The sequence below is a fragment of the Dendrobates tinctorius genome, unplaced genomic scaffold (assembly GCF_039654945.1).
Source record: "Dendrobates tinctorius isolate UK_male_01 unplaced genomic scaffold, ASM3965494v1 ptg000231l, whole genome shotgun sequence".
Lineage (NCBI taxonomy): Eukaryota > Metazoa > Chordata > Amphibia > Anura > Dendrobatidae > Dendrobates > Dendrobates tinctorius.
This window is the reverse complement of record NW_027361898.1, coordinates 8,071,693-8,143,781: the sequence shown is the minus strand read 5'-3', so window position 1 is coordinate 8,143,781 and position 72,089 is coordinate 8,071,693. Positions and strand designations below refer to the sequence as shown.

Below are 72,089 nucleotides of genomic sequence, written 5' to 3'. Positions count from 1 at the left end.
CTCTGTTTGCTCCAAGGCTGCACTATGGTGCTGAGAATAGTCCAGGACAACTCAGTCAGAGTCCTGGAGTGGCAGCTATTGTGGCAGCGAGGAGTTCGTGGAAAGCATGGTGGAGTGACAGCTATGGTGTCGGTGAAGAATTCTTGCAAAGCTTGGTGGAGTGGCAGCTATGGTGTAGAGCTGCACTCAGTTGCTGGACTCTGTTGCTGGACAGTGCACCCTGATGTTGGACTCGGTGGAGGAAAAGATGCACGCAGGTAGTGGGCTCTGTTGCTGGGAGCGTAAGCAACAGAGCAAAGCTAAGTGGTGTTCCCCTGTTTTGTCACTTTTTCTTATGTGTGTTTAGTGCAGTGGTGGGATTGGTTTCCGCACCGACCAATTCCCTAGTGAGGGTTTAGGTGGAGGGCGAGCTAGGGTTTAAAGGTATCCTGAGCAGCGCCCGGAGCGGAACCGGCCTAGGGAACGTTAGGAGTGTAGAGACACTGACTCAGGGGAGTGCAGGAGGTATCCACGTCCCCATTCCCTATCGCAGGACCACCATTGTTATTGTTACCCAGGTTTTCCCTATTCCCTTGTCTTATTGTATTAGTTACCGGCCTGCGGGCCGTGTCGCATAGGACAATTACATGTGCCGCGTCCTGTTGTATCAGTTACCGGCCTGCTGGCCGTGTCACTCAGGACAGGGCACGTGACAGTACCCCTTCCAGTGACTAGTCCTACCCTGCTCCACCGCCTCCCGGACACCGATCACAGCACTAAATGTGCTGTGACCTGGAAAAGAGCAATGCTGGGCCTCTGAAAGGAGTTGGGTGCAAACTTCACCAACCGATTAAACAGCACCTTTGCCAGAACCTTCCTGTCTGCATTGAGAAGCGCTATAGGACGCCAATTCTCAATGCACGATGGGTCCTTACCCTTTGACAAGATGATCAGGGCAGACCTCCTCATTGATTTTGGCAGAGTGCCCGAGGAAAGACACTCATTGAATACCTCAGTCAAGAGGGGAACTAAAGCGTCCTTAAAGGTCTTATAAAACTCAGATGTTAAGCCATCTGGACCGGGTGATTTTTTTGGGGGCAAGCCCTTCAATCGCCAACTTAACTTCCTCTTCCCTGATCATCTCTGTCAAAATGTCAAGAGAGGGGTCTACCCCTGGTTCGGGAACGGCTTCAGCCAGAAAAGCCAACATCTCATCCCAATCAAGATCCCTCTTCCCCAAGAGGTGCGAGTAGAAGGATCTGACAACCTCCAGGATCCCTGATCTGGATTGCCTCAGGGACCCCGTAGTGTCGACCAGTCCTGTAACCACTTTACTATTCACTGACATCTTGCAGTTTCTGTAAGGGTCGGGCAAGCGGTACTTCCCGTAATCCCTCTCAAAAACCAAAGATGCGTGTCTATCTTACTGACACCTCATGAGCAAAGATTTCACTCTGGAGATCTCCTCGCGGCTACCTCCAGTTTAGACAAGATGCTCGAGTTTTCTCCTCAGACCCTGATACAGGCGGTACCTGTTCAGGCTCCTGTGGCTCGAGAGCTGGCGGAAGAATCTCGCCACCCTTTTCTTGAACATCTCCCAACACTCTGACTTACTACTACAAAGATCCAGTAAGGGTACCTGGCTCTGAAGAAAATCCTCAAAGGACTGTCTTATATCCACTTCTTCCAAGAGAGATGAATTGAGCCTCCAAAGGCCTCTTCCCATCCGGAGGGGCTCTGTAACATTCAGAGAAAACAAAATTAAACAGTGGTCGGAGAACTCCACCTCAACAACAGACACTGCTGAAGAGACAGCTTCCTCCTTAAAATAAAACCTATCTATTCTGGACCTACAGTTACCTCTATGATAGGTGAACCCCTCGTGGCCTGGGGTGTGCCGAATGTGGACATCCACCAGGCGAGCCTCACTAGCTATACAATTGAGGGCGACACTATCATAAGTCAGCTTGTCTCTGGAACCTCCTCTGTCTCGGGGCCTCGTGAGAGTATTGAAGTCCCCTCCAAAGACAACCTGTAGGGCTTGATCCTCATAAAGAGACACTTCCAGTCCCACTTAGATTGGGGACCATAGATGTTAATAAGCCAGAGCTCTTGTCCCTTCATGAGGACATCTAAGATCAGGCACCTCCCCATTTCTAACTCAATAACCCGTCGGCATTCCACCGGTGTGGTAAAAAGGACCGCCACTCCGCTGTACGGCTCGGCCGCAAGAGATCAATAGGAGGGCCCGAGTCTCCACTCCCTTTTGGCTTTGAACATATCTGCCATGTTTGGCAGTCTGGTCTCTTGCAAAAAGAAAATGTCAGCTTCAACACGGCTGAGAAAAAGGCTGCAAATCTGGCTGTATTTGACTTTATTCTGGCGACATTAATGGACGCCAGTGTCAACGGAGTGGGCACCGCCATCATTGGTGATTGAGTTAGATGGCTTTCTTCTTCCCACTCCCCTTATCCTCTGCCTCAGAGGAGGAATCCTTCCCCCACTTTAATGACACAGACGTGTCCATTCCCACGTGATTTTTCTTTTTGTTGTCCTCGTCTCCGGACTCTGGGCCTGTCCCTCCCTCCAAGGACCTTACATTCCCAAAAGAGGGAGACTCGGCACCCCCTGTAAGCTCTGCTGAAGCCGGAACCTCACCCTCAGCTTGCTCCTCAGAGGAAGAGAGGTTCTCAAGGGAGTGGAACCGGTTAGAAAGACCAACCAGAGGGGAGTCAGTTTTTCCTTCCTTAGGTACCTTGGTCAGAGCGGGAGAAGATGTTTTATCTCCCTTCTTTCTCTTCTTTTTGGTGCCGTGCTTACGCTTGTCCTCTGGCCACTGCCTATTTTCCTCATCCATACTTTCATAATGGGAGGATTCGGAGGCAGTGGCAGTTTCCTCCCTGTGGATCATCCTGACCTCATCCAACTCATCATCCCTCGGGGCCTCAGCAGCAAGACTGGCATCCAGGACAGTGGTCACTGCAGTAGCCCGGGGCTCACCCAGCTCCCTCTCCTGTCTGCACTTCTCTAGACGCCTCAGCAGGGCAGGCGTATTTTTATTGCTTTTCCTCCTTGACCCTTCAGCTCCCTCACCCCTGCTAGTCCCTTACTCAGCAGAATCAGCCTCACGGCTTTCTCCCACCTGGATCATGACTGCATTAGCGAAGGAGCGAGGACAACGGCTGAATGGGTGACCTAAGTCACCACACAGGTGGCACCTAATCTCCACACAAGATGCAGCAAGATGGCCGATATCCCCAGACACTGCACATTTCTGCACAGTGCAGTTTGCACTGAAGTGTGTGGAGTTGCCGCACTTGTGACAGAGCTTCGGTTGCCCCTAGTAGAAGACCTGGATACGATCCCTACCTAGGAAGGCAGATGATGGAATGTGGGCAACCGTATCACCTGAACGCTTAAGTTTAACCATAAACGTCCAGGCCCCTGACCAGATACCATACTCATTGCGGTTTTTCTTTGGCATTTCCACCACTTCTCCATATCTGCCAAGCCACTTCATGATGTCATAACAAGAAAGCAACTCGTTACAAGTCATCACGGTCAGTTTCTTGACTTGATTTTGGTGAGACACCGCCTAGATGGCAAAGTCTCGCTAGCCGGGCGCATTTTTTGCCAACTCATAATTCGACCAGAAGAGCTCAAGCCCCTCTGGCCGAACAAAGCTGACATCAAACTCATGCGTGGAATAGGGATGTATCAAGGCGTAGATGTCAATAGCCTTGAAGCCCATCTTCAGCAGGAGCTCCACAACCTTAGACCTTGGAGGACACGCATCACTGCCCCTCCACCGAAGACGGACCACATTCCTACACACACTACCTGACCCGGCTATCGGAAGGGACAACACTGTTTCCCCCATTTTGCTCTCGGGAGGCCCCGAGGCCATGCCTCTCTATCCAGAAGGATAGATCAACCTCTCGACCCTCTACCATTAGTGATCTCTCCCCCTTCTTTAGAGCCTCCAGGAGACGCCACTGCAACATGCCATCCCCAGAGCCCGGGAGTGAGGAGGGCGCCCTATTTCCCCCGGAGGTGACAGCGGCATAACTACTAATGCGTACTGCCACCACCGGGGGGGCAACCGGACCAGTGACTACATCAACACCAACAGAATCACTATTACCCACCTCCATAACACCCTCACTCTCCACCAAACCAGCAACCACACCACTAGACCAGTGACAACAGGGGGTGACATTTTGACCTCCGCATCATTAGGCACAAGGGGCTCAGTCTCCTCCAGAGAACTGGAGACCTCACCCCTGGACTTACAGGTGCTCTCCGCATCATCAGTTGGTAATTTCCGTTGCTTCACTAGGCACCGCTGATCTTTTGCCGCTGTGAGGTGCCGCTGATCCTTCATATCAAGATCTTGCTGACCAGCGATGCCAACGCAGAACAGGATTTTGGGAGGATCGGAACGCCCAGCCCCGACAGCCACCTCACACTGCAGCCGCTTCTCAACTAAGTGATCAGCGGCAACAGCATTCAGGGGTGCCAAGGCTACCGGAGCTGCCCCCGACACTGGGCCGCTCCCTTCTCCCACTGAGGAGCGCACCACAGTATCGTGACCTGACTGTATACCCGCCGCCGGAGCTCTGCACCTCACTACCGTACTCTGTACTTTCACCGCGCCTTTGCACCGGATCCACAGCAGAACCCGGGCTGGGCTGGACAACGAGGCTTATACAGCGAGCTGACCCTGCAGCTGACTCAGTGGGTACAGGGAGGGGGCATATACATAGTTTACCGCTTCCTGAAGCTTTGGCTTGTTTTTCTTTACCTTTTTCTTCTGGCCCCTGTGTTCCTCCTCTGGTAAATCATCACCAAGATGGAAGTTCTGAAGGCACACTGGGGACTCCAGGAGCTTGATCTCCACCATTAGTGTCCCTCCTGGCCGCTGTTGTCACTGTCCTCCCCAGAGCCAGCAGAACTGCGACCAGATGCCAATGTCGCCTGTCCAGCAGGGACCTCGCTGCACGTGGCCTGCGGGTGACTTTGCAGGCTGCCAGGTGGGGCTTTCTGCTGGTCATCATCATCATCATCCACCTGGCTCTCAGGCTGCAGCCCCATCTGCCTTTGCTCTCTGTTATCAGCCATATTCCTGAATCTGTCTTCATTGAGCAGTTTTTCTTTAACCCCTTTCTGTCATGTGACGTACCCTCCCGTCCATTTGCCTTGGGACTTAATTCCCAGGGACGGGATAGTACGTCACAGCGATCAGCGGCGCCCACGTGATGAGCGCCGCTGATCCGGCCGGGTGTCAGCTGATTATCACAGCTGACACCCGGCACAGTGTGTCAGGGGCGGTCATGGACCGCCCCGACACGTTAACCCCTTGCACACCGCAATCAAACACGATTGCGGTGTACCGGGGGTTAAAGGGAAGCATTGGCAGGGAGGGGGCTCCCTCCATGCTTCCCTGAGCCCCCCACAGCAGCGCAATGTGCAGCGCTGCTGCGGGGGCTCCATCCCTGCAGGTCCCCGAATCCAAGATGGCGACGGGGGCCTGCAGGGAGCTGGCTTCCTCATGCCTGCAAAGCGCAGGCAAGGAGGAAGCCTTGTGCAGTGCCTGTGACAGATCGCTGATCTGTCACAGTGATCTGTGATGTGACAGATCAGCGATCTGTCACAGGACAGTGATGTTCCACCTGGGACAATGTAAAAAAGTTAAAAAAAAAAAAGTGTAAAAATAATTTTAAAAAAATCATTAAATAAATTAAAAAAAAAAAAATATTCCCTAATAAATTCATTTTTTGGATATTAAAGAAAAATAACATTGGGGGCAAAAATATCATTTTTGTGGAAAAAAATGATTTTTTTTATTTTCACGCCCGGGCGTTATAAACTTCTGTGAAGCACTTGGGAGTTCAAAATGCTCTTCACACATCTAGATAAGATCCGTGGTGGTCTAGTTTCCAAAATGGGGTCACTTGTGGGGAGTTTCAATAGTTTAGGTACATCAGAGGCTCTCCAAACGCACATGACACCCGCAGAACATTCCATCAAAGTCTGCATTCCAAAACGTCACTACTTCCCTTCCGAGCCCCGACGTATGCCCATACAGTAGTTTTCTCCCACATATGAGGTATCAGCGTACTCAGGACAAATTGGACAACAACTTTTGGGCTCCTGTTACCCTTGGGAAAATAAAACAATTGGGGACTAAATGATCATGTTTGTGGAAAAAATGCGATTTTTTTATTTTCATGCCCGGGCATTATAAACTTCTGTGAAGCCCCTGGGGGTTCAAAGTGCTCACCACACATCTAGATAAGTTCCTTAGGGGGTCTAGTTTCCAAAATGGTGTCACTTATGGGGGGTTTCCACTGTTTAGGTACATTCGGGGCTCTCCAAAGGCAACATGACACCCGCAGAGCATTCCATCAAAGTCTGCATTCCAAAACGTCACTACTTCCCTTCCGAGCCCCGACGTGTACCCATACAGTAGTTTTCTCCCACATATGGGGTATCAGCGTACTCAGGCCAAATTGGACAACAACTTTTGGGGTCCGAATTCTCGTACCCTTGGAAAAATAAAAATATTGGTGACTAAAAGATCATGTTTGTGGAAAAAATACGATTTTTTTTATTTTCACGCGTTATAAACTTCTGTAAATCCCTTGGGGGTTCAAAGTGCTCACCACACATCTAGATAAGTTCCTTGGGGGGTCTAGTTTCCAAAATGGTGTCATTTGTGGGGGCTTTCCACTGTTTTGGTACATCAGGGGTTTTCCAATCGCGACATGGTGTCCGATCTCAATTCCAGCCAAAAAAGTCAAATGGCGCTGCTTCCCTTCTGAGCTCTGCCATGCGCCCAAATAGTCGTTTACACCCACATATGGGGTATCAGCGTACTCAGGACAAATTGCACAATAACTGTTAGGGTCCTGTTACCCTTGGGGGTGAAAAGATCATTTTTGTGGAAAAATATGATTTTTAATTGTACCGCTGTATGTTATAAACTTCTGTGAAGCCCTTGTTGGTTCAAAGTTCTCACCACATATCTAGATAAGTTCCTTTGGGGGTCTAGTTTCCAAAATGGGGTCACTTGTGGGGGGTTTCCACTGTTTAGGTACATCAGGGGCTCTCCAAACGTGACATTGTGTCCGATCTGAATTCTAGCCAATTTTACTTTGAAAAAGTCAAATGGTGCTCCTTCCCTTCTGAGCTCTGCCATGCGCCGAAACAGTGGTTCCCCCCACATATCAGGTATCAGCGTACTCAGGACAAACTGCACAATAACTTATGCAGTCCATCTTCTCCTGTTACCTTTGGTAAAATAAAAAAAATTGAACCTGAAGTATTTTTTTTGTGAAAAAAAGTTAAATGTTCATATTTTTTTTTTAAATATGCAAAAAATTCCTGTGAAGAACCTGAAGGGTTAATGAACTTCTTTAATGTGGTTTTGAGCACCTTAAGGGGTGCAGTTTTTAGAACGGTGTCACTTTTGGGTATTTTCTATCATATAGACCCCTCAAAGTGGCTTCAAATGTGATGTGGTCCGTAAAAATGGTGTTGCAAAAATGAGAAATCGCTGGTCAACTTTTAACCCTTATAACGTCCTAAGAAAAAAAAATTTGGGTTCAAAAATTGTGCTGATGTAAAGTAAACATGGGGATAGTGTTACTTATTAAGTTTTTTGTGTGCCTTATCTCTGATTTAAGGGCATAAAAATTCAAAGTTGGAAAATTGCAACATTTTCAAAATTTTCGCCAAATTTCCGTTTTTTCACAAATAAACGCAAGTTATATGAATGAAATTTTACCACTGGCATGAAGTACAATATGTCATGAGAAAACAATGTCAGAATCACCAGGATCCATGGAAGTGTTCCAGAGTTATTACCTCATAAAGGGACAGTGTAAAAATTGGCCCGTTCATGAACGTGCAAACCACCCTTGGGGGTTAAGGGGTTAAATGGTCCACTATTCTCTTTTATGAAGGCTTTCCTCACTTCCAGCTCATTAATATCAATCTTCAGTTGCTTTACCTCTGCCTGGAGATGGGTCTTCCTGGGTCTCGAGGAACCTGCAGCTCTGGTGCTTGTGCAGCGCAGTTCCTCCCGGAGCCTCCTGATGGTCTTACTGGCCTCTTTATACTCACGGTGGTGGCTCATGACCCGGGAGGCATAGCTGGACACAGACTCCTTTGGTTTCTGCAGCCCCCAACCTTCCTCATTGAGGTCGGCCTCACCTCCGTGAGCACTCAGCTTTCCTCCGGAAGGAGGCTTCTCCTCCATGTTGGAAGTCTTATGGCTTCTCTGGGTCTCTGCAGGCCTGAGGGGAGTAGGAGCCACATTACTGTGACTCCTGGTGGAGCGTCTCACCCCCCCGAGTCCTCTGACGTGCAGGCCGGTTGCTGGTTTCTTCTGTTCCCTGTCGGCCTGGTCCGGGAAACAGAAGCCTGGGACTTGGCTCCATTGCTCATCCCAGGAAACCCACTCCCTCCCTGGGTAGGAGAGAGAGCAGGTCCCTGGGTGGAGAGGTGTTGGATCTCAGAGCTCAGGAACACACAGCAGGATCAGTGTCGACTGCACCCACAATCACCACAATCAGCAGCAGCAGAGCAGAGCTGCACTCATTATTCTGCTGGTGCAGTCACTGTGTACATACATTACATTACTGATCCTGAGTTTGAGTTACATCCTGTATTATACCCCAGAGCTGCAGCGCCACTGCAAATTTTAGGCCCTGCCCCTGACCACACTCATTTCGCAACTAGTCACACCCATGTCCATGCCCCAACCACACCCATTTAGCACTGCTGATCACACTGGTACTGAGGGTGCAGTGGCTGGCATTATGGGCACAGTGGCTAGTACTGTGGGTACACTGACTGGTACTGAGTGTTAGGCATCGGGTTCCTGCCTCTGCACAGGAGGAATCCTGAGCCTTGCCTTCTGCGATCTCCCATTCAGTCCTGACCGCAGAGGAGGCTGCTCAGCAAAGGCATTGATTCCGGCATCTTGCTCAAGCTAGTGCTGTCAGGTTGGTTGCTGCTCCCACCTCTGGTTCAGCTTTAGCAATCCGCACTAGCCAGCAGCGAGCAGCTCCAGAGGCTAAGTCCTTTTTGCAGCCTACTGAGCATGCCCGTGGGACGACCTCTCATTGGAGGTCGGAGGTCACATGCTCAGGTCCTCAAGCAGCTCGGATTGGACCATCAGGAAGGTCCTGGAAGGACGCTGCTATAAAGGTTCGCATGGCGGCTTGGCCATGCACTAGTATATAGACTCTAATTGTATTTCGTGTGAGTGATGATGGATGCATGAAACTGGTGACTGACTCATTATGACTCCGCTCCCTTGGATACGCATGCTATAGGGCCATCAGAGTTAGAGTCAGCAACTACTAGTGGCTTTGTCTGCGCCACTGTGCTTCCACGTCTCAGCACCTCACCTTCAGTACCGCAATAAGCAGCTGCATCTGCCAGTGCAACACCGTGCGCAAGTCTAGCGCTTTGCTCCCTTGTCCGGGTGGTTAGTGGTGTCCGCTAGAGCGGTGCAGTTCGCACATAGTGCGCTTTATCTTCATTTGTTCCTTCCTGGCACCACAGTTGCGGTGCCGAGCTCTGGTGTGTCTATAGGGACTCTAACCCAGTGTTTCATGGGTAGAGTCCTGTGACTATACACTTGTTCTCCTGTTGCCGGGCTCTGTGAGCATAAACAGGCTACGTCATTTGTGTTTGGCGGTCGGGCGGTTCTGTGAGGTAACAGAGTCTGCCTCTGTAAACACTAGGTGGAGTTAACCCCGTGTTTTCCTCTATTGTACCGCCATATAACGTCCGCCATTACCGAGCAGCGATTACCATCTCTGCACGGTAGACCCCGGGCTGAAAATGCACCAAAATACCTTCTTTATTATTTGGTGTGTTCTGCCAGCCCGTAACACTGAGGAATAGAAAGAACAGTGAGAGAGAAAAAAGAAAACCGAAAGAGAAAGAAAGAACAGAAAGAAAGAGAGGAAAGAAAGAACAGAGAGAAAAGAAAGAAAGAGAGAAAGAAAGAACAGAGAAAGAAAGGAAAGAAAGAACAGAGAGGGAGAAAGAAAGAGAGGAAAGAAAGAACCGGGAGAAAGAAAGAGAAAAAAAGAGGGGATAGAAAAAAAGAACAGAGAAAAAAAGAAAGAGGGAGAGAGAAAGAAAGAACAGAGAGAGAAAAAAGGGGACAGAAAAAAGAACAGAGAGGGAAAGAGAAAGAAAGGTGAAAGAAAGAACAGAGAGAAAGAAATAAAGAAGGGAAAGAAAGAACAGAGAGAAGAAAAGAAAGAAGGGAAAGAAAGAACAGATAGGGAGAGAGAAAGAAAGAGGGGAAAGAGAACAGAGAAAGAGAAATAAAGAACAAAGTGAAAGAAAGGGGACAGAAAAAAAGAACAGAGAGAAAAAAAGAAAGAGGGGAAAGAAAGAACAGAGAGGGAGAGAGAAAGAAAGAGGGGAAAGGGAGAGAGAAAGAAAGAGGGGAAAGGGAGAGAGAAAGAAAGAGGGGAAAGGGAGAGAGAAAGAAAGAGGGGAAAGAAAGAACAGAGAGAAAGAAAGAGGGGAAGAAAGAACAGAGAGAAAGAAAGAGGGGAAAGAAAGAACAGATAGAGAAAACAGAGAGAGAGAAAAAGAGGAGAAAGAAAGAACAGAGAGAGGGAAATAAAGAGAAAAAAAGAATGAACACAGCGAAAGAGAATGAAAGAGCGGAAAGAAAGAACAGAGAGAAAGAAAAAGAACAGAGAGAGAAAGACAGAGTGGACAGAAAAAAAGAACAGTGTGTGTGAAAAAAAGAAAGAGGGGAAAGAAAGAACAGATAGGGAGAAAGAAAGAGAACAGAGAGAAAGAGGGGGCAGAAAAAAGAACAAAGAGCATGAAAAAAAGAAAGAGGGGAAAGAAAGAACAGATAGGGAGAGAGAAAGAGGGGAAAGAAAGAACAGAGAAAGAAAGAGTGGAAGAAAGAACAGAGAGAAAGAAAGGGGAAAGAAAGAACAGAGGGAGAGAGAAAGAAAGAGGAGGAAAAAAAAGAACAGAGAGAAAGACAGAACAGAGAGAAAAAAGGAAAGAGGGGGAAAGAAATATCAGAGGGAGAGAGAAAGAAAGGGGAAAGAAAGAAAGAACAGAGAGAGAAAGAAAGATGAGAAAGAAAGAACAGAGAGAAAGGAAGAACAGAGAGAGAAAGAAAGATTATAGAAAGAAGGGAGAAAAAGAAAGAACAGAGAGAAAGAAAGGAAGAGGGGAAAGAAAGAACAGAAAGAAAGAAAGAGGAAAGAATGAACAGAGAGAAAGAAAAACAAAGATTAGAGAGATAAAGAAAAAGAATAGAGAGAGAAAGAAACAGAGAAAGAAAGATTCTATAGAGATACTATAGCAGCCCGGCTCCCATTGTAGTGCCCACCTGAGCCTCCCTGTGCAGGACATATCATGATCCGCTCACATGGCCGACATCCCCGATTCCAAGGCGATCCCACTGTCTGCACTGTCATTGGAGGACACAGTGATGGATCTGAAGCATTCCCTGAAGTGCCTCCATGGTTCTGTCACAATCTCCTCCCGAAATTACCTCATTTCCGGTCAGCTTCTAGCACGTCACTTCCGGTAGAACGTGGTGTGCAAATTTTAAAGTGCTCCTCTCGGCTCCGCCGTGTACTCCTGAGTCCGCAGGAAAAGTAAGCTCCTGGCTGGGACAGTGGGGCAGACTCTCTCTCAAAATCGGGACTGTCCCACTGGATCCTGGATGGTTGGGAGGTATGAATGCTCCCCACCATACACCTTGTACACGCATTGGCTCCGCACACCTCATACACACACGGTTCCGCTTTGTATGCCTTGTACACACACGGCTCCACTCCGTACACCTCGCACACACATGGCTCCACTCCGTAAACCTCGGACACATGCGGCTCTGCTCGGTACACCTTGTACAGACATGGCTCCGCTCCATAAATCTTGTACATATGCGACTTTGCTCCATACACCTCGTACACACACGGCTCCGCTCCGTAAACACACGGCTCAACTCCGTACACCTCGTACACACGCGGCTCCGCTCTGTACACCTTGTACACACGTGGCTCTGCTTCGTACACCTCGTACACATGCGGCTCCGCTCTGTACACCTCATACACACGCGGCTCCGCTCTGTAAATCTCGTACACACGTGGCTCTGCTTCGTACACCTCGTACACACGTGGCTCCGCTCTGTACACCTCGTACACACGCGTGTTGTGAATTCACTTTCTGGCCTACCTCTGGTTGCTGGTGAAGGTAGTGGAGATGGTTGTATTGACAGAGGGGTCACGAGTTCTCTTTCCGGGTTCCCTCTGGTGGTTAAAGGAGGTAATGGAGCTGATCTAATTAACAGAGGCCTGCCACCTGATAATGAGGAGGACGATTGGACATTGGGAGTTTCTGACTGGATTTAGGACAGCCGCCTCCCTCTATCCCTGCTTGTGATTTTTTCCTGCCTCCTGAGGTCTTAGCTTGAGCATGCAGGGACTGAGCTGGAAACTAAGTGTTCTTTTGCTATTGTTCACATTTGATTTGGTTTTGTCTATTTCAGTTTTGTGTGGTCAGCCAGCCCCGGCTGGGGCTGTGCTGAATTTCCATCCTTATGTTACTGTTTGTGTCAGTTTGTTTTTGTCCCTTATTAGATTGGCCTCTCTTTGCTCTGTTTTCAGAATATACCAGAGTGCTGATATAGTGGGCGAAGTCTAGTGACTTCAGTATTTTTTCTATCAGGTGTGTTGGGCATTTTTTGCAGGGTTTTTTGCGTGATTGCAGACAGTGTCTTTCCTTTCCTGTCCTGTCTAGTTAGTTTGGGCCCCATCGTTTGCTCAGCCTATTTTCCTACCTGCGTTTGTGTTTTCATCTTGTCTCACCGACAATATATGTTTGGGGGCTATCTATTCCTTTGGGGTCTGCTCTGGGGCAGTTTAGATTTCTCCTTTCTTGCTTTAGGCTTATTTAGTTCTCCGGCTGTGTTGAGGCGTCTAGAATCATCGTAGGTACGCTCCACGGCTACTGCTAGTTGTGTGGATAGGATCAGGGGTCTGCAATCCGCTTAGTTACCAACCTCTCTGGTTTTCTGTGGCTTAGCTTGGTCTTTCTTTCCTTCTCAGTGACCCAATCATAACACACGCAGCTCCGCTCCGTACACCTCGTACACACACGGCTCCACTCCGTACACCTCATGCACACACGGCCCCGCTCTGTACACCTCGTATACACGCGCGGCTCCGCTCCATACACATCTCTGCTCCGTACACCTCATAAACACGTGGCTCCGCTCCGTACATCTTGTACACACACATCACTGCTCTGTACACCTCGTACACACAATGCTCCGCACACTCCATACACACACACGGCTTCGCTCTGCACACCCCGTACACACACGACTCCCCCTCCGTACACTTTGTACACACACAGCTCCACTCCATACACCTCATACACACATATCTCAGCTCCATACACCTTGTATACACACACATCTCCGCTCCATACACCTTGTGCAAACATGGCTCCGCTCACCTCGTACACACATGGCTCCACTCTGCAAACCTCGTACACACATGGCTCCGCTCTGCACACCTCGTACACATACAGCTCCGCTCTGTACACCTTGTGCACACGTTGCTCCACTTCGTACACTTTGTACACACACGGCTCTGCTCCATACACCTCATACACACACTGCTCTGCTCCATACACCTCATACACACATGGCTCTGCTCTGTACACCTCATACACATGGCTCCGCTCCATACACCTCGTACACACACGGCTCTGCTCCATACACCTCGTACATACGCGGCTCCGCTCTGTACACCTCGTACACACACAGCTCTGCTACATCCACATTGCAAACCCCTCCTGACCCCACACATAAACCTTCCCTCATCCAGCACCATGACAGCCAGCACAGCAGAGTCCTGCATACACCGAGGCTTCTGATCATGTGACTCCTGACTCCTCCCCTCCTGTGACCTCATCACAGGTCCTGTGCGCGCAGAAGAGAACAGCCTAGCGACATCTTCGCAGGCTGTGAGGGGATGTGGTGGGTCGGGTCTCTGGGAGGGCGAGGATGGGGTCGGTGCTTGGGGGGGCGTGCGGCTTATCAGTCCAGTGCAGAAAAAATAAGCTCCCGCCCGGGACAGCGGGACAGGCAGTCAAAAACGGGACTGTCCCGCCAGATTCAGGACGGTTGGGAGCTATGCATTACATTACTGATTTACTGATGCTGTACTGATCCTGAGTTACATCCTGTATTATACTCCTGAGTTGCACTCACTATTCTGCTGGTGCAGTCACTGTGTTCATACATTACATTATTTATCCTGTACTGATCCTGAGTTACATCCTGTAGATCTTTTATTATAAGAATGAAATACATAACAATAATAATAACAGAAACAAAACAAGAATATCAGCCAGAAAATAATCATTATACTAAACACTGGTGCAGCCACTCATTCTCTCCTCATTCACATATAAACAAAATAATAACTACTTTCACCTTCTGGTCCAATCACCAAACAAAATAATAACAACCAAGTAAAAATAAACAATAGCAAACTAAAATTATATACATAAACTTTTTTTGTTCTATATATATATACAGTATATATATATATATACACACACACACACACACATGCAAACACAAACTATACAAATATATACAAGACTAAACACCCCACACTCAAGCCCACCATTCCCGACCCACGCACTGACCTGAGAGCTGGTCCTGCATCTCATGCCTCAGTCCATCTCCAACGTCCATACGCCAGATCAGGCAGTGCCAGTCCCCCCCAAACACCCCGGTGTCCCATAGTCCCACAAGATAAACCCACTTCCCCCCTTTTACCACCACCCAACCTAACACCACACCCAAATCTATATCCCTATATACAATATGTACAGCAGCACACACTACAATAACCATAAATCACAAAGCTCAAGTTCTGCGCCTGCAGCCCTACATCACTGTATACCGATCAAACAAAACAAAAATCTACACTGTCAGCAGCAGCCCACCACCAGGAAAGGAGATGACTAGACTAGAGCACACTAAAAGAAAAGCCCCTCCAGAGGCGAGCGGCCTTATGTGTGCCCGGTCTCTCATACTCCAGAGAGTGCACCTTCACCAGGTCACCGATTATGGCCTTAAACACATCGTCGACTGGGAGGATTTTCCATTGCATCGATACTAAGCACCATAAGTTCCATGTGTGATACCTAGCCACTGCGCTAACTAGAAATATGGTGCAGCGGTCCCGACCACCAAGGTCTCCAAATGCTCCATAGGCCCATTTTGCATAGGAGAGACCGGCCAGCCGAGACCAGCCAATGGAGGTGCCCACCCTGTTGAACACTACTGTGTTGAAGGGACAAGGAACAGGAAGTGGTCCATGCTTTCCAGCACAGTACCACAATGCTCCTGAGGACAGTTCCTGTCCTCAGAGCACCTACACTTCAGATTGTCCCTCACACACATTTTCCCATGGAAGCAGCGCCAAGCCAAGTCCCAAAACTTCAAAGGGATCCTGATAGAATTCAGAAGATGCAAACCCACCCCAAGATCCTGACTTGGGCAATCCCTGTGCACCAGAGGCCTCTGAAAGTGGGTCAAAAGAACCCTATTGTCAAGGAGTTTCCTTGACAAAGTCCTGTTCTCCCACACTCCCAGACCCCACCTGCGAATCACCTTCAGAACCAAGGTAGCGTAAGCCAGAAGATGTCCATGCAGTGTGCGAAGATCTTTCACTTGCCCTCCTGTTTCCCATTCCTGGAAGAAAGGCTGAAACCATCCCCTACAGGAGAATACCCACGGAGGAGCCCTCTCTTTCCAGAGGTTTGCAATATTGATTTTAATGAAGGTATGCACAAGGAATACCACATGATTGACCATACCCAACCCTCCTAGTCTCCTCGTACGGTAAGTAACCTCCCTCTTGCGAGGTTCAGTCTATTCCAACATAACAGTTGGAAGATGAAACTGTAGACCCGAGTCCAGAGAGACTCCGGCAAGATGCACACACTGTCCAGCAGGGGCGTGACTACCGCGGTCGCAGCAGTCGCAGCTGTGACGGGACCCGGAGTCCTCAGGGGCCCGATCGCGGAGCTGCAGCCGCTCATTGGCTTGCAGCTCCATTCTTTGATTGGCTGCTCTGTGTGCGCAGGACCTGTGATGAAGTCACAGGAGGGGAGGAGTCAGTGGTCACATGATCAGGGGCCTCGGTCCATCCCGATCCTGGCCAACGGTCCACGCTCCACCCTCCTAAGCAGTGTGTCAATCGCAAACATGTACAGCAGCGGGCTCAAGGGAGAACCCTGGCGAACACCAGATCCAACCTCAAAAGAGCTGCCAATCCAACCATTCACAAGCGGGAAACTTTCTGCCCCACCGTACAAGGTCTTAAGCAGGGCCGTATTTGCCAGTAGGCACTTGAGGGCCTGTGCCTAGGGCGGGACTCTGCGGAGGGGCGGCACCTGTGCATGGTTTATATAAATATTTTTTTAGATCGGGGTCCCCCTCTCCCTCCCTCCTTCCTCCATGACATCATACTCACCTTCTCCAGCGGTGCCTGCAGCTCCGATGATCTCCGGCGCCCCAGGTATTCCTGTGTGAGCGAACATGTGGTACCGCTCGTTACAGTAATAAATATGGACGCCACTCCTTTCCCGTAGGCGTGGCGTCCATATTCATGACCTTAATAAGTAGTACCACGTGACCGCTCACATGAAGATGCCGGCGCCGGCTGGGGTAAATATACACATGCAGGGACCGCAAGGTGAGCCCAGCCAATGCCATGCATACAGGGAGCGGGAGGGAGGAGGATGAGTGAGCCCGCGGAGGAGGAAGAGTGAGCCCACGGCAGTGGGGGGTAGGAGGATGAGTGAGCCCATGGCAGCAGGGGGGAGGAAGATGAGGGAGCCCACGCTGCCCAGCGGGGGAGTGTAGTGAAACCTCCACCAGGGGGAGCTGGTGAGGGAAGAGAGGTTATACACTAAGAGCAGCAACCCTGAGCAACAGCACAGGTGCCACAGGTAACGAGAGAGAATAGTCAGACGAACCGAGTCAGAAACTAACAGGAGCAGACGTACCAGAAGGAGCAGCAATACACGTAGTCAAAATACCAAAGCCGAGAGTCAGAAAGCCAGAACATGAGCACAGGGTCCAAAACGTGAGACGAAATACGTGGTCGGGGTACAAGCCAGGGAGTCAGATGCCAGAGAGGGAACGTAACAGCAGAAAGGAATACCAAGAGACGGGGTCAGAAATCAGTCCGGGTCATACACGTGAATATCAGTCCAAGGCAGGAGGATCACCAGGGTACAAGGGTCAGCGGCTCTAAACTGCAAGCTTGAGCTATCACTAACACTGGTCAGCAGGCTGTGAGGGATTGAAATAGCCCAGCTAGCTCCAGAACGAGGCTGAGGAGATTAACCCCCGCATGACCAGTCCGGAGTGAAGACAGCAGAAGATAAACTCCGGACTGGACCATGACAGGGAGGAGGGGAATGAGCCAGGTGGAGAATCAGCGGCGGGGGGGTGAATGAGCCACGTGGAGAATGAGCGGCGGGGGGGAATGAGCTGGGTGGAGAATAGGGGCCGAGGGAGGAGAATGAGCGCCAGGGGGGCAATGAGCGCTAATGGGAGGTGGAGAATGAGCGCCTGGGGGGCAATGAGCAACGGGGTGGTGGAGAATGAGAGCCGGGGGGGGAATGAGCGTCGGGGTGGAGAATGAGCGCCGGAGTGGGATGGGCCGGGTGGAGAATGAGCGGTGCCTTCACTGGTGAGATGGCTGCACTAGGGAGATGGCTGCACTGAGGAGATGTCTGCACTGAGGAGATGGCTGCACTAGGGAGATGGGTGCACTGAGGCGATGGCTGCTCTTGGGAGATGGGTGCACTGAGGAGATAGTTGCACTAGGGAGATGGGTGCACTGAGGAGATTGCTGCACTAAGGAGATGGGTGCACTGAGGAGATGGCTGCACTAGGGAGATGGCTGCACTGGGGAGATGGCTGCACTGGCGAGACGGCTGCACTGGGGAGACGGCTGCACTAGGTAGAAAGGCTACGTTCACATCAGCGATTTTTGCCAAAGTGTCTGCATTAATTGCACTCACCAATGGGGGAGGCAGCACTAAAAGTGCCAAGGGCAGCATAAACTCTAAATACGGCCCTGGTCTTAAGTCAATCAACAACCACCCCCCCCAGCAGGCCATATCTCAGAAGGACAAACCAGAGGTACTCGTGATTAACCAGATCAAACACTTTTGCCTGGTCCAGTGACAGCATGTACCCCTTCCAGTGACCAGCCCTACCCTGCTCCACTGCCTCCCTGACACCAAGCACAGCACTAAATGTGCTGCAGCCTGGAACAGAGCAATGCTGTGCCTCCGAAAGGAGTTGGGGTGCAAATTTCACCAGCCGATCAAACAGCATCTTTGCCAGAACCTTCCTGTCTGCATTGAGAAGCGCTATGGGATGCCAATTCTCAACGCAAGATGGGTCCTTACCTTTTGACAAGATGATCAGGGCAGACCTCCTCATTGACTTTGGCAGAGTGCCCGAAGAAAGACACTCATTGAATACCTCAGTCAAGAGGGGAACCAAAGCGTCCTTAAAGGTCTTATAAAACTCAGATGTTAAGCCATCTGGACCGGGCAATTTTTTTTTTTGGCAAGCCCTTCAATCTCCAACTTAACTTCCTTTTTGCCTGATCATCTCTGTCAAAACGTCAAGAGAGGGGTCTACCCCTGGTTTGGGAACGGCTTCAGCCAGGAAAGCCGACATCTCATCCCAGTCAAGATCCCTCTTCCCCAAGAGGTGCAAGTAGAAGGATCTGACAACCTCCAGAATTCCTGATCTGGATCACCTCAGGGACCCCGTAGTGTCAACCAGTCCTGTAACCACTTTACGATTCAGTGACATCTTGCAGTTTCTGTAAGGCTAAGTTCACACGTAGCGGAACTCTCGCGGAAATTACCGCAAGAGTTCCGGAATTCCATTCTGCGGGAAAATCGCATTTTAAATTCCCACGATTTTCCCGCTGAAAAACTAACTAGCGTTTTCCAAGCAATCTGTAGCATCGCTTGGAGAACAGATTGGCAGGTTGGTCACACTCGTCAAACATAGTGTTTGACAAGTGTGACCAACTTTTTACTACTGAGGCCGCCTATGCAGCATCAGTAGTAAAAGATAAAATGTAAAAAATAATAAAAAAAATAAAAAATGGTGTTATTCTTACCTTCCGGCGTCCCGCGCAGCCTTCCCGCCTCTCTCCACGCTCCCGTTCCCAGTAATCCTTTGCGAAAATGCCCGCGATGACGTCCGTTCTCGCGGGATCGCGGCGTCTCGCGGTTATTCGCAATGACGTCGCGCGAATGACCGCGAGATTTCGCGATCCCGCGAGAACGGATTCCGCCGCGGTAAAAACCGCAGCATTAGCACAGCATTGCAGAATCCCATAGGAATGCATGGGATGCTTATTTTTCGCGCTTTCGCGGCAAAATCACGTGGTTAAAACCGCCGCGGAAACGCAAAAAAAAGCCACGTGTGAACTCAGCCTAAGGGTCGGTACTTCCTGTAATCCCTTTCAAAAACCAAAGATGTGTGTCTATCGTACTGACACCTCATAAGCTAAGATTTTCACTCTGGAGATCTCCTTGCGGTTACCTCCAGTTGAGACAAGATGCTCGAGTTTCCTCCTCAGACCCTGATATAGGCGGTACCTGCTCAGACTCCTGAGGCTCGAAAGCTGGCGGAAGAATCTCACCACCCTTTTCTTGAACATCTCCCACCACTCTTACTACTAAAACGATCCAGTAAGGGTACCTGGCTCTGAAGAAAATCCTCAAAGGACTGTGTTATCTCTGCTTCTTCCAAGAAAGATGAATTGAGCCTCTAAAAGCCTCTTCCCATCCAGAGGATCTCTGTAACATTCAGAGAAAACAAAATTAAACAGTGGTCGGAGAACTCCACCTCAACAACAGACACTGCTGAAGAAACAGCTTCCTCCTTTAAATAAAACCTATCTATTCTGGACCTACAGTTGCCTCTATGATAAGTGAACCCCTCGTGGCCTGGGGTGTGCTGAATGTGGACATCCACCAGGCGAGCCTCACTAGCTATACTATTAAGGGCGACGCTATCATAAGTCAGCTTGTCTCTGGAGCCGCCTCTATCTCGGTGCCTCGTGACAGTATTGAAGTCTCCTCCAAAGACAACCTGTCGACTTGTAAAAAGGTAGAGCTTGATCCTCCTAAAGAGACACTTCCGGTCCCACTTAGATTGGGGACCATAGATGTTAATGAGCCTGAACTCTTGTCCCTTCATGAGGACATCTAAGATCAGGCACCTCCCCGTTTCTAATTCAATAACCTGTCGGCATTCCGCCGGTGAGGTAAAAAGGACCACCACTCTGCTATACGGCTCAGCTGCAAGAGACCAATAAGAGGGCCCAAGTCTCCACTCACTCTTAGCTTTAAACACCATGTTTGGCAGCCTGGTCTCTTGCAAAAAAAAAATGTCAGCTTCAGCAAGGCTGAGAAAATCAAAGGCCGCAAATCTCGCTGTATTTGAATTTATGCTGGAAACATTAATGGACGCCAGGGTCAACGGAGTGGGTACCGCCATTATTGGTGATTGAGTTAGATGGCTTTCTTCTTCCCACTTCCCTTATCCTCTGCCTCAGAGAAGGAATCCTTCCCCCTCTTTAATGACACGGAGGTGTCCATTCCCACGTGTTTTTTTCTTTTTATCGTCCTCGTCTCTGGACTCTGGGCCAGTCCCTCCCTCCAAGGACCTTACCTTCCCAGAAGAAGAAGACTCGGTACCCCTGTAAGCCCACCCGAAGCCGGAACCTCACCCTCAGCTTCCTCCTCAGAGGAAGAGATGTTCTCAAGGGCTTGGAACCGGTTAAAAAGAACAACCAGAGGGGAGTTCCTTCATTAGGTACCTTGGTCAGAGCGGGAGAAGATGTTTTATCTCCCTTCTTTCTCTTCTTTTTGGTGCAGACCTTACGCTAGCCACTGAATATTATCCTCCTCCATACTTTCATAATGGGAAGATTCGGAGGCAGTGGCGCTTTCCTCCCTGTGAATCCTCCTGAACTCCTCATCCAACTCATCATCCCTCGGGGCCTCAGCAGCAAGACTGGCATCCAGGACAAGGGGCCACCTCAGTAGCCCGAGACTCGCCCAGCTTCCTCTCCTGTCTGCGCCTGTCTAGACGCCTTAGCTGGTCAGGTGTCTTTTTATTGCTTTTCCTCCTTGGCCCCTCAGTTCCTTTACTCCTGCTAGTCCCTTCTCCAGCAGAATCAGCCTCACGGCTTTCTCCCACCGGGGTCACAACCGCATTAGCGAAGGAGCGAGGACAATGGCTGAATGGGTGACCTAAGTCATCACACAGGGGGCACCTAATCTCCATGCAAGATGCAGCAAGATGGCCGATATCCCCTCACAATGCACATTTCTGCACAGTGCACTTTGCACTGAAGTGTGTGGGGTCGCCGCACCTGTGACAGAGCTTAGGTTGCCCCTGGTAGAAGACCTGGATACGATCCCTACCCAGGAAGGCAGATGATGGAATGTGGGCAACCATACCACCTGAACGCTTAAGTTTTACCATAAACGTCCAGGTCCCTGACCAGATACCAAACTCATCACGGTTTTTCTTCAGCATCTCTACCACCTCTCCATATCAGCCAAGACACGTCATGATGTCATAACAAGAAAGCGACTCGTTACAAGTCATCACGGTCACTTTCTTGACTTGATTTTAGCGAGACACCGCCTGGATGGCAAAGTCTTGCCAACTCATAATTCGACCCGAAGAGCTCAAGCCCCTCTGTCCGAACAAAGCTGACATCAAACTCAGGTGTGGAATAGGGATATATCAAGGCATAGATGTCAATTGCCTTGAAGCCCATCCTCAGCAGGAGCTCCACAACCTTAGACCTTGGAGGACACGCATCACTGTCCCTCCACCGAAGACGGACCACATTCCTACGCACACTACCCGGCCCGGCTGTCAGGAGGGACCACAATGCATCCCCCCCCTTTTTTGCTCTCGGAAGGCCTCACGGCCATTCCTCTATCCAGAAGGATAGACCAACCTCTCGACCCTCTACCATTAATGATCTCTCCCGCTCCTTTAGAGCCTCCAGGAGTCGCCGCTGCAGCCTGCCGTCCACAGAGCACGGAGACCAGGAGAACGCCCTACTTCCCCCGGAGGTGACAGTGGCATAACTCTAGATAGGTTCTGCCACCATCAGGGGGGCAACCGGACCAGTGACCACATCAGTACCAACAGTATCACTATTACCCACCTCCATAACCCCCTCACCCTCCACCAAACCAGCAACCACACAACTAGACAAATAATTTTCCTCATCCACACCTCCCACCACATTCACTCCTGCTGGACCAGTGACAACAGGGGGGACATTTTGACCTCAACATCATCAGACACGAGGGGCTCAGTCTCCTCCACAGAACTGGAGGTGACCTCTCCCCTGGACTTACGTGTGCCCTCCACATCATCAGTTGATGTTTTCCGTTGCTTTACTGTTGATACCAGGCGCTGCTGATCCTTTATATCAGGATTTTGCTGACCAGCGGCGCCAACACAGAATAGGACTTTTGGAGGATCGGAACACCCAGCCCCAACAACTCCTTCACACTGCCGCCGCTTCTCAACTAAGAAGCGGCAAACTAAGTGATCAGTGGCAATAGTATTCAGAGGCGCCGAAGCTACAGGAGCTGCCTCCGACACTGGGCCGCTCCCCCCTCCCACTGAGGAGCGCACCACAGCATCGTGGCCTTTTCGTTCGCCCGACGCCGGGCCGCCCTCACTGTCCAGCCTCTCGGCTGATGCACCTCCTGCTACATCCCTGCTTCTACCGAGAAGGAGCTCTGCGCCTCACTACCATGCTCTGTAGTCTCCCCACATCTTTGCACCAGATCCACAGCAGAACCCGGGCTGGGCTGGGCAACGGGGCTTATACAGCGAGCTGACCCTGCAGCTGACTCATGGGGTACAGGGTGGGGGGGCATATACGTAGCTTACGATTCCTGTAGCTTTGGATTGGTGGTTTTCTTTGTCTTTTTCTTCTGGCACCCAGTTGCCTTCTCTGGTAAATCGTCACCAAGATAAAGGTTTTGAAGGCACACCGGGGACTCCAGGAGCTTGATCTCCGCCATTAGAGCCCTTCCCTGGCCACTATTGTCACTGTCCTCCCCAGAGCCAGCAGAACTGTGACCAGATGTCAATGCTGCCTGTCTTGCAGGGAGCTCGCTGCAATGTGGCCCGCGGGTGACTTTGCAGGCTGCCAGGTGGGGTTTTCTGCTGGTCTTCATCCTCATCATCATCCACCTGCCTTTCAGGCTGCAGCCCCATCTGCCTTTGCTCTCTGTTATCAGCCATTTCTCTAAATCTGTCTTCATTTATTAGTTTTTCCTTGAAGGGACCACTCTTCTCTATTATGAAGGCTTTCCTCACCTCCAGCTCATTAATTTCAAGCTTTAGTTTCTTTATCTCCACCTGGAGCTGATTCATCCTCGACTTTGAGGCACCTACAGCTTTAGCGCTTGTGTAGCGCAGCTCCTCCCGGAGCCTCTTGATGGTCTTACTCGCCTCTTCATACTCACGGAGGTGGCTCATGACCTGGGAGGCATAGGTGGACACAGACTCCTTTGGTTCCTGCAGCCCCCAACCTTCCTCAGTGAGGTCGGCCTCACCTCGGTGAGCACTCAGCTTTCCTCCAGAAGGACCGCCATCTTGCATGCTGCTAGCAGGGGTCTCCTCCATGCTGGAAGCCTTGCGGCTTCTCTGGGTCTCTGCAGACTTGTTGGGAGTAGGAGCCACATTGCTGCGACTCCTGGTGGAGCATCTCACTCCCCGAGTCCTCTGATGTGCAGGCCGGCTGCTGGTTTCTTCTGCCCCCCGCCGGCCTGGACCGGGAAACAGAAGCCTGGGACTTGGTTCCTTCACTCATAAGAGGAAGCCCACTCCCACCCTGGGTAAGAGAGAGAGCAGGTCCCTGAGTGGAGAGGTGTTGGTTCTCTGGAGCTCAGGAGCACACAGCAGGATTAGCAGTGAACACACCCTCAATTAAAACAGTGAGCAACAGCAGAACAGAACTGCACTCACTATTCTGCTGGTGCAGTCACTGTGTACATACATTACTGATCCTGAGTTACATCCTGTATTATACCCCAGAGCTGCACTCACTATTCTGCTGGTGCAATCACTGTGTACATACAGTTAGGTCCATATATATTTGGACAGAGACAACATCTTTCTAATTTTGGTTCTAGACATTACCACAATGAATTTTAAACAAAATAATTCAGATGCAGTTGAAGTTCAGACTTTCAGCTTTCATTTGAGGGTATCCACATTAAAATTGGATGAAGGGTTTAGGAGTTTCAGCTCCTTAACATGTGCCACCCTGTTTTTAAAGGGACCAAACGTAATTGGACAATTGACTCCAAGGCTATTTCATGCACAGGTGTGGGCAATCCCTTCATTATGTCATTCTCAATTAAGCAGATAAAAGGCCTGGCGTTGATTTGAGGTGTGGTGGTTGCATTTGGAAGGTTTTGCTGTGAAGGAAACATGCGGTCAAAGGAGCTCTCCATGCAGGTGAAACAAGCCATCCTTAAGCTGCAAAAGACAGAAAAACCCATCCGAGAAATTTCTACAACATTAGGAGTGGAAAAATCTACAGTTTGGTACATCATGAAAAAGAAAGAAAGCACTGGTGAACTCATCAATGCAAAAAGACCTGGGCGCCCACAGAAGACAACAGTGGTGGATGATTGCAGAATAATCTCCATGGTGAAGCGAAACCCCTTCACAACAGCCAACCAAGTGAACAACACTCTCCAGGAGGTAGGCGTATCAATATCCAAATCTACCATAAAGAGAAGACTGCATGAAAGTAAATATAGAGGGTTCATTGCACGGTGCAAGCCACTCATAAGCATCAAGAATCAAAAGGCTAGACTGGACTTTGCTAAAAAACATCTAAAAAAGCCAGCACAGTTCTGGAAGAATATTATTTGAACAGATGAAACCAAGATCAACCTCTACCATAATGATAGAAAGAGAAAAGTATGGCGAAGGCGTGGTACAGCTCATGATCCAAAGCATACCACATCATCTGTAAAGCACGGCGGAGGCAGTGTGATGACTTGGGCATGCATGGCTGCCAGTGGCACTGGGTCACTAGTGTTTATTGATGATGTGACACGGGACAGAAGCAGCCGAATAAATTCTAAGGTATTCAGAGCCATACTGTGCTCAGATCGAGCCAAATGCAGCCAAACTGATTGATCGTCGTTCCATACTACAGATGGACAATGACGCAAACATAAAGCCAAAGCAACCCAGGAGTTTATTAAAGCAAAGAAGTGGAATATTCTTATATGGCCACGTCAGTCGCCTGATCTCAACCCAATTGAGCATGCATTTCACTTGTTAAAGACTAAACTTCAGACAGAAAGGCCCACAAACAAACAGCAACTGAAAACCACCGCAGTGAAGGCCTGGCAGAGCATCAAAAAGGAGGAAACACAGCGTCTGGTGATGTCCATGAGTTCAAGACTTCAGGCAGTCATTGCCAACAAAGGGTTTTCAACCAAGTACTAGAAATGAACATTTTATTTACAATTATTTAATCTGTCCATATACTTTTGGTCCCTTTAAAAACAGGGTGGCACATGTTAAGGAGCTGAAACTCCTAAACCCTTCATCCAATTTTAATGTGGATACCCTCAAATGAAAGCTGAAAGTCTGAACTTCAACGGAATCTGGATTGTTTTGTTTAAAATTCATTGCGGTAATGTCTAGAACCAAAATTAGAAAAATGTTGTCTCTGTCCAAATATATATGGACCTAACTGTACATTACATTACTGATCCTGAGTTACATCATGTATTATACTCCAGGGCTGCGCTCACTATTTTGCTGGTGCAGTCACTGTGTACATACATTACATTACTGATCCGGTACAGATCCCAAAGACAAGACTTTGGTAACCCCCACAGTGGTGGATATAATTGCACTTCCGTGCTGCGCTCAGCATCTCCGGCAGTGCCTGTGAAGTATAGTCATAGGGACACGTCATGTAAGAGATGACGAGGTGCCATCCAAGTAACTCCCCACCCCCTTCTGTCACGGCTTCTTAAAGCAACAAATCATTTTGCCTTACTGGTAGGGATGGGGTTAAAGGCCCAGCCCTACCACACAATTCTGTCCTCTCCCCCTTTTTACCAACTTTTCAAAGACTTCATTCACCTTGTGCAGCCACACAGAAAATGCAGGGATGGATTGATGCCTGTATAGAGTAGGCCCAGCTTGGATGGAGGAGGTGGGGGTATTTGATGTTGTAATCTCCCCTCCCCCAATAGGCTTTTTAGAGAGCTTTATAACTCCAGATAAAGAGCTGAGGTTTGGACCATTGACATTGTAGCCAAGGACTCTCTATTGGAGGTGGCTAACCAGTGAATGCAATTGTATGTGCGGCTGTTATTTTGCAGTTATTGACCAATTCAGAGACCAGGGGTCTATAGGCATTTATAGTTGCAGGTTAGTGACCGGCAAACTGAAGGGTTAGGGCCAATATGAAGGTATATTAAGGAGGGTTTGTTAAAGGGGTTTGTTTGCACTCATAATTGTAAAAGCAGGGATTTTCAGTAGCATATAGCATTTCCGGAGATGAGTGTGCTGAGCTTGTGGGGGGGGCAGTGATGATAGTGAGGTCAGGGCTGTGAGTATAAGGCTATATTACGTTCCCACTATGAGCTTTTGGTGAGTTTTTGATGTTGCAGAATTTCTGCTCCTGTTATTTAAATGATGTAATTTGCGTCTTTCATTGCGTTTTTTAACATGCGTTTTTATTGTGTTTTTGGTGCTGCAGGTTTTGTCTCTGGTGTGTCATTCATTATTGATATACCACCGTACATAGGTGCGGATTACATGCGTTTTTTTTTACCTGTGGACTATCCGCATCTAATGTAATTCTATGGCAAAAATCTACACATAAAACTCAGCATTTCTGCAAGAGAAATTGACACGCTGCCGATTTGAAAAACACATCACAGGTCAGTTTATGCAGCGTATATAAGAAGCACAGAGAGCATGAGATTTCTGTAAAACCCATCCACTTTGCTGGAACTGTAAGATTCTGCGTTTTTGACTCGGGGAAAACACGCAGCGTCAAAAACATGACAAAAGCTCATCATGGGAAAGGAATGTAGCCTTAGTGAAATAGTGGGGCAGGTGGACCTGAAAGCTCATGGGTTAATCAGCCCCAGGGCATACTACTTCAGGAATGTACAGTGGATGTAGCTGTTAAAAGGTGACTGGAATGATAGCTGAGAAATAAATGTGTATGTATTCGGTTGCCAATAATAATAACTGGAAATAGAATATTAATTATCCGGTCCATTTAGATTTTCACACCAGCAGGACTCGCTTAGTTATTTATTCATTCGTAGACAGAATACACTAAATATATTGTAAAAAAAAAGTTTTGAAAAAGTTTTCCGGAAGTTTGGAAGTTATGATTGCTAATGTGATTGTTTGTCTTTTGCTGCTTTCTGGTGGCCATAGTTTAGTATTACAACACTGTCAAAGGGACCTGGACTGAATGGCCCAGCCTGGAGTTGGATGAGTTTAATAAAGTAGTTAACATTTGCCACTTTCTCCTTCCCGTTCAACAATTTTTATAACACTTTCTGAGCAATCAAAAAAAATATTTTGTCTGTAATGTTGAAGACTTTATAGACAATTATATTAAAGTTATAACAGAGGATGAGCAGATCTCGCCACCTCCTGCTCCAATTAGATCATATTTATACATAGCGATCTGTAGATTAACTCAGTTACATCGAACGATACAATAGCAGAAACTCCTCTCAATTGCCGATATCTAGAAATTCTTCTTCATCTGAAAGGTAGAAATACAAAGAAAAATAGATTTTGAGTTCAGCCCCGACATCTTCTGGGTGAATGTCAGTAATTGATGATTTAGTAGATACAACTTCTCCCCCATACTTACCATTTGTAGGTACCCCACAATACTCCTTGCACTCCTTCTCCGTGTAGAAGTGATTACCGTTTCCTTGACAGCCGCCATATTCGAAGGTCACGCACTTTCCTTCAGTGGCATCGAATGCCCAGCGGGACTGAACACGTTGGCAGGGGCCTTTGACAATTGGTAAGCGGCAGGCAGCTAGAAGAAAGAAGATCAGTGGATGTAAGGGGAAATATGACCTCTGGTGGGACCATTACTGGTTGAAAAAGATGTCAGTGGAGCTCTCCCTAGCTCAGCTCAATCCAGATTGTGAGTGTAGTGAGTCAACCGGATTGTAAGGGAAGGAAGGGCATTGCTATTAGTGGCGGGGGCAACAAGACCTTAGATGGTTTCAGGGTCACATTGGACAGAACTCCTTGTTTCATGGTGGGCTACAATATTTGTATGCCCATCAATCATGGTATCCCCCCATAAAGTGCTCACCTTCTGTTCTGCAGGTCTGGAGGCAATAGCGCTCCGTATCAAAGTTGTTGAGATTTCCAAGGCATCCGCCATATTGGAATATCTCACAGGCCATGGAAGAAGAGTTGTAGAAATGGCGCTTTACGGATCCCAGACATGGACCAGCAGCCGGGGCCAAATGGCAGGAGCCTGGGGGGGACGAGAACAGGTACATCCGTCACCATCTGGGCACATCTTCTAGAAGAGAGATGCGCAGGACTGGGCTGCAAAAGTATCACTGATGATTTTTCATATCGTTTATCTTTGCCTGCTGTCATTGAATGGAAACATTTTAAAATCTGACATTGAAGGCGGTCACCAAGCTGGAGATTGTTACAATATATCAAAGTCTACTACTCTAGGATAACAGCGGTATATTGCTGCAGTGCTTAGCAAAGAAATACAATGTAGCAAAACAGCTTCACAATAAATGGAGACCAGCTAAAATATTTGCAGGACCCTGGTCCAGTCTCCTCTTTGCCTGTGGCAGCCGGAGCAGGGCACTGCGAGCCTTCTCATTGGGCATCCTGGGCGCCTCCTGCAGCAATTGTGGGAGCACTGTAATCGCATGACGCCCCCTGGATGTCAAATGAGGAAACTCGCTCTGCCCTGCTCCGGCTGCCACAGGATCAAAGTGGAATAATGTGAGACTTATTGATGATCTCCGATGAGAATTTTTACAGTATCTGTGTAACCAAACGTCATCTTCTGGATGTTCACATTCTTTCGTTCACTGACAGCATGCATGGTTTTTAGTAAATAATTGAACAACTAAGATTATTATAAAGCTAATGAAGTAAAAGCTTAATATCTCTGTAATGATGGAGATACACTCACCCGCCCTGTTATTTATAAATGGGGTGTCCGCTCCTGAGCCCTCCTCCTCCTCAGCAGCCACTGCTCTCTGAGATCTCTGAAAAGTAAGATCCAGGTCAGTGATAACCATAGCAGAGGTCCCAAGTGTCGGCCATTATAACATGCAAACATTTAGGAGGGGTGGGCACTGATGGGCATTTGCCCAATCCCTTTTGGAAGCCATAAACTATTGGGACCTATAGAGAGTAAATAGAATGGAGGTTAGAGATCAGCAGCACCAGAAATGTCCGCCTGGTCTGGCGCTGAACAGAAATCTTGATGAAATGCTGCTGGAGCATTAAGACTAAGGAGGCAGTGTCATTCAAGATCTCTGCTGGCTGAAAGCGAATGGAAAAATGGCTTGTTTTCCTCTATCAGGGATGTGTCCCTATCACTCTGCTGCGAGGATTGTTGCAGCTCTCCATTGTGTGTGCAGAACATAATCAGGATGGGTTTTCAGCATCTGGATGTGAACAAGAATGTTCACATTCACTGACAGCAAGCAGAAACTTTGAAATTAGACTAATAAACCATAAATCTTTGTCATGTTACCTTAGTTACCTTAGGGGTACTTCACACTAAGCGAGATCGTTAATGCTTAGTGTGAAGTACCGTTAAATCGCTTAGTTACCCGCTGTTTATCTTGGATACCAGCTCCCAGTGCGAGCACGCTGGTATCCAAGGTACACAGCGGGTAACTAAGGGATGCGCGCGCTTAGTTATCCACTATTTACCCTGGTTACCAGCATCCTTGCTGGTCCTGATCGCTGGTGAGTCTGCCTGTTTGAGAGCTCACCAGCGATCATGTAGCGACGCACCAGCGATCTTGACCAATTCGTATGGTTGTCGGGATCGCTGGTGCGTCGTTTAGTGTAACGGGACCCATAAGGGGGTTTTACACTAAGCGATATCGCTAGCAATATCGCTAAAACGTCACTGGTTTTGTGACGTTATAGCGATATTGCTAGCGATATCGCTACGTGTGATACTTACCAGCGACCGGCTCCCCCGCTGTCCATCGCTGATCGCGCGAGAATGTCCGGCTCCATTTCTCGTCGGGCGCTTCCTGCTGAGACTTCCTGCTGTGACGTCCAGCGACGCGTGGAGGCGGGCGGGAGGACGCAGGATCGCTGTGTGTGAATGGTAAGTATCGTGCGCTGCGTCGCTGCTGCATCGCTGTGAGATCTTTCTGTATGAAAGCTCACTAGCGATCATTTAGCGATGCACCAGCGATCCTGACCGGGTCGGATCGCTGGTTGGATCGCTGGTGCATCGCTAAATGTAAAAGGGCCTTTAGTTTTGCTATAACAGGCCATGATTTTTTTGTAACGGCTCTTACCCTGTGTGTCACCTCGATATCCCCTGGGGTACATTCTCCTGTTCAGGAAGACAAAATAAGCATTTAATAATTTTTCCCTTTTTTTACGGTCTCCATTTATCTGCCATGTTGGGAAAAAATCTATTAATTTTGTCTGGTAATTACTGTAGACTGTCTATAATAGAACAGAGGGGGCCCCCTGCTGGTGCACTCTGGTATAGCCCACCATTTTGGCACAGAAAGTTCTGAGGCCTCTTAACTCCTCTGATTATTACTTGTATAACCCTCACTCACCTCTTATTGTTTGCTAATATTGTGATAGTCAAAAAGTCATTCAGGGCATAGCATTATGCTGAGATTAATCGTCCTCTTCTCATGGGCCTGAATAATTATTGGAATCTATTGCTTTCTATTATCAGTCATTTCAAGCTGGGTAGGTGCTTTACTATAGAGCAGATGACTTATGTTGTTCCCTGTTATTAGTCAGGACACGTCCTCATATAAAAGTCTAGATCACATCCTTGCAGTGCTAAGAACCACCAGAGACCCAATTACATTGCTACACTTTAGAGCTAGCGGCTCCGTAAATTTCAAGTAGATTTTGCACACTTTTTTTGCACTTTTTTATTGTTGTTTTATTTCATAAATACGAAATTTGCCAACTTTCCAAATAATATTCATGAAAAATGTCTTATTTTGTTACTGTAGAGACTGTGTGCCTCCACATAGCTGGCTGTACTGCTGCTTCTGAGTAGATCTGCCAACACAAGGGCTCTGGCCTTATCAGCACTATATCTCCTCCTCCCTTCCCTAATCCAGTGTTGTAGATTGCAACAGGGAGGGAAAGACAGAGAGTGGAGGGAGCAAATCCCAATATTCGAGGAGGAGAGCTGATCACACATGCGCATCACAGGGAGAGCACACATCATTCTGCAAGGAAAGGGTGTGCATTCTACAGAGCACCTACAACAGAGGAGGAGAGAGGGGAAAGCAATATGTACATACTAATGTCTGTCAGAACTAGGGAGAAATTGGTCCAGGAATGAAGCTGTGCTGATACTTGAGCATAGTCCTTCTATCCAGCCTACATTACAAGGAGGGAGATGCCAAAGGAGAAAATCCTAATCTCGGGGGCGACCTGTAAACTACTTTACAGGAGACCTCAAAATAAATGTAGGAATGGGGACGGCAAACTAACTAACTAAGGCTCATAGCCACTACTAATCGCTCTGCTTTCCTTGTGAAGGATCCTAGATTTATGGGACAGTAATGATGCGATAATTACCTTTATTCTCAAGGACGAAAATGGAATCCTCTGCAATTCCTTGTTCCATAGCAAATTGCTTAAAGTCTTCAATGAGGCTCTGCCTGAGCTCTGGGGTTCGCCCTGTCCTCGGAGAGAAAAGTGACTGTTATCTTCAAACATTGAGGTGCTCCTAAAAACCTTATGTGCATAGGTGGTAGGTGTCTGATCACTGAGGGTCCCACCGATCACGACCATTGCACCGTGTAGCAGTTCGGCCGGAGGTCTTCTTTATATGACAGGTTGGGTGTACTTTGCGGCATTTCACACCATCTTCCTGTGCACTCACCATACAGATTGACTGTCGTGGTGGTCTCCCCTTTCCTGGTCTTCCTCATCAACATAGTCGCGTATTCATTGTAGTTGGTAAAAACGATGTAATTTACGACTTCGGCACCATATTCTATAGGGAGGACACGGGCTGTTATAGCAATGGTCACAGCAGGCCGCATAAGGAAATTTATAGGTAAACTTACTGTCATTGAAAAACTTAAATTTCCCTGGGACGTTGGTCTTCTGATAGGTAGCGGAAATTTGTTTGCAGGTTCCACGTCTATTAAGAAATATTTATATGTGCTTTAAGGTTGCTGTATTCTAAGTTCGCCACTAGAGGGCTATAAAAGGATTAAGCAGTTGTAGCAATTGCAGATGGCACCAATGCAAAATCCGCAACCCCCCCTCCTCCATTCGCCTCTCATGGCAAATATTCAGGATCCCTTTTAGCACCTCATAGCTGCCATATACTAATGTACCTCATCCTGGTGCTGAGAGTCTGGATCTCCTTGTCCGTCTCGCCTTCACTCAACTCCATTGTCCCCATGTCATATTTGCCCTTGTACTTTTTAAGCCATGTACACGTGGAACCGATGGCAACATCATACCACTTACCAAAAATCTAAAAGCAGCGAGAGGAAAATGTTGTTAAAAAGAAATATTTGCACATTTTTGCCACGTTCACAAAACAGTGTATTAGGTTTACCAGGGCCACAACTGGCAAAGTCAATGGAGGCAAATGCTGATTGTCCAGAAAACCTCAAGATAATTAATAGTTTAGAGATTCTTACCCCATTCACATCGAAATTCTCCTGAGTTGGGATGAAGTCTTCTGTCTGTACAGGGCTCCCGGTCACTAAGGCCAGGATAACTGGCAGGAGACACAGGCAAATCTTCATGTCCATGGTCCGCTCACTGCTGCCTCTGTCAGCTCCTAACTGGGTAATGATAAGAAATGACCTGGGAGATGGACTCAGGGTTTCATCACAAAAGCTGACCAATGGCAAAAAAGGTCTATTGATCTGAACTTCAAATAAAGGCAACACGGCGATCCTTTCCACCCTGCAGGGGCCCCAGTGGGGGCAGCAAATCAATAAAATGTGTCACCTATGAAAGTTAGCGAGTTTAGAAGACCCCTGAACCTAAAGTTATGTGCAGAATATGTCGGGATATGAAAGGCAAGAACAGTGACACTGACACTTGATGTACAGGATAATAATGCTGACATTTGGAGTACAGGATAATGATGCTGACACTTGGGGTACAGGACAATGATGCTGACACTTGGGTACAGGACAATGATGCTGACACTCAGGTGTTATGAATGAGTCACCGAGGAGGAAAAACAAAAACAGGCTAAGCCACAGAAAACCAGAGAGGTTGGTAACTAAGCGGATTGCAGACCCCTGATCCTATCCACACAACTAGCAGTAGCCGTGGAGCCTACCTACGATGATCCTAGACGCCTCGTCACAGCCGGAGAACTAAATAAGCCTAAAGGAAGAAAAGGGGAAATCTAAACTGCCCCAGAACAGACCCCAAAGCAATAGACAGCCCCCAAACATGTATTGTCGGTGAGACAAGATGAAAACACAAACACAGATAGAAAAATAGGCTGAGCAAACGATGGGGCCCACACTAACTAGAGAGGACAGGAAAGGAAAGATGCTGTCTGCAATCACGCATAAAACCCTGCCAAAAAATGTAAAACACTTTCGATAACAAAAACCCTGAAGTCGCTAGACTTCAATTCCCTATATCAGCACTCTGGTATATTCTGAAGACAGAGCAAAAAGAGACCAATCTGATCAGGGACAAAAAGCAAACTGGCATAAACCGAAACATAAGAATGGAAATTCAGCACAGCCCCAGCAGGGGCTGGCTGACCACAAAAACTGAGTAAACCAGACCAAATCTCATGTGAAAAGATAGCAGAGCACACTTAGCTTGAGAAGGCAGGAAGAGAACTGGAAACCAGAACCTCAGGGCAGGAAAAAATCACCAGCACAAAATTAGGGAGTCTGCGGTCTTAAATCCAGTCAGAGACTCCTGATGTCCACTCACAGTCCTCCTCCTCAGGTGGCAGGTCTCTGCCATTTAGATCAGCTTCATTACCTACTGTCACCACTAGAGGGAGCCCAGATGGAGAACTCACAACTCCTCTGTCAACACAGCCAGCTCCACCACCCTCACCAGAAGCCAGAGGTAAACCAGAAAATGAGTTCACAACACTCAGGGTACAGGACAATTATGCTGACACTCGGGGTACAGAATAATGATGCTGACACTTGGGGTACAGGATAATGACATTGAGATTTGGGGTACAGGATAATGACGCTGACACTTAGGGTACAGGATAGTAACATTGAGATTTGGGGTACAGGATATTGACGCTGACACTTGGGATACAGGATAATGACGCTGACACTCGGGGTACAAGATAAAGCTAACACTTGGGGTACAGGATAATGACATTGAGATTTGGGGTACAGGATAATGACGCTGACACTTGGGGTACAGGATAATGACATTGAGATTTGGGGTACAGGATAATGACGCTGACACATAGGGTACAGGATAATAATGCTGACATTTGGAGTACAGGATAATGATGCTGACACTCAGGGTGCAGGATAATCATGCTGACAATTGGGGTACAGGACAATGATGCTGACACTCGGGGTAAAGGACAATTATGCTGACACTCGGGGTACAGAATAATGATGCTGACACTTGGGGTACAGGATAATGACATTGAGATTTGGGGTACAGGATAATGACGCTGACACTTGGGGTACAGGATAATGACATTGAGATTTGGGGTACAGGATAATGACGCTGACACTTGGGATACAGGATAATGACGCTGAAACTCGGGGTACAAGATAAAGCTAACACTTGGGGTACAGGATAATGACATTGAGATGTGGGGCACAGGATAATGACGCTGACACTTGGGGTACAGGATAATGACATTGAGATTTGGGGTACAGGATAATGACACTGACACTTGGGATACAGGATAATGACGCTGAAACTCGGGGTACAAGATAAAGCTGACACTTGGGGTACAGGATAATGACGCTGACACTTGGGGTACAGGATAATGACATTGTGATTTGGGGTACAGGATAATTACGCTGACACTTGGGATACAGGATAATGACGCTGACACTCGGGGTACACGATAAAACTGACACTTGGGGTACAGTCAGTGTACAGGACAATGAGGGTATTTGCACACGGTGTTGAATCTGCTGAGGAATTTTCCCTGCAGTTTTTGCTAAATCCGCAGGTAAAATGACCTGCGTTTTACCTGCGGATTTACTGCAGATTTTGTGCGGTTTTCCCCTGCAGTTTTCCATCTGCGGATTTCTAGAATGGAGCAGCTGGAAAACTGCTGCAAATCCGGACAAAAGAAGTGACATGCTGCAGTTTTCAATCCGCAGCAAATCTGCGGAAAAAGCCGCAGCATGTGCACTGCAGATTTTGATATACCAAAAAGTGGATACAAAGTATCCTGAGCACACCACTCACAAAGAGAGATATATTAAAAATAAAAAATAAATTTTATTAAGTAAATTCATATCATAGATAAATAGACAAACAAAATACAAGTAAGAGGAAGGAATGTATACCCAAGTGAAATACACACAAATACAGGAATAAAGGAATGGATACAGGTAATGGTAAAGTGCAAAAATATATCAGCATATAAGCATATATCCACCTAGACCCATAGTGGTCAGTAAAGTGCAAAGTGCCATATAGAGGAAAAAATCCCCATGCTGGTAATCACATATAACATGAGCACATACCCATTTAATCGCCTGTTCACAGAATTCATGGAGTCCGACGCACGTTTCGCCTTTTTAGCTTTTTCAAGGAAATTGTGTGTGATTTTGATTTACATTGCCTTTAATAGTACTGTACATCACTTACAGTTCTGCTGCAGATCCGCTGGGCCAAATCCGCTGCGGATACGCAGCACAATCCGAACCGTGTGCACATACCGACGCTGACACTCGGGGTAAAGGATAATGACGCTGACACTCGGGGTACAGGATAATGACGCTGACACTCGGGTACAGGATAATGACGCTGTCACTCGGGGTACAGGATAATGATGCTGACACTCGGGGTACAGGATAATGACGCTGACACTCTGTGTACAGGATAATGACGCTGGCACTCGGGGTACAGGATAATGACGCTGACACTCGGGGTACAGGATAATGACGCTGTCACTCGGGGTACGGAATAATGACACTAACACTCTGGGCACAAGAAAATGATGCTGACACTCGAGGAAAGGAATAATGACACTTGGGATACAAGATAAATCTACTGAAACTTGAGGTACTGGATAATGACATTAACACTCGGGGTACAAGATAATGACGCTGATACTCGGGATACGGGACAATGACACTTGTGGTACTGGATAATAATGCTGACGCTCGGGGTACAGGATAAAGCTACTGAAACTCAAGGTACCGAATAATGACACTGACACTCTGGCTACAGGATAATGACGCTGACACTCGGGGTGCGGGATAATGATGCTGACACTCAGGGAACGGGATAATGATGCTGACATTTGGGGTACAGGATAATGACGCTGACACTTAAGGTACAGGATAATAATGCTGACACTTGGGGTCCAGGATAATGATGCTGACACTTGGGGTACAGGACAATGATGCTGACACTCGGGGTACAGGATACTGATGCTGATACTTGGGGTACAGGATAATGAAACTGACACTTGGGGTACAGGATAATGACGCTGACACTTGGGGTACAGGATAATGACGCTGACAGTTGGGGTATAGGACGATGCTGACACTCGGGGTACAGGATACTGATGCTGATACTTGGGGTATGGGACAATGACACTAGGGGTACAGGATAATGCAGTTGACAATCGGGGAGCGGGATAATGACACAGACGCTCGGGGTACGGGATAATGACGCTGACACTAGGTGTATGGGATAATGCCACTGACGCTCAGGGTACGGAATAATGACACTAACACTCGGGGTACAAGATAATGCTGACACTTGTGATACAGGACAATGATGCTGACACTCAGGGTAAAGGACAATGATGCTGACACTTTGGGTACAGGATAATGACGCTGACACTCCGGGGTACAGGATAATAATGCTGACACTCGGGGTATGGGACAATGACATTGGGGTACGGGATAATGCCGCTGACACTCGGGGTACGGGATAATGACGCTGACATTAGGTGTATGGGATAATGACACTGACACTCTGGGTACAAGAAAATTATGCTGACACTCGGGGTACAGGATAATGACACTTGGGGTACTGAATAATAATGCTGACACTCGGGGTATAGGATAATCACGCTGACACTCGGGGTATGGGATAATGATGCTGACACTTTAGTGTGAAAATAAAAATGGCTATTTTGAGTCCATATTGAAATATTCATAATGCATTCAGACCATTACATAGCTGCGTTTCTGGTCAAACATTTAGATAGATAGACAATGCTCACAGTGACACAATCTTGAGAACTGTTAGTTTATTCATTTCACAAACAGTTTTAAGTTTCTATATGTTTGTTGTTTGTTATTATAAAACATTAAGGTTTACTTAACCCCTGTCTGTGATGGTTTTAGCTAAATCCTTGTGGCTTTTATATTCTAAGGGTTTACGGCCCATTGTCTGATGATTCCATGGAATCTCAGTTTCATCTGACCTTGAAAGCTGGTCACTTGAAGGGCTGGGTGAAACTAGAGTTAAGGTACTGTCACACTTAGCGATGTACCAGCGATCCCGACCAGCGATATGACGCGGTCAGGATCGCTGGTACATCGCTAAGTGGTCGCTAGTGAGCTGCCACATAGGCAGATCTCACCAGCGACATCGCTAGGGACGGGGGTCGCTACTTACCTGTCACACCAGGCGATCCTGCGTCCTCCCGCCCGGCTCCACGCGTCGCTCGTCTTCACAGCAGGAAGCGCCGCAGGAAGCAGGTGACGAGAAACAGTCCTGGACGTTCTCGCGCGATCAGCGATAACCAGCGGGGGAGCCGGTCGTAGGTAAGTATCAGACACAGAGATATCGCTAGCAATATCGTTATAACGTCACTAGTTATAGCGATATTGCTAGCGATATCTCTTAGTGTGACATGCCCTTTAGGCTGAATTCACACATAGCGACTCACCAGCGATCCTGACAACAATATCAATGTGTCACGATCGCTGGTGAATCACTATGTGATCGCTGGTGAGCTGTCAAACACACAGCTTCGCCAGCGATCAGCACAGCGACGCCCAGCGTCGCTGTGCACGTTAGTAACCAGCGCGCTGATGCAGGAAGCTGGTAACTAACGTACACATCGGTTATCCAAGGGACGTGCGTCCCTAGATACCCGATGTGTACGTTAGTTAACAGCTCCCTGCATCAGCGCGCTGGTAACTAACGTACACATCGGGTATCTAAGGGATGCACGTCCCTTGGATACCCAATGTGTACATTAGTTACCAGCAGGTCGCTGGTCTCCCGCCTGTCACACACAGCGATGCGTGCTGGCCAGCGGGAGACCAGCGACCAAAAAAAAGTCCTGGCCTTTCCTGCAGCGATCAGCGATACCGGCAGGGTGGCCGGTCGCTGATCGCTGTCACACACAGCGTCCTCGCTGGTGAGATCGCTGTTGTGTCACAAAAATTGTGACTCAGCAGCAATCTCGCTAGCGAGATCGCTATGTGTGACGCGGCCTTTACACATAGTGTAAATTACTATTTAAGATCAGAGAAACATGACTAAGACAGAAGCAAAAACTTGGATACCTGTACGTGTAACAGTGTTGATACCTGCATAATTGGGGATGCCCATGCAGTGTTGTAAGTTTCCCAGGGGGTCTCTTTCTTGGAGTTGCTTCTCTGATATTCCAGACGGATGATGTTTAAAAGCCTCTTGATGATGATGTGAGTATACTGTATGTAGTTAATCTTTATATATACTTAACCTTTGTATCTTAAAATATACAAAAGCGTACGCACTCATACTATTCAATCATACTATTCCTTTAATTTTGTACTTTGAAATAAAATTGCGTTATATCGCAAGTAGTAGCCTTCTTTAAAGCCGTACCCAACCTTAGTGTTAAAAACTTGGCAATACAAACTCGGGGTACAGGATAATGATGCTGACATTCGAGGTACAGGATAATGATGCTGACAATTGGGGTACATGATAAAGCTACTGAAACTCGAGGTACTGGATAATGACACTCGGGGTATGGGATGATGACACGGACTCTCGGAATACAGGATAGCGACATTGACACTTGGGGTGCAATATAATGAAACTGACACTCGGAGTACAGGATAATAACACTGACACTTGGGTTGTTTTGGTACTTGTGTCATCATCTTTCAGAATATTGAATCTTCCTCACATTCTTCATTTCCTCAGTGGACGGTTTGTCAGTGACTTTCTCTCTCTGTCACTTTCACCTTTGAACATTTACTTCTATTTACTCAAAATCATTAACCAGGAAGCAAAAGTTTATCCCAAAGATCAAAAATGAGATGTTCTTGTTGTTTTTCACAAGACTTCACTAATATAATAGAACTATGCTTAGCTAGATACAGTGATAGGATTAGATACACAGCTCAGCAGGCAGTATCACTCAGGATAGGATTAGATACACAGCTCAGCAGACAGTATCACACAGGATAGGATTAGATACACAGCTCAGCAGTCAGTATCACACAGGATAGGATTAGATACACAGCTAAGCAGTCAGTATCACACAGGATAGGATTAGATACACGGCTCAGCAGACAGTGTCACACAGGATAGGATTAGATACACAGCTCAGCAGTCAGTATCACACAGGATAGGATTAGATACAAGGCTCAGCAGGCAGTATCACTCACGATAGGATTAGATACACGGCTCAGCAGACAGTATCACACAGAATAGGATTAAATACATGGCTCAGCAGACAGTATCACACAGGATAGGATTAGATATACAGCTCAGCAGACAGTATCACATTGGATTGAATACACGGCTCAGCAGACAGTATCACACAGGATAGGATTAGATACACAGCTCAGCAGACAGTATCACAGGATAGGATTAGATACACAGCTCAGAAGACAGTATCACATTGGATTGGATACACGGCTCAGCAGACAGTATCACACAGGATAGGATTAGATGCATAGCTCAGCAGACAGTATTACACAGGATAGAATTAGATACACAGCTCAGCAGTCAGTATCACACAGGATAGGATTAGATACACGGCTCAGCAGGCAGTATCACTCACGATAGGATTAGATACACGGCTCAGCAGACAGTGTCACACAGGATAGGATTAGATACACAGCTCAGCAGTCAGTATCACACAGGATAGGATTAGATACAAGGCTCAGCAGGCAGTATCACTCACGATAGGATTAGATACACTGCTCAGCAGACAGTATCACACAGAATAGGATTAAATACATGGCTCAGCAGACAGTATCACACAGGATAGGATTAGATACACAGCTCAGCAGACAGTATCACATTGGATTGGATACACGGCTCAGCAGACAGTATCACACAGGATAGGATTAGATACACAGCACAGCAGACAGTATCACAGGATAGGATTAGATACACAGCTCAGCAGACAGTATCACATTGGATTGGATACACGGCTCAGCAGACAGTATCACACAGGATAGGATTAGATGCATAGCTCAGCAGACAGTATCACACAGGATAGAATTAGATACACAGCTCAGCAGTCAGTATCACACAGGATAGGATTAGATACACGGCTCAGCAGGCAGTATCACTCACGATAGGATTAGATACACGGCTCAGCAGACAGTGTCACACAGGATAGGATTAGATACACAGCTCAGCAGTCAGTATCACACAGGATAGGATTAGATAAACGGATCAGCAGACAGTATCACACAGAATAGGATTAAATACATGGCTCAGCAGACAGTATCACACAGGAAAGGATTAGATACGTAGCTCAGCAGACAATATCACACAGGATAGAATTAGATACACAGCTCAGCAGTCAGTATCACACAGGATGGGATTAGATGCACAGTTCAGCAGGCAGTATCAGACAGGACAGATTCACAGTTGAGCAGACAGTATCACACTCCATGGGCTTGGATACATCATACAGGAGACAATGCTTTGCTTTCTTTAGTTTTATTTCATTAGTGTGGATCTTGGAGATTAGGATATAGTGAGATGCGGGGTGTGATTATCAGGGGCATGTGATGGGTTTGCTCGATGCAATCTCTGTAAAACATAATTAGGACAGAAGGTCAGAGGTGATTGATCCTGGAGCTTTTGCCCTTCACACAGTCAATATTGGTAGAAGCAATAGACTCAGATGCACTTATATGATAGAGACCTGTAAGATGACTCTGAGGAGTGCTTATAGGTGAGGGGGCTCTGGTTTAGTGCTGGTCATGCCACTACACCACAAGCCCCCGATACCAGAGGTTCTTCTTTTTCTTTACCTCTCGCCCCTTTGATTTTGCATTATTTATTTCTTCCTTTCCTAACATCCTAATTTCAGGGTAGGAGAAAAGCCTAATTAAATATTTGCTGGGCCCTTCTCTCCAGGGGCCTTATAGCTTCAAGTGGTGGCCTCCTGTTATAATGACTGACGATCTGCTTTCCAAATAACCGGACTCTCATCATGGTCACTCCGCTGCTGACATTGTAGTATTTTGATTTATATTTGTCCCAGGAAAGAAGCTCATTGCATAAACTTACCTAATTTTCTTTCACCTCACATTCAGCTGAGAAAAGAGTTAAAACAGAAAAAACGGGGTCAGACATTGTGAGATGAAAGCTATATCCTATATCCATCCGTACATCCTATACTTCTGTCCTATATCCATACATCCCATATTACTGCCCTATATCCCCTACATCCCATATTACTGTCCTATATCCATTACATTCCATATTACTGCCCTATATCCCATACATTCCATATTATTGCCCTATATCCCATACATCCCATATTACTGTCCTACATCCCATATTACTGTCTTATATCTCATACATCACATATTACTGTCCTATATCCCTTACATCCCATATTACTGCCCTATATCCCATACATCCCATATTGCTATCCTATATCCCATACATCTCATATTACTGTCCTATATCCCATACATCCCATATTACTGCCCTATATCCCATACATCTCATATTACTCTCCTACATCCCATACATCCCATATTACTGTCCTACATCCCATACATCCCATATTACTGCCCTATATCCCATACATCCCATATTACTGCCCTATATCCCATACATCCCATATTACTGCCCTATATCCCATACATCCCATATTACTGCCCTATATCCCATACATCCCATATTACTGTCCTACATCCCATATTACTGTCCTATATCCAATGCATCCCATATTAGTGCCCTATATCCCATACATCCCATATTACTGCCTTACATCCCATATTACTGTCCTATATCCCATAAATCCCATATTACTGTCCTACATCCCATACATCTTATATTACTGTCCTACATCCCATACATCCCATATTACTGTCCTACATCCAATACATCCCATATTACTGTCCTACATCCCATACATCCCATATTACTGTCCTATATCCCAAACATTCCATATTACTGCCCTATATCCCATACATTCCATATTACTGCCCTATATCCAATACATTCCATATTGCTGCCCTATATCCCATACATCCCATATTACTGCCCTATATCACATACATGCCATATTACTGACCATACATCCCATATTACTGTCCTATATCCCATACAACCCATATTACTGTCCTATATCCTATACATCCCATATTACTGCCCTATATCCCATACACCCATATTACTGTCCTATATCCCATACAACCCATATTACTGTCATACATCCCATATTACTGTCCTATATCCCATATTACTGCCCATGCATCCCATTTTACTGTCCTATATCCCATACATCCCATATTACTGCCCTATATCCCATACATCCCATATTACTGTCCTACATCCCATATTACTGTCCTATATCCAATGCATCCCATATTAGTGCCCTATATCCCATACATCCCATATTACTGCCTTACATCCCATATTACTGTCCTATATCCCATAAATCCCATATTACTGTCCTACATCCCATACATCTTATATTACTGTCCTACATCCCATACATCCCATATTACTGTCCTACATCCAATACATCCCATATTACTGTCCTACATCCCATACATCCCATATTACTGTCCTATATCCCAAACATTCCATATTACTGCCCTATATCCCATACATTCCATATTACTGCCCTATATCCAATACATTCCATATTGCTGCCCTATATCCCATACATCCCATATTACTGCCCTATATCACATACATGCCATATTACTGACCATACATCCCATATTACTGTCCTATATCCCATACAACCCATATTACTGTCCTATATCCTATACATCCCATATTACTGCCCTATATCCCATACACCCATATTACTGTCCTATATCCCATACAACCCATATTACTGTCATACATCCCATATTACTGTCCTATATCCCATATTACTGCCCATGCATCCCATTTTACTGTCCTATATCCCATACATCCCATATTACTGCCCATACATCCCATATTACTGTCCTATATCCCATACATTCCATATTACTGCCCTATATCCAATACATTCCATATCACTGCCCTATATCCCATACATCCCATATTACTGCCCTATATCCCATACATCCCATATTACTGACCATACATCCCATATTACTGTCCTATATCCCATACAACCCATATTACTGTCCTATATCCCATATATCCCATATTACTGCCCTATATCCCATACACCCATATTACTGTCCTATATCCCATAGACCCCATATTACTGTCCTATATCCCATACAACCCATATTACTGTGCTATATCCCATACAACCCTTATTACTGTCCTACATACCATATTACTGTCCTATATCCCATACATCCCATATTACTGCCCATACATCCCATTTTACTGTCCTATATCCCACACATCCCATATTACTGCCCATACATCCCATTTTACTGTCCTATATCCTATATTACTGTCCTATGTCCCATACATCCCATCTTACTGCCCATACATCCCATTTTACTGTCCTATATCCCATACATCCCATATTACTGTCCTATATCCCATACATCCCATATTACTGCCCTACATCCCATACATCCCATATTACTTCCCTATATCCCATACATCCCATATTACTGCCCTATATCCTATACATCCCATATTACTGTCCTATATCCCATACAACCCATATTACTGTCCTACATCCCATACATTCCATATTACTGTCCTACATCCCATACATTCCATATTACTGTCCTACATCCCATACATTCCATATTACTGTCCTATATCCCATACATTCCATATTACTGTCCAATATCCCATACATCCCATATTACTGCCCTATATCTCATACATCCCATATTACTGCCCTATATCCCATAAATCCCATATTACTGCCCTATATCCCATACATCCCATATTACTGCCCTATATCCCATACATCCCATATTACTGCCCTATATCCCATACATCCCATATTACTGCCCTATATCCCATACATCCCATATTACTGTCCTATATTCCATACATCCCATATTACTGCCCTATGTCCCATACATCCCATATTACTGTCCTATATCCCATACATCCCATATTACTGCCCTATATCCCATACATCCCATATTACTGCCCTATGTCCCATACATCCCATATTACTGCCCTATATCCCATACATCCCATATTACTGCCCTATATCCTATACATCCCATATTACTGTCCTATATCCCATACATCCCATATTTCTGCCCTATATCCCATACATCCCATATTACTGCCCTATATCCCATATTACTGCCCAATATCTCATACATCCCATATTACTGCCCTACATCCCATACATCCCATATTACTGCCCTATATCCCATATTAGTGTCCTATATCCCATACATCCCATATTACTGTCCTATATTCCATACATCCCATATTACTGCCCTATGTCCCATACATCCCATATTACTGTCCTATATCCCATACATCCCATATTACTGCCCTATATCCCATATTACTGCCCTATGTCCCATACATCCCATATTACTGCCCTATATCCCATACATCCCATATTACTGCCCTATATCCCATATTACTGCCCTATATCTCATACATCCCATATTACTGCCCTACATCCCATACATCCCATATTACTGCCCTATATCCCATATTACTGTCCTATATCCCATACATCCCATATTACTGCCCTATATCCCATATTACTGTCCTATATCCCATACATCTCATATTACTGCCCTATATCCCATACATCCCATATTACTGCCCTATATCCCATACATCCCATATTACTGCCCATACATCCCATATTACTGTCCTATATTCTATACATCCCATATTACTGCCCTATATCCCATACATCCTATATTACTGCCCTATATCCCATACATCCCATATTACTGCCCTATATCCCATACATTCCATATTACTGCCCTATATCCCATACATCCCATATTACTGCCCTATATCCCATACATCCCATATTACTGCCCATACATCCCATATTACTGTCCTATATTCTATACATCCCATATTACTGCCCTATATCCCATACATCCTATATTACTGCCCTATATCCCATACATCCCATATTACTGCCCTATATCCCATACATCCCATATTACTGCCCATACATCCCATATTACTGTCCTATATTCTATACATCCCATATTACTGCCCTATATCCCATACATCCTATATTACTGCCCTATATCCCATACATCCCATATTACTGTCCTATATCCCATACATTCCATATTACTGCCCTATATCCCATACATCCCATATTACTGCCCTACATCCCATACATCCCATATTACTGCCCTATATCCCATACATCCCATATTGCTGTCCTATATCCCATACATCCCACATTACTGTCCTATATCCCATACATCCCATATTACTGTAGTATATCCCATACATCCCACATTACTGTCCTATATCCCATACATCCCATATTACTGTCCAATATCCCATACATCCCATATTACTGTCCTACATCCCATACATTCCATATTACTGTCCTACATCCCATACATTCCATATTACTGTCCTATATCCCATACATTCCATATTACTGTCCAATATCCCATACATCCCATATTACTGCCCTATATCCCATACATCCCATATTATGCCCTATATCCCATATTACTGCCCTATATCTCATACATCCCATATTACTGCCCTATATCCCATAAATCCCATATTACTGCCCTATATCCCATACATCCCATATTACTGCCCTATATCCCATACATCCCATATTACTGTCCTATATCCCATACATCCCATATTACTGCCCTATGTCCCATACATCCCATATTACTGTCCTATATCCCATACATCCCATATTACTGCCCTATATCCCATACATCCCATATTACTGCACTATGTCCCATACATCCCATATTACTGCCCTATATCCCATACATCCCATATTACTGCCCTATATCCTATACATCCCATATTACTGTCCTATATCCCATACATCCCATATTACTGCCCTATATCCCATACATCCCATATTACTGCCCTATATCCCATATTACTGCCCTATATCTCATACATCCCATATTACTGCCCTACATCCCATACATCCCATATTACTGCCCTATATCCCATAATACTGTCCTAAATCCCATACATCCCATATTACTGCCCTATATCCCATATTACTGTCCTATATCCAATACATCTCATATTACTGCCCTATATCCCATACATCCCATATTACTGCCCTATATCCCATACATCCCATATTACTGCCCTAAATCCCATACATGCCATATTACTGTCCTACATCCCATACATCCCATCTTACTGTCCTACATCCCATACATCCCATATTACTGTGCAATATCCCATACATCCCATATTACTGTCCTATATCCCATACATCCCATATTACTGCCCATACATCCCATATTACTGTCCTATATTCTATACATCCCATATTACTGCCCTATATCCCATACATCCCATATTACTGCCCTATATCCCATACATCCCATATTACTGCCCATACATCCCATATTACTGTCCTATATCCCATACATTCCATATTACTGCCCTATATCCCATACATCCCATATAACTGCCCTACATCCCATATTACTGCCCTATATCCCATACATCCCATATTGCTGTCCTATATCCCATACATCCAATAATACTGTCCTATATCCCATACATCCCATATTACTGTCCTATATCCCATACAACCCATATTACTGTCCAATATCCCATACATCCCATATTACTGTCCAATATCCCATACATCCCATATTACTGTCCTACATCCCATACATTCCATATTACTGTCCTACATCCCATACATTCCATATTACTGTCCTATATCCCATACATTCCATATTACTGTCCTATATCCCATACATCCCATATTACTGCCCTATATCCCATACATCCCATATTACTGCCCTATATCCCATATTACTGCCCTATATCCCATACATCCCATATTACTGCCCTATATCCCATATTTCTGCCCTATATCTCATACATCCCATATTACTGCCCTATATCCCATATTACTGTCCTATATCCCATACATCCCATATTACTGCCCTATATCCCATACATCCCATATTACTGCCCTACATCCCATACATTCCATATTACTGTCCTACATCCCATACATTCCATATTACTGTCCTATATCCCATACATTCCATATTACTGTCCTATATCCCATACATCCCATATTACTGTCCTATATCCCATACATCCCATATTACTGCCCTATGTCCCATACATCCCATATTACTGTCCTATATCCCATACATCCCTTATTACTGCCCTATATCCCATACATCCCATATTACTGCCCTATGTCCCATACATCCCATATTACTGCCCTATATCCCATACATCCCATATTACTGCCCTATATCCTATACATCCCATATTACTGTCCTATATCCCATACATCCCATATTACTGCCCTACATCCCATATTACTGTCCTATATCCCATACATCCCATATTACTTCCCTATATCCCATATTACTGTCCTATATCCCATACATCCCTTATTACTGCCCTATATCCCATACATCCCATATTACTGCCCTATGTCCCATACATCCCATATTACTGCCCTATATCCCATACATCCCATATTACTGCCCTATATCCTATACATCCCATATTACTGTCCTATATCCCATACATCCCATATTACTGCCCTACATCCCATATTACTGTCCTATATCCCATACATCCCATATTACTTCCCTATATCCCATATTACTGCCCTACATCCCATACATCCCATATTACTTCCCTATATCCCATATTACTGTCCTATATCCCATACATCCCATATTACTGCCCTATATCCCATATTACTGTCCTATATCCCATACATCCCATATTACTGCCCTACATCCCATACATCCCATATTACTGCCCTATATCCCATATTACTGTCCTATATCCCATACATCCCATATTACTGCCCTATATCCCATATTACTGTCCTATATCCCATACATCCCATATTACTGCCCTATATCCCATATTACTGTCCTATATCCCATACATCCCTTATTACTGCCCTATATCCCATACATCCCATATTACTGCCCTATGTCCCATACATCCCATATTACTGCCCTATATCCTATACATCCCATATTACTGTCCTATATCCCATACACCCCATATTACTGCCCTACATCCCATATTACTGTCCTATATCCCATACATCCCATATTACTTCCCTATATCCCATATTACTGTCCTATATCCCATACATCCCTTATTACTGCCCTATATCCCATACATCCCATATTACTGCCCTATGTCCCATACATCCCATATTACTGCCCTATATCCCATACATCCCATATTACTGCCCTATATCCTATACATCCCATATTACTGTCCTATATCCCATACATCCCATATTACTGCCCTACATCCCATATTACTGTCCTATATCCCATACATCCCATATTACTTCCCTATATCCCATATTACTGCCCTACATCCCATATTACTTCCCTATATCCCATATATCCCATATTACTGCCCTATATCCCATATTACTGTCCTATATCCCATACATCCCATATTACTGCCCTACATCCCATACATCCCATATTACTGCCCTATATCCCATATTACTGTCCTATATCCCATACATCCCATATTACTGCCCTATGTCCCATACATCCCATATTACTATCCTATATCCCATACATCCCATATTACTATCCTGTATCCCATACATCCCATATTACTGCCCTATATCCCATATTACTGTCCTATATCCCATACATCTCATATTACTGCCCTATGTCCCATACATCCCATATTACTATCCTATATCCCATACATCCCATATTACTATCCTGTATCCCATACATCCCATATTACTGCCCTATATCCCATATTACTGTCCTATATCCCATACATCCCATATTACTGCCCTATATCCCATATTACTGTCCTATATCCCATACATCCCATATTACTGCCCTACATCCCATACATCCCATATTACTGCCCTATATCCCATATTACTGTCCTATATCCCATACATCCCATATTACTGCCCTATATCCCATATTACTGTCCTATATCCCATACATCCCATATTACTGCCCTATATCCCATACATCCCATATTACTGCCCTATATCCTATACATCCCATATTACTGTCCTATATCCCATACATCCCATATTACTGCCCTACATCCCATATTACTGTCCTATATCCCATACATCCCATATTACTTCCCTATATCCCATATTACTGTCCTATATCCCATACATCCCTTATTACTGCCCTATATCCCATACATCCCATATTACTGCCCTATGTCCCATACATCCCATATTACTGCCCTATATCCCATACATCCCATATTACTGCCCTATATCCTATACATCCCATATTACTGTCCTATATCCCATACATCCCATATTACTGCCCTACATCCCATATTACTGTCCTATATCCCATACATCCCATATTACTTCCCTATATCCCATATTACTGCCCTACATCCCATACATCCCATATTACTTCCCTATATCCCATATATCCCATATTACTGCCCTATATCCCATATTACTGTCCTATATCCCATACATCCCATATTACTGCCCTACATCCCATACATCCCATATTACTGCCCTATATCCCATATTACTGTCCTATATCCCATACATCCCATATTACTGCCCTATATCCCATATTACTGTCCTATATCCCATACATCTCATATTACTGCCCTATGTCCCATACATCCCATATTACTATCCTATGTCCCATGCATCCCATATTACTATCCTATATCCCATAAATCCCATATTACTGCCCTATATCCCATATTACTGTCCTACATCCCATACATTCCATATTACTGTCCTACATCCCATACAGCCCAGATCCCCTTTTCCTCCGTACCTCCTCCTGGTATTGTTAATGTATCCTCGTCCTTGAGGCCCATTGTGTGGACGCCATGCATGAATGCCTCTTTTATCGTCCCTGACACCTCCGTTGTTCTTCCTGAGGAAAGAAAACCATTTCCATTGCAGCGCCAGACACATCTGTCCAGCAGCTCACTGCCATCTCAGCATTGATTTCTATGGGGGCAGTTTTATTCTTGGGCAGATGCCAGGGGCTGAGGGCACGCACCTTGAATCTCCAGCTACAGCTGGCGGAGAACCGGGCCCTTATATCGGATTTAACCCCCTCATGAGCAAGTGTCAGTGGCTTGTACCACTGTAGTGTGGCCCTTACCGTATAGTTCGAAGGTCACGCAGTCATGTCCCTCATGGACGGTCTTTGTGTAGTCCATAGCGAACGATGTGTAATCTGTTTTCAGGATCATGAACTCATTATCTCCATGCACTGTGCAGAAACGATGGGAGTCATTGTCATATGCAATGCACCAGGTGCAGTCCTATCTAATCACAGTAGATAATAGAGGTGAAAATGATAGTACAATGCAGAAGGACTAACCTGAGTTGTGTGTGTAGTGCCCACTTTCCACAGCTTCCATGCTGGAATCCATCTGCTGGCATCCCTTAGGTCTAAATAAGGTAAGGAAATAAAGACATATGGTAGTGATTAGTGTTGAGCGATACCATCCGATATCCAGAAATATCGGATCGGATTGGATCGGCCCGATACACAAAAAGTATCGGGTATCGCTGATTCCGATACCGGAAGTCCCATTCAAGTCAATGGGACAGAAATATTGTATTTAAAAAAACCCTTTTCTTTCCTTGTACATCCAGTTCGGGAGGGGGGAAGAGTGTGGGCGGACACTGTGCGTGTCTGTGTGTGCGGGCGGGCTCTGTGCGGGTCTCTCGGGGGTCTGTGCCGGCTGCCGGCGGTCTGTACAGGCCTGCCGGGGGTCTGTGTCAGCTGCCGGGGGGTCTGTGTGTGTGTGCAGTAGGGTGACCGCAAAAAATCGATGTCGGAATTTTGTCCGTCTGGACCCCACAAAACGATTCCCCTTTCCAGATATTGAGATAGCCAAAATTTGAGCTCGATCAAATGACGTTAACCCGTGCCGCTCGTCGCTCAAAGTTTGAAAAAATCCAAATTGAGGTATTTTAAGATTTAGGTATTTTGCATAGTCTGTTAGACTATAAAGAATGTGACAACAACATTGCAGAAATAGCCCTGACCAAATTTTCGAACCATTTGTGGTATTTGAATGCAGAGTTGGTGGGATTATCGTTTTTTGATCCCACCATTACAGACAATGAAAAGTTGTTAATGGCTAATAAATTGCTCAGTAGCACAGATGAACCATCAGAGCACGCTAGGGTTGTAAATCCAAAAGTTAGGAAAGAAAAATTAAAAGAGGTAGGAAGTAACCGACTTTAACGACCTTCTGACAAAAGATGAAGAACAAAAGCAATATGTCCTGCAAGTTGTAAGCAAATGCCGAGCATTATATTCTGACGTTTCAAAGACTACTTTAACAAAAGCTCTAGAATAGATTAGATAACTATGTAAAATTATCAACTCATGTAGGTTAGCGTGCTCTGATGGTTCATCTGTGCTACTGAGCAATTTATTAGCCATTAACAACTTTTCATTGTCTGTAATGGTGGGATCAAAAAACGATAATCTCACCAACTCTGCATTCAAATACCACAAATGGTTGGAAAATTTGGTCAGGGCTATCTGCAATGCTGTTGTCACATTCTTTATAGTCTAACAGACTATGCAAAATACCTAAATCTTAAAATACCTCAATTTGGATTTTTTCAAACTTTGAGCGACGAGCGGCACGGGTTATCGTCGTTTGATCGAGCTCAAATTTTGGCTATCTCAATATCTGGAAAGGGGAATCGTTTTGTGGGGTCCAGACGAACAAGATTCTGACATTTTTTCCCCCCCATATGAGATCCGGTCACCCTAGTGTGCAGGCATCGTCCGATGGGACTACAAGTCCCATCGGGCAATGCCTGCTAGAATGACAGTGATTGGGACAGTAGTAGTCCCATCATCCGGCTAATGTGTTGAATGTAAAAAAAAAAAGAAACATACTACATACATACAACATTCATACAACATACATACTACTGTACATACATACTTCATATATACTACATTCATATAACATACATACATACTACATACATACTACATATATACTACATTCATACAGCATACATACATACTACATATATACTACATTCATACAGCATACATACATACTACATACATACTACATACTGTGAGAATCATGTGGGAATAGTGGATGAGGGCAGGTATATCTCGCCCAGATTCCTCTCCTATGTGGCCTAGTCTGGTCAGTATCGCACCTGCTTACTAATGGATAATGGGAGGTGGATATATAAGGATGCAAGGTGGTTGTGTGAGTGTCTCAGCCTGGGAACACAGAGAGCCTGTCTGTGTGAGAGACACACACGTGAGTGGAAGCAGTGCCCACTGCAACTGTGGTTTGGCTGGACGGGAGAAGCCCGCCAGTTGGTAGTTAGGTTGTCCATTGTTTAGTTAGTGCCGGACAGGCAAGGATTTATTTTATGTTTTATTTCCTTTTGCATTGCTTTCACCGTTAATAAACCTGACCCAGGGTCAGTTATACACGAATCCCCGCTCTGCGCCTTAGTTTCATGCTGAATGCACGTGACCTTTGACCCCAGCAAAGGCGATCCCGGAGTGTTTTATCACATTGTGGTGGAGGTTTCTGGCAGAAAATGACGCCTGATGATGACGTCGAGGCATACCTGACCACGTTTGAACGGACGGCGGTGCGAGAAAAATGGCCGAAGGCACGATGGGCCGGCCTGATTGCCCCGTTTCTTTCCGGTGAGGCCCAAAAGGCGTATTATGACCTGGAACCTGAAGCTGCGCAGGACTTTGACAAATTGAAAGCCGAGATCTTGGCCCGGCTGGGAGTGACGACCGCTGTCCGGGCACAGAGAGTGCATCAATGGACTTATCAGCCGGATAAACCACCGCGGTCCCAGATGTTCGACCTGATCCACGTGACGAAGAAGTGGCTACAACCCGAGGTGTTGACAGCGCCAGAGATAATCCAGAGAGTCGTCCTGGACAAGTACCTGAGAGCTCTACCGCCAGCCCTGAGGAAGTGGGTAAGCCATGGAAATCCTACGACGGCAGATCAACTGGTGGATCTGGTTGAACGTTACTCCGTGGCGGAAGGACTCCGAGACGACGCTACCCCACCTCGTTCTTCATCGTCTCCACGTGGAACCGGTAAGACTGTTCCAGGGAGTAGGGGAGATGGAAAAATCCCTAAGACAGTGGGGGAGGAAAACGGGACTGCCCGCACTGTGAGGCCAAGAGTAACGAACTATGGTCTAAGCAAGGGGCCCGTTAGGTGTTTCCGCTGCCAAGAGATGGGACATATTGCTGCGAACTGTCCGGTCACTACTGAACCCATGCAGTGCGACGTCACAGACTCTAAAAACCGCATGTCTATGGTTGCACGGGTAGTGAGTGTGAATGCCGGTCAAAAGGATGTGGAAAAACACTTGTGTGATTTAACTGTTGATGGCAAAAATGTGGTGGCATTGTTAGACTCGGGAAGTGTGGTGACTCTGGTGAAGGCCAGTCTGGTGCCAGCCCCGACTCGGCCATCAGACAAGTTCTCTGTAACGTGTGTGCATGGAGACACCTGTTCGTACCTCACCACAGTCATATGCATTACAACTTCCTATGGGTCTGTGCAACATAAAGTGGGACTCGTCCCGGCGTTATTGCATGATGTTATCCTGGGCCGGGATTTTCCCCACTTCTGGCAATTGTGGGAGAATCAGTTGATGCCCTCGGGTAATAGTGTACATGATTCTTCTCCCAGGGAGCGTGTGGGTCCCGAACCCCTGGAAGAGGTCTCCCTGGAAGACTCGGGGGAAGAGTCTGCGGGAAATGACCTGCAGTTCCCGTTTTCAGTCATGGCGGGTGATAATGAGGAGATCGGGGAAGAGGAGGAGGCTGACAGCCGTCCACCTCCCCGTTTGCCGGATTTAGAAGTTCAGAAAGATGACTTCCAAAGCGAGCAAATAAAGGATCCTACCCTTTCTCAGGCTAGGACAAATGTGAAAGTGATAAATGGGGTGCCCGTAGAACCTGGCTCTAGGCTGGCATATCCTTACATGGTTCTGGAGAATGATTTACTCTATCAGATAGAGAAAAAGGGGGAAGATACGGTGCAACTATTAGTCGTGCCAAAACCCTACCGGCGGCAGGTCCTGGACCTGGCCCACGGACATGTGATGGGAGGTCACCTGGGAGTCCAGAAAACCACTGAAAGGATATTACACTGTTTTGTTTGGCCAGGCATGCATCACGATATTCGTGTATATTGAGAGTCTTGTCCTGACTGCCAAGCCTCTGCACCTAAGCCCCGGTTCTGTAGCCCTTTGGTACCCCTACCTATTATTGAAGTCCCGTTTGAGAGGATTGGTATGGATTTAGTTGGGCCCCTTCCACGGTCTGCACGTGGACACCAATATATCCTGGTCATCTTGGATTATGCCACTCGTTACCCGGAGGCCATCCCTTTGCGTAACACGGCCACCAAGACGATTGCCAAGGAGCTGGTGCATGTGTTTAGTCGGGTCGGTATACCAAAACAGATACTCACCGACCAGGGGACCCCCTTTATGTCCAGGATAATGAAGGAGCTCTGCCGATTGTTACAAATCGAACCGTTATGCACATCCGTGTATCACCCTCAAACAGACGGGTTGGTCGAACGGTTCAATAAAACTCTGAAGCAGATGCTGAGAAAGGTGATAGACAAGGATGGGAAGAACTGGGACTATTTACTTTCGTATTTGCTTTTTGCCATCAGGGAAGTACCCCAGTCTTCCACGGGATTCTCGCCTTTCGAGTTATTGTACGCCCGACGTCCTCGCGGACTGTTAGACGTTGCAAAAGAAACCTGGGAGGGTCAGGTCACTCCATTTAAAACAGTGATAGATCACGTCACACAAATGCAGGACCGTATTGCGGCTGTTATGCCTATCGTCAAAGAACACATGATACAGGCTCAAGGAGCCCAAAAAAGAATCTATGATAGGGGCGCCAAGATCCGTACGTTTGCACCCGGAGATAGGGTGTTGATCCTGGTCCCCACGGTGGACAGTAAGTTCCTGGCAAAGTGGCAGGGCCCCTTTGAGATCAAGGAAAGAGTTGGTGAAGTAAACTACAAAGTATACCAGGCAGGTAAACGGAAACCTGAGCAGATTTATCATGTAAATCTGATAAAGCCCTGGAAGGATCGGTCTGCCTTGTCAGCGGAGCTGGCCCGTCCTGTCTGCTCGCATGCCGTACCGGAGGTACGGGTTGCAGAGACTCTCTCGGAGCGGCAAAAGACGGAAGTCAGGCAGTTTCTACTTCACAACCAAAAGTTTTTCTCAGAAAAACCCGGGCAGACTATGCTAATGAAACATGACGGAACCTGGTGTCACAGTTCACGTAAAGCCCTACCGAATCCCGAAAGCGCGCCGTGAAGCCGTTTCCTGAGAAGTGAAGGCAATGTTAGAGTTAGGAGTCATTGAGGAATCGCACAGTGCGTGGTCCAGCCCGATTGTGCTAATTCCTAAACCGGACGGCACCATCCGGTTCTGCAATGACTTCAGGAAACTGAATGCGGTCTCAAAATTTGATGCCTACCCTATGCCCCGGGTCGATGAGTTAATAGATCGGTTAGGAAAAGCCCGGTATATTACGACCCTAGACCTAACAAAGGAGTATTGGCAGATCCCTCTGGCGGAGGCTGCCAGAGAAAAGACGGCATTTGCTACCCCAGAAGGTCTATTTCAGTATGTGTATATGCCGTTTGGACTGCACGGAGCACCAGCGACCTTCCAGAGACTGATGGATCGAGTCCTGAGGCCACATAGGCGGTACGCTTCGGCCTATTTGGACGACATTGTCATTTACAGCTTGGACTGGGAGACTCATCTCCAGAAAGTACAAGCTGTGATTGACGACCTGTGGGAGGCAGGTCTAACCGCGAACCCCAAGAAATGTCACATCGGGCTAGAAGAAGCCCGGTATTTGGGGTATGTAATTGGGAGGGGTGTTGTTAAACCCCAGGTTGATAAGATTCAGGCGGTTCAGGACTGGCCACAACCTGTCAACAAGAAGCAGGTGCAAGCCTTCCTGGGGATCGCCGGTTATTATCGCCGGTTCATACCCAATTTTGCAGCCATCGCTACCCCCCTGACGGATCTTACAAAAGGGAAAGACTCCGTCATGATTAAATGGAGTTTAGCGGCTGAAGAAGCCTTCCATAGCCTAAAACGGGCACTTTGCTCTCAGCCCGTACTGGTGACTCCAGACTTCCGCAGCGAGTTTGTGGTACAAACGGATGCCTCTGATACCGGTATCGGGGCCGTACTCTCACAAGTGAGGGACGGAGTGGAACACCCAGTCCTCTATCTCAGCAGGAAGCTGAATAAACACGAGCAAAGGTATGCAGTCGTGGAAAAAGAGTGCCTAGCCATTAAGTGGGCTCTAGAGGCCCTCAAATATTACCTGGTGGGCCGAAAGTTCAGGCTGATCACTGACCATGCCCCTCTCAAGTGGATGCACTTGAACAAGGAACGGAATAGCCGGGTGACCCGGTGGTTCCTTGCCCTGCAGGCCTACACTTTTACGGTGGAGCACCGCCCAGGGGTACAGATGGGGAATGCAGATGCCCTGTCCCGAGTGCACTGTTTGGCGGGTGTCATTGCTCGACCAGAGTGGTCTGAGCAGAAGGGGGGGATATGTGAGAATCATGTGGGAATAGTGGATGAGGGCAGGTATATCTCGCCCAGATTCCTCTCCTATGTGGCCTAGTCTGGTCAGTATCGCACCTGCTTACTAATGGATAATGGGAGGTGGATATATAAGGATGCAAGGTGGTTGTGTGAGTGTCTCAGCCTGGGAACACAGAGAGCCTGTCTGTGTGAGAGACACACGTGAGTGGAAGCAGTGCCCACTGCAACTGTGGTTTGGCTGGACGGGAGAAGCCCGCCAGTTGGTAGTTAGGTTGTCCATTGTTTAGTTAGTGCCAGACAGGCAAGGATTTATTTTATGTTTTATTTCCTTTTGCATTGCTTTCACCGTTAATAAACCTGACCCAGGGTCAGTTATACACGAATCCCAGCTCTGCGCCTGAGTTTCATGCTGAATGCACGTGACCTTTGACCCCAGCAAAGGCGATCCCAGAGTGTTTTATCACAATACATACTACATACATACTACATTTTTTTTTTTTTTTTTGGCGCTCTAGACATGTACAACTATGTACAATACACAGTTAATTGAGTATGCCATATTTGACTATCTTTTACCATTAGACATATGTCTGTTATGTGCAATGCCCATGGGCTGACTGAACGTTGTGCCATGTAGATTTCGAGCACTGGTATCATTTTATTTACCCTGTCCTTGTCTGTCCTGATTGTTGTATCATTAGGGCTTATCCCCCCTATTTTAGTCAATTTGTATACTTGTCAGCACTTGATGTGAGTACTAATAAAATTTATACTTTTGCATATATTTTGGATCCGTTACTCCGTTTTCTCCTTTTTAAGATACAGTGGGGCAAAAAAGTATTTAGTCAGTCAGCAATAGTGCAAGTTCCACCACTTAAAAAGATGAGAGGCGTCTGTAATTTACATCATAGGTAGACCTCAACTATGGGAGACAAACTGAGAAAAAAAAATCCAGAAAAATCACATTGTCTGTTTTTTTTTCATTTCATTTGCATATTATGGTGGAAAATAAGTATTTGGTCAGAAACAAAATTTCATCTCAATACTTTGTGATATATCCTTTGTTGGCAATGACAGAGGTCAAACGTTTTCTGTAAGTCTTCACAAGGTTGCCACACACTGTTGTTGGTATGTTGGCCCATTCCTCCATGCAGATCTCCTCTAGAGCAGTGATGTTTTTGGCTTTTCGCTTGGCAACACGGACTTTCAACTCCCTCCAAAGGTTTTCTATAGGGTTGAGATCTGGAGACTGGCTAGGCCACTCCAGGACCTTGAAATGCTTCTTATGAAGCCACTCCTTCGTTGCCCTGGCGGTGTGCTTTGGATCATTGTCATGTTGAAAGACCCAGCCACGTTTCATCTTCAATGCCCTTGCTGATGGAAGGAGGTTTGCACTCAAAATCTCACGATACATGGCCCCATTCATTCTTTCATGTACCCGGATCAGTCGTCCTGGCCCCTTTGCAGAGAAACAGCCCCAAAGCATGATGTTTCCACCACCATGCTTTACAGTAGGTATGGTGTTTGATGGATGCAACTCAGTATTCTTTTTCCTCCAAACACGACAAGTTGTGTTTCTACCAAACAGTTCCAGTTTGGTTTCATCAGACCATAGGACATTCTCCCAAAACTCCTCTGGATCATCCAAATGCTCTCTAGCAAACTTCAGACGGGCCCGGACATGTACAGGCTTAAGCAGTGGGACACGTCTGGCACTGCAGGATCTGAGTCCATGGTGGCGTAGTGTGTTACTTAAGCCTTGTTACATTGGTCCCAGCTCTCTGCAGTTCATTCACTAGGTCCCCCCGCGTGGTTCTGGGATTTTTGCTCACCGTTCTTGTGATCATTCTGACCCCACGGGGTGGGATTTTGCGTGGAGCACCAGATCGAGGGAGATTATCAGTGGTCTTGTATGTCTTCCATTTTCTAATTATTGCTCCCACAGTTGATTTCTTCACTCCAAGCTGGTTGGCTATTGCAGATTCAGTCTTCCCAGCCTGGTGCAGGGCTACAATTTTGTTTCTGGTGTCCTTTGACAGCTCTTTGGTCTTCACCATAGTGGAGTTTGGAGTCAGACTGTTTGTCTTTTTATACTGATAACAAGTTTAAACAGGTGCCATTACTACAGGTAATGAGTGGAGGAAAGAGGAGACTCTTAAAGAAGAAGTTACAGGTCTGTGAGAGCCAGAAATCTTGATTGCTTGTTTCTGACCAAATACTTATTTTCCACCATAATATGCAAATAAAATGAAAAAAAAACAGACAATGTGATTTTCTGGATTTTTTTTTCTCAGTTTGTCTCCCATAGTTGAGGTCTACCTATGATGTAAATTACAGACGCCTCTCATCTTTTTAAGTGGTGGAACTTGCACTATTGCTGACTGACTAAATACTTTTTTGCCCCACTGTATATACTACATTCATACAGCATACATACATACTACATACATACTACATTCATACATACTACATATATACAACATTCATACAACATACATACATTCTACATATATACTACATTCATACAGCATACATACTACATATATACAACATTCATACAACATACATACTACATTCATACAGCATACATACATACTACATATATACAACATTCATACAACATGCATACATACTACATACATACATACAACATACATAAAACATGCTACATACATACTACATACAATACATTCATACAATACATACATATAGACATACAGTACATATAACATAGAGTACATACTCACCATTACTTGTCACTTTGATCCCTGAAGCCAGTGTCATCTATGAAAAATATGAAAAAAACAAACCACCAAATTACTCCCTGTTCCGCAGAAATCCACGAGTGAGTGTCCCACGACGATTTCCCGTGGAGAACAGCAGCATCAGCTGATGCGACCGTTCTCTAGGGGTTCCAGGAAATGGAATCAAATGACGGGAGGTAGGTATCCTTCCGCACTGTATTCCTCCGCCACTGTAAACAAATAGTCCCTAGTCTCACTTTTGGCATTGCTGTGTGAGAAAGTTCCCATCGGACGATGCCTGCACACACACAGACCCCCGGCAGGCCCGTACAGACCGCCGGCAGCCGGCACAGACTCCTGGGAGGCCCGTACAGACCGCCAGCAGCCCGCACAGACCCCCCCCCGGGCAGGCCCGTACAGACCCCCGGCAGCCGGCACAGACCCCCGGCAGGCCCGCACTGACAGTGCATCATGATGCGCACAGACCGCGCATCATGATGACATCATTTCAGCAGCCAATCACAGCCACAACAGTGGCTCATTGCATTATGGGAACTTCCGATTCCGGTATCCGAAATTGAAAAAATATCGGTACTCGGTATCGGAATTCCGATACAGCGAATATCAGCCGATACCCGATATTTGCAGTATCGGAATGCTCAACACTAGTACTGATACATCGTCATCATCATCAATGTATCCCCAAATGATTGTTCTACTTCGTTGTGTGATGACCACTTACGTTTTGAACGCCACGCTGCGTTTCATGGTATTGCCTTCCTTAGCATAAAAGATGATCGGCATAGTCATGTCCTTCTTCATTATATTAAACACAGGACAATTTGATGCTGCCATGACACCAAACCACTTCCCCAGAAACTGTGGAGACAGCAGCAGCGAAGGTAGTTACTGAATACATGAAGACAGGGGGCAGTATTATAGTACTTATATACTTCTACATTTATTTTACTTTCTTGTATAGCACCATTAATTACACAGCACTTTACAGACATACTCATCACTGTCCCTATTGGGGCCCACAATCTAGATTCCCTATCTGTGGAATGTGGGCGGAAACCGGAGAATCCAGAGGAAACCCACACAAACACGGGGAGAACATACAAACTCCTTTCAGATGTTGTCCTTGGTGGGATTTGAACCTTGGACCACTGAGCCAACATGCTGCCCATAAGGGCAATATAGTAGTAGTTATATTCTTGTTGTAATGATCAACGGGCGAATTTATGACACACGTGTCCCTGGATACAGCGCCTCCAGCGGGGCGAATTTAAATAATACCGGAACGTGCAGCCGGATACACCGCCTCCAGCTGGCGAATTTAAAAAGTACACGTAAAACTGGATACCCCGCCTCCAGCTGGCGAATTTAAATAATAAGGGGAAACACAGGAACAGTTACAGTGGTGGGCCCTGTAATAGGAAATAGGGAAGTGGAGACCTCCTAAGCTCCCCTGAGGAAGCGTCCCTGCACTCCTTACGTTCCCTAAACAGGCTCCGCACCTGTCGCCGCACGCGAACCTTATGCCCTTACTCGCCCTGAACCTAGTCCCTCGCTAGGGCATTGGCCGGTGCGGAAACTAATCCCACCACTGCACTAGATCACACTCAAGGAAAGTCACAAACAGGGGAAACAGAAAACTTAGCTCTCTCTGTGCAAATGCTCCAGCACAGAGTCCAGCAACCGACTGCAGCCTTCCTCCTGAATAGCTGCCACCAAGTTCAGTAAGCGCTGCAAAGAACTCCCTTCGGTGACTCCTTCCACATCAGAACTCAGATTGAGCTGAGCAATCTTTCCAGCTCCTTCCACCACCAAGGTTGGTTGCAAATGAACAACTATCACCAACAATGATTGAATACTCTGAGACTCATTTATAGAGCCCCACACCTGATTTATAATTACAATTAAACCAACCACTAAGGTGCGATACCACTCCCCACCACCGGGCAACTATGAATGAAAAACACCACGTGTGATAATTCCAATGGCCACCGGGGGCAATCACGTCACACATTGCACTTGACAAAGTAAAAAAAATTCACTTTGTCCAATTTAAAACTATCAGACCATGACAGTACCCCCTCCTTAATGAGGGGCCTCTGGACCCTCAAGTCCACCCCTCATTAGGGAAACCCCTACAGCGGGGACGGCCAGACCCTGAGTTCACCCCACCATCACCTGAATTCAAATTTATGACAAACACACAGCTGGTATTGGCAATAAAGTTTATTTTGGAGGAATCACTCATCTCCATAACGCCAACCTGGGGAACGAGTTTATGTATGTGTATGTTTGTTATGAGCTGATCAGGCTCCACAACACACTTCCACAAGATGTTTTTTGGTGGCACCCATACACGCTCGTTCACACACAGGTCCGGACCTGAACGTTTATTGCATACATTCGTTATGTCATAAAATTGGTGAACTCATTCTGGACCTGATAACAGAGGCGTCCCCCTGTGTCACCACACTCACACCCCCGAACTACACCATAGGGTACACCACACTCCAACCCTTTCCACCACGAGGTCTGCCTCTCACAGGGTTAGCTAGCGGCGAGGGCTGAAACTTGCCCCTACTCTCCCGCCACACCATCACTGCTCTCCCTGGAGAGGAAGGGGTCCCCTGAAGAGAGACGGCAGAGACAGTAGTCCCAAGGCAGCAGCCCTCACACGACTGCCCCCAGCTGACTACTTCCCTTGCTCGCCAATCTATCCCCGGGTTGTGTTTTTTCAGCCAGGGGAAGCCTAAAACGATAGGTACTGGCATTCCCTCCAAGACGTAGCATGACAAGGACTCCTCATGATGTCCTATACGCAGATGGATGTTTTCTACGACTTGGGTAAGGCTCCCCTGGCTCAGTGGAACAGAGTTAATGGCCTGGACGCTTATAGGTTGGGCCAGCGTCCTACACTTCAGGCCATGAGTCTGGACAAAACGAGCATCCACCAGACTAACCCCTGCTCCACTGTCCACAAGCACCGGTACCACCTCCGGTACCCCGCCAGCAAACACTTCTGCTGACATAATACCTTGGGAGGGCAAAATGGAGGAAATGTACACTCCCTGGTTGCCTTCCTCCAAACGACCAGGGGTCTGCGGCTTCTGAGATGACACAGATATTTTGGCACGTAATGGGCACGCCTTAAGGAAATGACCAGTCTGCTCACAGAAAAAACATGCCGACACCACTCCCTGAACCGTAGGCAGGCCTGAACACAACCTAACACCTCCTACTTGCATCGGTTCGTCCGGAGACTTGGCACGCCCTGGGCAGGCTCCCATGAAATGGCCCGGCTTCCCACAGGAAAAGCATACCCCCCACCACGGCGAACCCCAGGCAACCCCCTATTTGTACCAACAACACCGGGCTGCCTGGGTTCCACCAACCGTACCGGGGGGTCCTCCCCACCGGAGAGGACTACAGGGGGCACATTTTGTGTATGTCTTTCCCTAAGGTGTCTATCCACCCGGATGGCGAGGGACATGGCGGCCTCCAGCGACCTGGGGGCGGCGTACTGCACCAGAGTGTCCTGCAATTTTGGAGACAGACCCTGCGCAAATTGACTCCTAAGTGCAGGGTTATTCCACTGAGTGTTAGTGGCCCATCTCCTAAACTCGGAGCAGTACTCCTCAGCAACCCGGGCTCCCTGTTTACACCTACGGAGTCGGGATACCGCCAGAGAGACGCCATCAGGATCCCCATACACAAGCGCCAAAGCCGCAAAAAACTCGTCCACGGACTCTAAAGATGGTGAATCGTCCGGCAGGGAGAAGGCCCAGGACTGGGGATCCCCCTTCAAAAGGGACATAATGATCCCCACCCGTTGCTCTTCGCTCCCTGAAGAACGAGGGCGCAGCCTGAAATATAATTTACATGCTTGCTGAAATACCAAGAATTGATCTCTCCCTCCAGAAAACCGGTCTGGGAGAGATATCTTGGGTTCTGGCTGAGCCTGTGCCTGAATCAAACCTCCAAAGCCCACCAACAGCTGCAGTTGCTGCACCATCTCACCGCGCAGCCCCCTGATCTCTTCAGTAAAGGTCTGCAGTACCTGGGTAAAGGTTTGCATTAGGTCCATGGCTCAGCAGAAAAATTTTTTTTATGGTTGGTGATAATGTAATGATCAACGTGTGACTGGACACAGCGCCTCCAGCAGGGCGAATTTATGACACACGTGACCCTGGATACAGCGCCTCCAGCGGGGCGAATTTAAATAATACCGGAACGTGCAGCCGGATACACCGCCTCCAGCTGGCGAATTTAAAAAGTACACGTAAAACTAGATACCCCGCCTCCAGCTGGCGAATTTAAATAATAAGGGGAAACACAGGAACAGTTACAGTGGTGGGCCCTGTAATAGGAAATAGGGAAGTGGAGACCTCCTAAGCTCCCCTGAGGAACGTCCCAAAAAATTCACTTTGTCCAATTTAAAACTGTCAGACCATGACACTTGTACATAGGAGCAGTATTATAGTAGTTATATTCTTGTATATAGGGGGCAGTATTATAGTACTTATATTCTTGTATATAGGGGCAGTATTATAGTAGCTATATTCTTGTACATAGGAGCAGTATTATAGTAGTTATATTCTTGTACATAGGGGGCAGTATTATAGTAGGTATATTCTTGTACATAGGGTGCAGTATTATAGTAGTCATATTCTTGTACATAGGAGCAGTATTATAGTAGTTATATTCTTTTACATAGGGGGCAGTATTATAGTAGTTATAGTCTTGTACATATGAGCAGTATTACAGTAGTTATATTCTTGTACATAGGGGCAGTATTATAGTCGTTATATTCTTGTACATAGGGGCAGTATTATAGTAGTTATATTCTTGTACATAGGACGCAGTATTATAGTAGTTATATTCTTATATATAGGGGCAGTATTATAGCAGTTATATTCTTGTACATAGGGGGCAGTATTATAGTAGTTATATTCTTGTACATAGGACGCAGTATTATAGTAGTTATATTCTTATATATAGGGGCAGTATTATAGTAGTTATATTCTTGTACATAGGGGCCGTATTATAGTAGTTATATTCTTGTACATAGGGGCAGTATTATAGTAGTTATATTCTTGTACATAGGGGCCGTATTATAGTAGTTATATTCTTGTACATAGGGGACAGTATTATAGTAGTTATATTCTTGTACATAGGGGGCAGTATTATAGTAGTTATATTCTTGTACATAGGGGCCGTATTATAGTAGTTATATTCTTGTACATAGGGAGCAGTATTATAGTAGTTATATTCTTGTACATAGGGGCCGTATTATAGTAATATTCTTGTACATAGGGGGCAGTATTATAGTAGTTATATTCCTGTACATTGAGGGAAGTATTATAGTAGTTATATTCTTGCACATAGAGAGTAGTATTATAGTGGTTATACAATGGGTACGGAAAGTATTCAGACCCCTTTACATTTTTCACTCTTTGTTTCATTGCAGCCATTTGGTAAATTCAAAAAAGTTCTTTTTTTTTCTCATTAATGTACACTCTGCACCCCATCTTGACTGAAAAAACAGAAATGTAGAAATTTTTGCAAATTTATTAAATTAGAAAAACTGAAATATCATAAGTGTTCAGACCCTTTGCTCAGACACTCATATTTACGTCACATGCTGTCCATTTCCTTGTGATCCTCCTTAAGATGGTTCTGCTCCTTCATTGTAGTCCAGCTGTAGTCCAGCTGTGTTTTCCAGCTGTGTTTAATTAAACTGATAGGACTTGATTTGTAAAGGCACACACCTGTCTATATAAGACCTCACAGCTCACAGTGCATGTCAGGCCAAATGAGAATCATGAGGTCAAAGGAACTGGCCAAGGAGCTCAGAGACAGAATTGTGGCAAGGCACAGATCAGGTCAAGGTTACAAAAGAATTTCTGCAGTACTCAAGGTTCCTAAGAACACAGTGGCCTCCATAATCCTTAAATGGAAGAAGATTGGGACCACCAGAAGCCTTCCTAGACTTGGCCATCCAGACAAACTGGGCAATTGTGGGAGAAGAGCCTTGGTGAGAGAGGTAAAGAAGAACCCCAAGATCACTCAACTATGCAGCAGTTTTAACTGTTTTGAACAGGTGTGAGTGGCTGTTCAAAGCAGTTAAAACTGGTTTGAATCACTGACTGGTAACCAACTTACGATTTTACTTAAAAAAAAATGCTTTGTCCCAATTAATTTGCACAGCACTATATATATATTTTTGAACATAGGAACAGTGTTATAGTAGTTATATTCTTGTACATGGGGCAGTATTATAGCAGCTATATTCTTGTAAATAGGGGGCAGTATTATAGTAGTTATATTCTTGTACATAGGGGACAGTATTATAGTAATTATATTCATATATTTAGGGGGCAGTATTATAGTTATTCTTATACATACAGAGCAGTATTATAGTAGTTGCATTCTTGTACATAGGGGGCAGTATTATAGTAGTTATATTCTTGTATATAGGGGGCCAGTATTATAGTAGTTACATTCTTGTATATAGGGGGTGGTATAATAGTAGTTATATTCTTGTATATAGGGGACAGTATTATAGTAATTATATTGTTATATATAGGGAGCAGTATTATAGTTATTCTTGTACATACAGAGCAGTATTAAAGTAGTTGTATTCTTGTACATAGGGGGCAGTATTATAGTAGTTATATTCTTGTATATAGGGGATGGTATTATAGTATTTATATTCTTGTACATAGGAGCAGTATTATAGTAGTTATATTCTTGTACATAGGGAGCAGTATTATAGTAGCTATAGTCTTGTACATAGGAGCAGTATTATAGTAGTTATATTCTTGTACATAGGGAGCAGTATTATAGTAGTTATATTTTTGTACATAGGAGCAGTATTATAGTAGTTATATTCTTGTACATAGGGGGCAGTATTATAGTAGTTATATTCTTGTACATAGGAGCAGTATTACAGTAGTTATATTCTTGTATATAGGGGGCCAGTATTATAGCAGTTACATTCTTGTACATAGGGGCAGTATTATAGTAGTTATATTCTTGTACATAGGGGGGCAGTATTATAGTAGTTATATTCTTGTATATAGGGGGCCAGTATTATAGTAGTTACATTCTTGTACATAGAGGCAGTATTATAGTAGTTATATTCTTGTATATAGGGGGGGAAGTATTATAGTAGTTACATTCTTGTATATATTCTTGTACATGAGGAAAAAAAATTGTAAATTTCCCTTACCTTAGTCTCATCAAAATTGGCTTGCGGCTTTAAATCTATAGCCTGGCACTGGATGCAGAGGAGGAGTACGATGGCTGCTGTGACTTGAAGCATGATTGCAGTTGTGATGATTCTTTGATGTGAGGTTCTTGAGACTTGACATTGCTATTTGTACGCAAATTGGCAGCAAGAAAAATAATGCAAGAGATAAAAAAGCCATTGTTGATGGTAAGTACATTATGTAATAGGCGACTTGAAGTCTTTGGTGTACTTCTAATGAGGGATCAGTTTCAGTTTATGGAGCAGCAGTTGCCAAAACCTGAAAATCAAGCCATTATATTTACGTTTAGCTATATCCTTACAATAAGTGCAATATACTAGACCCAAAAATAAAAATACTTTAGACCCAAAAATAAAAAAGTAAATTGTATGTCTACCTTTGAGGACCATTTCATAGGCATAATGTACATACAGGGCTGGCGTTAGGGGCAGGCAGACTAGGCAACTGCATAGGGCCCCCGCTGCACCAGGGGCCCCCAGCCAGGGGTGGGCATACTGCCAGTATATTTGTATGTCTGTGTGTGTATGCATGTACAGTATATGTATGTGTGTATGTACAGTATATGTGTGTATCTGTGTATGTGCGAGATATTTGTATGTATTTATGGTATATATGTATGTTTATGTGCATGTATGTACAGTATATGGGTATTTATATCTGTGTATGATATGTGTATACTATATGTGTATTTAACTATATGTATATATGGTATATGTGGGCATGTATGGTATATGTATGTGTTGTGAATTCCCTGGCTCAGACTTCTGAGCCGAAGCTCCCCTTGCTCCCACCGGTGGTTACTGGAGGTAGTGGAGCTGGCCAGATTGACAGAGGTCTGCCACCTGATGATGACGATTGGAGGTCTGGGGTTACTGATTGGAGTATTTAAGTCTGCAGACTTCCTTCAGTCCCGGCTGGTGATTGCTTTCCTGTGCATTCTGAGGTCTGATGTATCCTGCCCTGATCCTGCATTGTTCAGCTAAGTGGTTATTTGCTAATCCTTTGCATCTTATCTGTTTTGTCTCTGCTTGTTGTGCGGGTTCAGCTTGCTCCTCTGGGGGCTGTGCTGGACCACCGCTCCATATATTACGGCTTGTGTCAGTTTGTTCAGTCCCCTGTTATATTGGTCTCTTTTGCTTTGCTTTCAGTTTATACCAGAGTGCTGATATAGTGGAGGGCAAAGTCGTGTGACTTCAGTGTTTTTTGTACATCGGACATGTTGGATTTTTCAGGGTTTTTGCGTGATTGCAGACAGTGTCTTTCCTTTCCTATCCTATCTAGTCAGTTTGGGCCCCATCATTTGCTCAGTACATTTTTCTGCCTGCATTTGTGTTTCATCTTGTCTCACCGACAATATGTGTTTGGGGGCTATCTATTACTTTTGGGGTCTGCTCCGGCGCAGTTTAGATTTCACCTTTCTTGCTTTAGGCTTAATTAGCTCTCCGAAGGAAAAAACAATGTGTGTATATACCCTAATGAAAAAAAATAAGTAAAAAAGCAAGTGCATTAAATAACATAGGGTACTTGGTAAACACTGTTTTGATCAAAAAAGTATAAAGCTGTCCCACCACGGCAAGGTATACCCATTTGAGACAGTAACTACACTAACGGTAAAACCTACCTAGTGTGAATAGTGGCAGAGTCTCTGGATCCCAAACGGACACCCAGCTTCAGAGGGACTATAAGTGAACCATACAGCTAAGTAGAAAGGAGGCCACACCCTATTTGTACTGAATACAAAAATGCTGAAGAAAAACAAAAAAACTGAGCTGGAGTAGATTTGAATGACATGCATGATGTAAAAGCATGTTCACACTGGCCATAAAAGCAAGCAAAACCAAAGGAAAAACAATTGTGTATATACCCTAATGAAAATAAATAAGTAAAAAAAGCAAGTGCATTAAATAACATAGGGTACTTGGTAAACACTGTTTTGATCAAAAAAGTATAAAGCTGTCCCACCACGGCAAGGTGTACCCATTTGAGACAGTAACTACACTAACGGTTAAAACCTACCTAGTGTGAATAGTAGTCATATGTCACCTAAACAGTCAGTTGTGTCTGCAGTGTTCTAGTCACTGATATAGCGGACACTAGTTGTCACTTGGCTGCAAGTCTGACTGCGCTGGAACCAGCAGAACTGAATGCTAATTGATATATATATATATCTATATATATTTACTGTATTACACTCAATCACACACACACAGTATATATATATATATATATATCCATTTCAGTAAAAAAATCTAAATATATACATTTTTAGAGGTGTGGGGGCCCAAATAAAACTGTTGCTATGGGGCCCTGTGATTGCTATGTATGCCCCTGATGAGGGCAATCTGCCTTGTTTCTTGGAGCCTGTGGCTCCAGGGTCCCATTGCCAGATTGCCATCATCATAAGCAGCATACCTGGTAGGGAGGGGGGCCCAGACACATTGCTTGCACAGGGGCCCCAAGCTATTAGTGTTCACCCTTTCCCCCATCCAGTGCCATGTCGCTTTTAGTTTCACACCATGCAGCTGATATGGGGTCAGTGAGTCAGGAGGGTCTGCCCGCTGCCAGCGGAGCAGCGGGTGACAGGAGGCAGGAGCCGGCTGCTGCGACTAAAACCTGTGCCCGCTGCCAAAGAGAAATTAATATTTACTGCTCCCCACGCCCATTAGTCCCTCCCACTGCTATGCACTGAAGCTAGCGCCGAGAGATGGGAGGGACTATAGGAGTGGGGAGCAGTGAATATTCATTTCACTTTAATAGTGGGCACATATCTGCAGCTGTAGGCTTCCTGCTGCTGGGCGATCACATGTGCCCTCTACTAAAGGGCATGAATATTTATCGCTCTCCATGCCCATGAATATGGTATATATCAGTGAGCGAGTGAGTATGTGGTGGCCATAATACTGTAGGAGTGCATTATATTTTATGGGGTACTGCATTATATTCTATGGGGGGCTGCATTATATTCTATGTTGGGGGCTGCATTATACTATTTGAGGTCAGAATTATATTCTATATGGGGACTGCATTATATTCTATGGAGGACTATGGGAAGTGTATTATACTACATGAAGGACTATGGGGAGTGTATTATACTATATGGAGGACTATGAGGAGTCTATTATATTATATGGAGGACTATGGGGAGTCTATTATACTATATGGAGGACTATGGGGAGTTTAATATACTATATGGAGGACTATGGGGAGTCTATTATGCTATATGAAGGATTATAGGGAGTCTATTATACTATGTAGAGGACTATGGTGAGTGTATTATACTATATGGAGGAATATGAGGAGTTTATTATACTGTGTGGAGGACTATGGGGAGTACATTATACTATATGGAGGACTATAGGGGTGTATTATACTATATGGAGGACTAGGGGAAGTGCAAAATGCAGCCTATTCATCAAGTGATTGGATTGGATATGCCTGAACAAAAATCATTGTTCTCATCAGCACATTGTCTGGTGAAAACTGCTGATATGCTGCTAAGATGATACTGTATGTGGACAGATTGATGTATTAGTGATTATTCTGTCCTCATCATTGTTCCTCAGCCAGTGTAAATAGGCTGGGAAACAAGCGGCAAACGACTTCAATATTGTTGATCACACTCTTTTAGTGGCTTGAAATCAGCACATGTAAGTACAAACCGAAATGTTTGTGTGATGGTGCAATTTGTTAGCATTTGGAGCCCCATTTTAAACTTTTACCTGGGGCCCCACTTTGCCTAAAACCGGCCCTGTGCACATAGAACAGTTGGGTCACTGTGAACATACAATTGTGGACAAAAATTTGCTGCTTCAGTTTTCATAGTGGCAGTTTGCATTAACTCAAGCTTGGTATGAAGAACAATCAAATGAATTTCAAGGTCATTCCTTGGTGTAAAAAAATTAATTTAATCACAAAAAAATATTACCATTGATTTTAGCCATGTCACAAAATAACCTGTTTACATCATTTCAGAGATTTCATTAGTTCAAGGGAAAGTATAAACCAGGACAAGACAGCTTATATCACTCTGTCATATAGATTCAATTATAATAGCTAACAACTTGTTTTAAAAGAAGGCTAGTGCTTGAAATCATTGTCTTCTGTTAACCATGGTAGCCTCCAAATAAACATGTGCAGTCATTATTGCTTTGCATAAAAAGGACTTTACAGGCAAGGACATTGCAGCTTGTAAGTTTGACTTGTGTCATCTCAACAGTAAAACTTCCTGAGACCATTCATGTGTGTGATTGCTTTTCATCCATGGAAGGGGGCTCACTTACAATTTTGCCTAAGAAGCTGTAGCGTAGCTACCGGGGGGGCAGAGGGGGCGGTGG

At 45.8% G+C, this 72,089-nt stretch overlaps 2 protein-coding genes across 2 annotated transcripts; both read right to left on the bottom strand.

The window, feature by feature from the left end:
• Nucleotides 1–27,462: 27,462 nt before the first annotated feature.
• On the bottom strand, nucleotides 27,463–33,232 carry AMBP (alpha-1-microglobulin/bikunin precursor). The gene is made up of 10 exons (XM_073556062.1): nucleotides 33,070–33,232; nucleotides 32,758–32,900; nucleotides 32,482–32,558; nucleotides 32,295–32,408; nucleotides 31,988–32,089; nucleotides 30,724–30,761; nucleotides 29,367–29,442; nucleotides 28,512–28,679; nucleotides 28,053–28,226; nucleotides 27,463–27,941 (listed from the first exon to the last, which is right to left on the bottom strand). The coding sequence occupies exons 1-10, from the start codon at nucleotides 33,181–33,183 to the stop codon at nucleotides 27,910–27,912; spliced, it is 1,038 nt and encodes a 345-aa protein (XP_073412163.1). The 5' UTR covers nucleotides 33,184–33,232; the 3' UTR covers nucleotides 27,463–27,909.
• An 8,246-nt stretch (nucleotides 33,233–41,478) lies between these two features.
• Nucleotides 41,479–67,841, bottom strand: LOC141059762 (olfactory protein-like). Its single transcript, XM_073555891.1, has 7 exons — nucleotides 67,716–67,841; nucleotides 61,209–61,345; nucleotides 51,463–51,533; nucleotides 51,241–51,351; nucleotides 50,905–51,006; nucleotides 42,071–42,096; nucleotides 41,479–41,587 (listed from the first exon to the last, which is right to left on the bottom strand). Exons 1-6 carry the CDS (start codon nucleotides 67,806–67,808, stop codon nucleotides 42,071–42,073), a joined length of 540 nt encoding a protein of 179 aa, XP_073411992.1. The 5' UTR covers nucleotides 67,809–67,841; the 3' UTR covers nucleotides 41,479–41,587.
• Nucleotides 67,842–72,089: the final 4,248 nt, after the last annotated feature.

Coding starts and splice junctions, on each gene's coding strand:
- AMBP (XM_073556062.1), bottom strand. CDS start 33,183: ATGGACATGAAGATTTGCCTGTGTCTCCTGCCAGTTATCCTGGCCTTA. Junction 32,559..32,757: donor ACTCTCAGCACCAGGATGAG/GTACATTAGTAT, acceptor ATTTCTTAATAG/ACGTGGAACCTGCAAACAAA. Junction 29,443..30,723: donor ATATCGAGGTGACACACAGG/GTAAGAGCCGTT, acceptor CTTACTTTTCAG/AGATCTCAGAGAGCAGTGGC.
- LOC141059762 (XM_073555891.1), bottom strand. CDS start 67,808: ATGCTTCAAGTCACAGCAGCCATCGTACTCCTCCTCTGCATCCAGTGC. Junction 61,346..67,715: donor CCAATTTTGATGAGACTAAG/GTAAGGGAAATT, acceptor CTGTCTCCACAG/TTTCTGGGGAAGTGGTTTGG. Junction 42,097..50,904: donor ATTAACAATACCAGGAGGAG/GTACGGAGGAAA, acceptor CTCTTTTCTCAG/CTGAATGTGAGGTGAAAGAA.